The following is a 72089-nucleotide window of genomic DNA, read 5'->3' as shown; positions in this document are numbered from 1 at the left end:
TTGGAAAGACAAAATAGCATGCAGAGATTCACACTGAAAACTTTTTTCCAAGAAGCAACACAAGAACTTAACAGAAAAGTTTCATTTAAAACCACAGACCCTTTGAAAGAAGTGGCAGGTAGCAGCCTACACCATTAACCAGATGGCAAACTGCGTTTTCAGAGGATGAGATTAGGGAGAGACTGCCACTGTGACATATGCTCCAATAGGAGGGCCAGGAAATTCAGGTCACGGGGCAAGGTCTTAACTCTATCCAGTGCTGGAGCTGATTTAATGAGCAGTCTGGACTAGATGTAAAGCATGCTTTGTATGTACTTCGAGACTCCAGGCATGGAGGGAAGCATTCCTGATCCTACTGTACAGGGGAAGTTGTGAAAGTCTGCCAGCTAACTCAGGTGGCGGTCATAGGTTGAGAGAAGCTCCCAACTTAGATTTATGATATAAACTGGATTGAGGATGAACCCCATTGGCCAGAACTGAGAGATGAGCAGGAAATGTGCTATTCCCATGGGTGTAGGAGCTGAAAAACCGTGCTTCATGGGTGGACTGGGAGAAACATTGCCTGAAAGCCACAGTTTCTGTCTCCAGCAAAAAGGTTTGTGGCCTGGGGGCAGTTTTGTGTTCTGAGTGCAGAATGCCTGGGACCCAGCTAGCTTCCCCTAGCAGAACACCATGGACCTTCCTTGCCAAGTATGTGGGAGCTGTATGGGGCTTATTGGCATCTGCTAACCTCCCACACCCCATGCAAATTATTTTGTGTAGCAGAGGCAGCTGTGCTCTTCCCTGGAACATTACTCCAGCAGCCAAGGACCTTCCCCCTTTTCCTCACCAGGCTACTGCTTGCACTTGCATGTAGGGAGCCAGAGGATGGAATTGCCTGACCCAGCCCCCACCTGGCTTTGCCCTACCACCTGTCCTGGTACTGCAACACAAGAGGCTCTGGTAGTATAACAAGGAATAGGGACCTATGGGAGCTCCATGGCCCCTCCCACTGCTTGAGGCACCAGAGTGCCTCCCCTGAGTAACATAAGGCAAGCGCAGATTCCACCACTACCACTGCACCTGGCGTTCTTTTGTAAGTGCCACCTTCTGGCTGGAGGACAGCTGGCACAGCCCATTACAACATCTACAGGCACAATAACACAGCACTTAGGAAGGAGAAAACTTTTGCTCAACCTCAGCCATCGACATTGCTTGCATCAGCTTGGGTAACCAGGAGCTCTTGAGCCAGTCCATGTGCCCAGTACAATACTACTGCAACTGGCATTTCAAAAGGCCAACACATGAAAGCTATTTATAACCATAGAAATCTAAGAGTCTGTGTCACTCCCCTCCCACTCCCATCAGAGCTGATGTTGGTATCAACTGCTGGAAAACTTGAGAATAGGTCACATCACTGGATTCCCTGCAGACATTCCCTAGAACCAGCCTGGAGTATGGCAGCCCCACTGGGCAACTAGACCCAGGGCAGCAGCAGGACTCACAGTAGTCTGCTCAGGGACTTCCACTCATAGAAGAGGGAGTGTACCACATTAAGGGAGCACCCCATGTAACCTCAAGTCCCTGAACTTTCCACCTGTAAGAAGTTTCTTTCAGCAGAGGCACAAGTGCAACATTGGGCTCAGTGGGGAAGTCTGCAGCTCTATGCCAACAGTCAGACAGCCCTGAAACTCATGAAGAGAAGTGGAGAAGGAGACTTCTTCCCCTCACTCACCACTGCAGACATAGCTGGGGGTTCTCCCAAGGTAACCCATCATGGGTACATCTGTAAACAGCCTTTCAGACTGCATTCTCACAGAATGAGTGACCCCAGGTTTATGCCTGGACAAGAGGTAGAGTGACAATCCCTGTCTACACGAAACATCAGCATTCCTGCAGATGAAAAGAGGTGCCTGTCTGATCTGAATAGCTGGAACACTGCATCAGGAGTGTGCCTTGGAGGTGAAACACTTGGCTGCTGGCCTAGAAGGAGACTAGAAGGAGAGCTATGGTGACTCCCTCCCTTTCCCCTGAAAATATATCAGAGTACTTCACTGAGAACTTCCCTAGCCACCTCTTTTAAGGCTGGGACCTCTGCTCATCATCGGAGTATTGCATTTACCTACCTGCTTAGTCACAGTCAGTTTTTACCCATGTGCACCGCCTACTGGCTCGATGCATGAACTCTTCAAAGCAGTGAATAAGATCCTAGGGGAAGAAATTATTTTTAAGTGTACACCACTAGGGAATGAGTTAAGCTTCATAAAACCTCTGCTATTCCAGCCTCACAGGAGACAGTGAACCTACTACAACACCTAGTACATCATCATTAAAACTAGCATCTGGGAAAGCCATTGCACAATGTTTCTCTACAACCAAGGAATTCATACAGAGTCTTTGCCACTGAAGGCACTCAGAGCCAAAGCTAAGTAAAAATAAACAATAAAGTCTCATCCTCAAGGGGAAAAAATAAGGATTAAAAAAACAGTCAAATCAAAAATAAATTCAAAAATAATTACAATAGTCTACACAAATGAAACGGAACCAGAAAAATAATTAAAATAATTCTGGAAGTATGAAGAAAAAAAAAAAAAAACAGTTATATAACACTCCCCAAAGATAACTCTCCAGCAGTGGATTCAACCCAAGATGAAATCATTGAAATACCAAAAAAAGAACTCAAAGGGTTGATTACTAATTTACTTAAGGAGATACAAGAGAAAGGTGAAAACCAACACAAAGAATTGTTTTTTAAAAAAACTAAGAATGTAAATGAAAAGAAAAAATTTTTAAAGGTAAATACTTTTTTTTTTTTTTTTGAGACGGAGTCTTGCTCTGTCACCCAGGCTAGAATGCAGTGGTGCCATCTCGGCTCACTGCAAGCTCCGCCTCCTGGGTTCACGCCATTCTCCTGCCTCAGCCTCCCGAGTAGCTGGGACTACAGGCGCCCACCACCATGCCCGGCTAATTTTTTTGTATTTTTAGTAGAGACGGGGTTTCACCATATTAGCCAGGATGGTCTCGATCTCCTGACCTCGTGATCCACCCACCTCGGCCTCCCAAAGTGCTGGGATTACAGGCGGGAGCCACCGCGCCCAGCCAAATGGTAGATATTTTAAAGAAAAATGCATCATAACTTCTGAAAATGAAAGAAACATTTGGAGAACTACAAAATGCAACAGAAAGTTTTAACAACAGATAGACCAAGTATTGAATTTCACAGCTTGAAGAGAAGACTTTTGAATTAATCCAATCAGACCCCCCCCACCAAAAAAAAAAAAAGACTTAGAATAAATGAACAAAGTCTCCAAGAAATATGGATTTATGTAAATTGGCCAAACTTAATCATTACAGGTGTTTCTGAGGGAGAAAACAAAACAAAATGTTTGGAAACTTCTTGAGGAAATAACTTTGGAAAATTTCTCTGTCCTTGCTGTAGCTTTTGACTTCCAAATACAAGAAACTTAACTCCTGGGAGACTCATTGCCAAAAGACAATACCAAGGCATATAGTCATCAGGCTATCTAAAGTCAATGTGAAGGAAAGAATTCTAAGGGTAGTGAGACAAAAGCATCAGGTAACCTATAAAGGAAAAGCTCTCAGACTAATAATGGACTTCTCAGTCCATTGTTATACAAGTTAGAAATTGTACAAGTTAGAAGAGATTGGGGTACTACCTTTAGTCTTCTTAAACAGAATAACTGTCAGCCAAGAATTTTATATCCATCTAAACTAAATTCCATAAATGAAGGAGATATAAAGTCTTTCTTTGACAAGCAAATGCTAAGGGAATGTGTCACTCAAGGATAGCCCTACAAAAAATGCTAAAAGGAGTTCTAATTGTTGAAACAAAAGATTGATACACACTAGAATAGAAACTCCTAAAAGCATAAAATTCACAGGACTTATAAAACAATAACACAATGCAGAAAACAAAGTCACTAGGTAACAATCAATATGATGACTGAAACAGTATCTCACATCTTAACATTAATGTTGAATATAAATATAAAGTCTCTATAATCCACTTAAAAGATACATTGTCAGAATGAACTTTTTAAAATATCACAAACCAGGTATCTGCTGTCTTCAGGAGACCCACCTCACATGTAAGGATCATTATAGAGTCAAAGTAAATGGAGGGGGGAAAGATATTTCATGCAGATAGAAACCAAAACTGAGCAGGAGTAGCTACTCTAAGATAAAACTGATTTTAAAGCAATTAGCAAAAAGAGACAACAAAGGATAGGAGGCAGGACTAGCTTGCAGCTCCCACTCAGATAAACAGAGCAGTGTGTGGAGACTTATATCATAGACTTTTGTTTTAAGAACTGTAACAGGAATGTACCAGGAAAGCCAAGAGAATACAGAGACCCTTTGAAGGAGTTGGATCACCGCTGCAGAGCTCCCTGAGATGCCAAAAAACTGTGAGTTTGCTTGCTTTCTCAACAGGGAGGCTCATGCTCTGGGGCAAGTTCTCAGCCTTGGTCATCAACTGCCTGAAAATAGACTTTGTGCTGTTGAACGGGCACGGTGGGAGTGAAACTGGCGTTTTGGACTGTGGGGTGTGTGGGAGTGGGATGAGGCCTGTGACTGCTGGTTTTCCCCTACTTTCTTGACAATCTGTAGGAATCAGCAGAGGCAGCCATAATATCCCTAGGAATATAACTCTATTGGCCTGGAAACCACACCCCCAGCCCCAAGGCAGCTGCAGCAAGCCCCACCCAAGGAGCCTCTGAGCTCAGATACGCCTATCCCTACCCCCACCTGGTGGTCTTTCTCTACTAGCCCTGGTAGCCAAAGACAGTGGTTATAATCTCTTGGGAGCTTTACTGCACTGCCACCACCTGGCAAACCTGAATACTTAACCAAGTGTGCCTACGGCAAGTTTGCATCCTCCCTATAGGACTGCAGCTCCTGAAAGCGCCATCTCCTGGCAGGAGCCCAATCAACACAAAACCAGCGCACCAAACAAAAACACATCCAAAGACCCTCACAAAGTCCACTTCATTCCCTTGCTACCTCCACTGGAGCATGTGCTGGTAGTCATGGCTGCAAGACCTGATGATGGATCATATCACAGGACTCTGCAGACACTCCCCAGTATCAACTTGGAGCCCAGTATCTCCACTGAATGACTAGGCCCAGAAGAGCAAAAATAATTATGACAATTCGGCTCTCAAGAAGGCCCATTCCTAGGAGAGGGGAGAAAATACTATATAAAGGGAGCAGCCCGTGGGGCAAAATAATCTAAACCGCAGCCCTTGAATCACAGATCTTCCCTCTGACATAGTCTACCCAAATGAGAAGGAACCAGAGAAGCAATTCTGGTAGTATGACAAAACCAGGTTCTCTAACACCCCCAAAAGATCATACCAGCTAACCGGCAACAGATCTAAACCAAGGTAAAAATCTCTGAATTGTCAGAAATAGAATACAAAAGGTTGATTATTAAGCTAGTCAAGGAGGCATCAGGGAAAAGTAAAGTCCAACTTAACAGCAGATTTCTCAGGAGAAACCCAACAAGCTAGAAAGGATTGGGGTACTATTTTTAGCCTCCTTGTACAAAACAATTATGAGGCAAGAATTTTTTATCCAGAGAAACTAAGCTTCATTAAATGAAGGAAAGATAGAGTCTTTTCCAAATAAATGCTGAGAGAATTTGCCACTACCAAGCCAGCACTACAAGGACTGCTAAAAGGGGCTCTAAATCTTTAAACAAATCTTTGAAATACACCAAAACAGAACGTTCTTAAAGCATAAATCTCACAGGACCTGTATAACAATAACACAATGAAAAAAATGTATTTGGGCAAAAAATAGCATGATGAATAGATAGTACCTCACATCTCAAAACTAACATTGAATATAAATGGCCTAAATGCTCCACTTAATAGATACAGAACGGGAGAATAGATTAGAATTCCCCAAGCAAGTTTCTGCTGTCTACAGGAGACTCACCTAACACACAAGGACTCACATCAACTTAAGGTAAAAGGGTGAAAAACGATATTGCATGCAAATGGAGACCAAAAGTGGGCAAGAGTAGCTATTCTTACATCAGACCAAACCAACTTTAAAGCAACAGCTGTTAAAAAAGACAACGATAAACATTGTCTAATGATAAAAGGACTAGTCCAACAGGAAAATATCAAAATAATAAATATATATGTACCTAAAACTGGAGTTCCCAAATTTATAAAACAATTGCTACTAGACCTAAGTAATGAGATAGAATGCAATATAAAAATAATGTGGGACTTTAATACTCCACTGACAGCACTAGGTAGGTCATTGAGACAGAAAGTCAACGAAGAAACAATGGACCTAAACTATACCCTACAACAAATGGACTTACCAGATATTTACAGAACATTCTACCCAACAACTGCAGAATATACATTCTATTCATCACCACATGAAACATTCTCCAAGACAGACCATATGAAAGGCCAAAAGTCTCAGTAAATTTTTTAAAAAATCGAAATTGTATTAAGTACTCTCTCAGACCACAGTGTAATAAAATTAGAAATCAACTCCAAAAGAAACCCTCAAAACCATGCAAATACATAAAAACTAAATAAACTGCTTCTGAATGATCACTGGGTAAATAATAAAGTCAAAATGGAAATTTAAAAATTCTTTGAACTGAACGATAATAGTGATAAAAACTACGAAAACCTCTGGGATACAGCAAAAGCAGTGCTAAGAGGAAAGTTCACAGCATTAAATGCCTACATCAGAAAGTCTGAAAAAGCACAAATAGACAATCTAAGGTTACCGTCACAGAACTGGAGAAACAAGAACAATCCAAACCCAAACTAGCAGAACAAAAGAAGTAATAAAGATCAGAGCAGAACTAAATGAAATTGGAACAAACACACAAGCAAAAACAATACAAAAGATAAATGAGATAAAAAGCTGGTTCTTTGAAAAGATAAAGAAAATTGATAAACAATTAGCAAAATTAACCAAGAAAAGGAGAGAGAAGATCCAAATAAGCTCAGTTACAAACGAAATGGGGCTGGGCGCGGTGGTTCATGCCCGTAATCCCAGCACCTTGGGAGGCTGAGGAAGATGGATCACTTGAGGTCAGGAGTTCAAGACCAGCCTGTCCAAGCTGGTGAAACCCTGTCTCTACTAAAAATGCAAAAATTAGCTGGGCATACTAGTGCATGCCTGTAATTCCAGCTACTCAGTAGGCTGAGGCAGGAAAATTGCTGGAACCATGGAGGTTGCAGTGAGCCAAGATCACACCACTGCACTCCAGCCTGGGTGACAGAGTGAGACTCTTTCTCAAATATAAATAAATAAATAAACAAACAAACAAATAAGAAATGGCATGGGAGATATTACAATTGACACCACAGAAATACAAAAGATTATTTAAGGCTATTATGAACACTTTTATGTGAATAAACTAGAAAACCCTGAGGAGATAGATAAATTCCTGGAAATATACAACCTCCCCAGATTAAGCCAGGAAGACATGGAATCTCTGAACAGACATTTAACAAGCAGCGAGACTGAAACGGTAATTTAAAAACTGCCAACTAAAAAAACAGCCCAGGACCAGATGGATTCACAGATGCATTCTATCAGGCGTTCAAAGAAGAATTGGTACCAATCCTATTCACACTATTCCAAAAAATAGAGAAAGATGGAATCCTCCCTAAATCATTCTATTAAGCCAGTATTACCCGAATACTAAAACCAGGGAAGAATGTAACAAAAAAAGGAGACTACAGACCAATATCGATGAGCGTAGATGCAAAAATCCTTAACAAAATACTAGAGAACTGAATCCAACAGCTTATCAAAAAGATAATCTACAAAGATCAAGTGGGTTTCATACCAGGGATGCAGGGATGGTTTAACACATGGAAGTCAATAAATGAGATACACCACATAAATAAAATTAGAAACAAAAAATCACATCATAATCTCAATAGATGCAGAAAAAGCATTTGACCAAATCCAGCATCCATTTATGATTAAAACCCTCAGCAAAATTGACATAGAAGGGACAAACCTTAAGGTAATAAAAGCCATCTACGACAAACCAACAGTCAACATTATTCTGAATGGGAAAAAGTTGAAAGTATTTCCCCGAAAACTGGAACAAGACAAGGATGTCAACTTTCACCATCCTATTTCACATAGTATTGGAAGTCCTAGCCAGAGCATTCAAACAAGGTAAAGAAATAAAGGGCATCCAAATTGACAAAGAGAAAGTCAAACTGTTGTTGTTTGCTTGATGTTGTGATTGTATACCTAGAAAACCCTAAAGACTCATCTGGAAAGCTCCTAGAACTGGTAAAGGAATTCAGCAAAGTTGCAGGGTACAAAATTGATGAACACAAATCAGTATCTCTGCTACACACCAACAGTGACCAAGCTAAGAATCCAATCAACAACTCATCCACTTTCATAATACTTGCAAAAAACAACAACAAAAAAAAACTTAGGCATATACCTAAGCAAGTACAGGAAAGACCTCTACAAGGATAACTACAAAACATTGTTGAAAAAAATCATAGATGACACAAAGAAATGGTAATACATACCATGCTCATGGATGGGTAGGACCAATATTGAGAAAATGATCATACTGCCAAAAGCAATCTACAAATTCAATGCAATTCCCATCAAAATACTACCATCATTCTTCATAGAACCACAAAGAAAATATCCTTAAATTCATACAGCACCGAAAAAGAGCCCACATAGCCAAAGCAAGACTAAGCAAAAAGAATAAATCTGGAGGCATCACACTACTGGCCTTCAAACTATACTATAAGGTGACAGTCACCAAAACAGCATGGTACTGTTTTACAAATAGACACATAGACCAATGAAACAGAATATGGAACCCAGAAATAAAGTCAAATACTTACAGTCAACGGATCTTCAACAAAGAAAAAAAAATGTGGGGAAAGGACAGCCTATTCAGCAAATGGTGCTGGGATAATTGGCAAGCCACATGTAGAAGAATGAAACTGGATCCTCATCTCTCACCTTATATAAAATCAGCTCAAGATGGATCAAGGACTTAAACCTAAGACCAGAAACCATAAAAATTCTAGAAGTAAACATTGGAAAAAACCCTTCTACAGGTTGGCTTGGGCAAAGACTTCAGAAACCAAAGGCAAATGCAACAAAACCTAAGAGAAATAGATGAGACTTAATTAAACTAAAAAGCTTCTGCACAGCAAAAGAAAAAATCAGCAAAATTAATAGGCAACTCACAAAGTGGGAGAAAATCTTCACAATTTGTACATCTGACAAAGGACTAATATCCAGAAACTACAAAGAACTCAAACAAATCAGCAAGAAAAAAAAAAATTCCTACCAAAAAAGTGGGCTAAGGACATACATAGACAATTCTCAAAAGAAGATATACAAATGACCAAGAATATAGAAAAATGCTTAACTTCACTAATTATCAGGGAAATGCAAATCAAATCCACAATGTGATACCACCTCACTCCTGAAGAATGGTCATCATTCAAAAAATCAAAAAATAAGAGGTGTTAGTTTGGATCCAGTGAAAAGAAAACACTTTTATGCTGTTGGTGGGAATGTAAACTAGTACAACCAGTATGGAAAACTGTGGAGACTCCTTAAAGAACTAAAAGTAGATCTCTAAATTTATCCGGTAATCTCACTACTAGGTATCTACCAAGAGGAAAAGAAATCATTATACGAAAAAAAAAAAAAAAAATACTTGCACATGCATTTATATAGCAGCACAATTTGCAACTGCAAAAATATGGAAGCAGTCCAAATGCCCATCAATCAATGAGTGGATAAAGAAAATGTGAGCGATATATATAGATATATATAGATACACAGTATACACACACACACACAAACACACACACACATGCACTCCATGGAATATTACTCAGCCATAAAGAGGAATGAAATATTGGCATCTGCAGCAACCTGGATGGAATTGGAGTCTATTATTTTAAGCGAAGTAATTCAGGAATGGAAAACCAAATATCATATATTCCCACTCATATGTAGGAGCTAAGATATGAGGATGCAAATGCATAAAAAGGATACATTGAACTTACTTTGGAGATGTAGGGGAAAGGGTGGAGTGGGGAGGGATAAAAGACTACATGCTGGGTACAGTGCACACTGCTTGGTGACGGGTGCACCAAAATCTTAGAAATCACCACTAAATAACTTATTCATGTAATCAAACACCACCTGTTCCCCGAAAACCTATTGAAATAACAAAATAAAGATTTACTTAAAAAAAGACAACAAACATCATTATATAATGATGAAAGGATGAACTCAACAAGAAGAAATAACAATTCTAAATATATATGCACCTAGGTCTGGAGCTTCCAGATTCATAAAGCAATTAACACTAGATCTAAAAAGAAAAGAGAGAGACAGAAACACAATATTAGTGGAATACTTCAGCACTCCACTGAAAGTATGAAACAAATCAAGGCAGAAAGTCAACAAAGAAATAATGAACTTAAATTGCACTCTAGAACAAATGGACCTAAGAGGTATTTACAGAACACTCCATCCAAGAATTGCAGAATATGCTTTCTTCTCATCAGCACACAAAACATTCCCCAAGCTCATAGTGTAGTTTACATGTTTATCCAGCATCACTGACCTGCTTATTCAATTTGCCATTGCCTCTTGGTATACTTCCTCTTGTTGTTATTATTATTATTATTATTATTATTATTATCATTATTATTATTATTTTAACTTAGGTTGAAATTGAAGATACATATGCCACTCTTGGCCAACATCCTAGCCTACTGCACTGCAACTTCAAGAAAGGGATGTGATTTACAATATCATATTATTAACTATAGTCACCCCACTGTGCAATAGAACACCAGAACTTATTATTTCTAATTGTAATTTTGAATATCTCTGCATAGATAGAAGAGAGGAAATTGAATGTTCCCACCGCAAACAGAAAATAAATGTTTGAGGTGATTAATATGCTAATTACCCTGATTTGATCATTATACAATGTATACATTTATCAACACATCACATTTTACCCTATAAATATGTATAATTGTCAATTTAAAGAGTTTTAAAGAGCTCTGAAAAATTTACAGAATATGTAAATAACTGTGAATACAAATTCTTATTATGTCTTATTAGATATATGTAAGAAAATATCACTCAATTAAAGAAAATATGTTAAGGGAAGTAGAAACTGGGAATTCCAGTGTTAATATCTACACTGTTCCTATGTTTTGTTTAAAAACATCTCTGTTCAACATGAATCACTAGAGGATGCAAATAAATACACCAATCCTAGAAACATACACTGAACATCCTGTTACGTGAAAACTACTTATTCTCTCACAAAAGAAGAAGAAAGATGAAAAGCAAACTCTGTAATTTAAAGGCTTCCTGATTAATCTGAAGCCAAGACAAATATATGGAATGGGAAGAAAAAAAAAAGGCAAGTATTCAAGAATGATGTTGATCACAAGACACTATGCTAAAATTATTTTACTGGGGGCGGAGCAAGATGGCCGAATAGGAACAGCTCCAGTCTCCAACTCCCAGCGCGAGCGACACAGAAGACCGGTGATTTCTGCATTTTCAACTGAGGTACTGGGTTCATCTCACTGGGGAGTGCCGGACGATCGGTGCTGGTCAGCTGCTGCAGCCCGACCAGCGAGAGCTGAAGCAGGGCGAGGCATTGCTTCACCTGGGAAGCGCAAGGGGGAAGGGAATCCCTTTTCCTAGCCAGGGGAACTGAGACACACAACACCTGGAAAATCGGGTAACTCCCACCCCAATACTGCGCTTTAAGCAAACAGGCACACCAGGAGATCATATCCCACACCTGGCCGGGAGGGTCCCACACCCACGGAGCCTCTCTCATTGCTAGCACAGCAGTCTGTGATCTACCGGCAGGGCGGCAGCAAGGCTGGGGGAGGGGCGCCCACCATTGCTGAGGCTTAAGTAGGTAAACAAAGCTGCTGGGAAGCTCGAACTGGGTGGAGCTCACAGCAGCTCAAAGAAACCTGCCTGTCTCTGTAGACTCCACCTCTGGGGACAGGGCAATAACAAACGCCGCAGAAACCTCTGCAGACCCAAACGACTCTGTCTGACAGCTTTGAAGAGAGCAGTGGATCCCCCAACACGGAGGTTGAGATCTGAGAAGGGACAGACTCCCTACTCAAGTGGGTCCCTGACCCCTGAGTAGCCTAACTGGGAGACATCCCCCACTAGGGGCAGTCTGACACCCCACACCTCACAGGGTGGAGTACACCCCTGAGAGGAAGCTTCCAAAGCAAGAATCAGACAGGTACACTCGCTGTTCAGAAATATTCTATCTTCTGCAGCCTCTGCTGCTGATACCCAGGCAAACAGGGTCTGGAGTGGACCTCAGGCAATCTCCAACAGACCTACAGCTGAGGGTCCTGACTGTTAGAAGGAAAACTATCAAACAGGAAGGACACCTACACCAAAACCTCATCAGTACATCACCATCATCAAAGACCAGAGGCAGATAAAACCACAAAGATGGGGAAAAAGCAGGGCAGAAAAGCTGGAAATTCAAAAAATAAGAGCGCATCTCCCCCGGCAAAGGAGCGCAGCTCATCGCCAGCAACGGATCAAAGCTGGACGGAGAATGACTTTGACGAGATGAGAGAAGAAGGCTTCAGTCCATCAAATTTCTTAGAGCTAAAGGAGGAATTACGTACCCAGCGCAAAGAAACTAAAAATCTTGAAAAAAAAGTGGAAGAATTGATGGCTAGAGTAATTAATGCAGAGAAGGTCATAAACGAAATGAAAGAGATGAAAACCATGACACGAGAAATACGTGACAAATGCACAAGCTTCAGTAACCGACTCGATCAACTGGAAGAAAGAGTATCAGCGATTGAGGATCAAATGAATGAAATGAAGCGAGAAGAGAAACCAAAAGAAAAAAGAAGAAAAAGAAATGAACAAAGCCTGCAAGAAGTATGGGATTATGTAAAAAGACCAAATCTACGTCTGATTGGGGTGCCTGAAAGTGAGGGGGAAAATGGAACCAAGTTGGAAAACACTCTTCGGGATATCATCCAGGAGAACTTCCCCAACCTAGTAGGGCAGTCCAACATTCAAATCCAGGAAATACAGAGAACGCCACAAAGATACTCCTCGAGAAGAGCAACTCCAAGACACATAATTGCCAGATTCACCAAAGTTGAAATGAAGGAAAAAATCTTAAGGGCAGCCAGAGAGAAAGGTCGGGTTACCCACAAAGGGAAGCCCATCAGACTAACAGCAGATCTCTCGGCAGAAACTCTCCAAGCCAGAAGACAGTGGGGGCCAATATTCAACATTCTTAAAGAAAAGAATTTTCAACCCAGAATTTCATATCCAGCCAAACTAAGTTTCATAAGTGAAGGAGAAATAAAATCCTTTACAGATAAGCAAATGCTTAGAGATTTTGTCACCACTAGGCCTGCCTTACAAGAGACCCTGAAGGAAGCACTAAACATGGAAAGGAACAACCGGTACCAGCCATTGCAAAAACATGCCAAAATGTAAAGACCATCGAGGCTAGGAAGAAACTGCATCAACTAACGAGCAAAATAACCAGTTAATATCATAATGGTAGGATCAAGTTCACACATAACAATCTTAACCTTAAATGTAAATGGACTAAATGCTCCAATTAAAAGACACAGACTGGCAAACTGATCAAGAGTCAAGACCCATCAGTCTGCTGTATTCAGGAGACCCATCTCACACGCAGAGACATACATAGGCTCAAAATAAAGGGATGGAGGAAGATTTACCAAGCAAATGGAGAACAAAAAAAAGCGGGGGTTGCAATACTAGTCTCTGATAAAACAGACTTTAAACCATCAAAGATCAAAAGAGACAAAGAAGGCCATTACATAATGGTAAAGGGATCAATTCAACAGGAAGAGCTAACTATCCTAAATATATATGTACCCAATACAGGAGCACCCAGATTCATAAAGCAAGTCCTTAGAGACTTACAAAGAGACTTAGACTCCCATACAATAATAATGGGAGACTTCAACACTCCACTGTCAACATTAGACAGATCAACGAGACAGAAAGTTAACAAGGATATCCAGGAATTGAACTCATCTCTGCAGCAAGCAGACCTAATAGACATCGATAGAACTCTCCACCCCAAATTAACAGAATATACATTCTTCTCAGCACCACATCGTACTTACTCCAAAATCGACCACGTAATTGGAAGTAAAGCACTCCTCAGCAAATGTACAGGAACAGAAATTATAACAAACTGTCTCTCAGACCACAGTGCAATCAAACTAGAACTCAAGATTAAGAAACTCAATCAAAACTGCTCAACTACATGGAAACTGAACAACCTGCTCCTGAATGACTACTGGGTACATAACGAAATGAAGGCAGAAATAAAGATGTTCTTTGAAACCAATGAGAACAAAGATACAAGATACCAAAATCTCTGGGACACATTTAAAGCAGTGTGTAGAGGGAAATTTATAGCACTAAATGCCCACAAGAGAAAGCAGGAAAGATCTAAAATTGACACTCTAACATCACAATTAAAAGAACTAGAGAAGCAAGAGCAAACACATTCGAAAGCTAGCAGAAGGCTAGAAATAACTAAGATCAGAGTAGAACTGAAGGAGATAGAGACACAAAAAACTCTCCAAAAAATCAATGAATCCAGGAGTTGGTTTTTTGAAAAGATCAACAAAATTGACAGACCACTAGCAAGACTAATAAAGAAGAAAAGAGAGAAGAATCAAATCGACGCAATTAAAAATGATAAAGGGGATATCACCACCAACCCCAAAGAAATACAAACTACCATCAGAGAATACTATAAACACCTCTATGCAAATAAACTGGAAAATCTAGAAGAAATGGATAATTTCCTGGACACTTACACTCTTCCAAGACTAAACCAGGAAGAAGTTGAATCCCTGAATAGACCAATAGTAGGCTCTGAAATTGAGGCAATAATTAAGGGCCTACCAACCAAAAAAAGTCCAGGACCAGATGGATTCACAGCTGAATTCTACCAGAGGTACAAGGAGGAGTTGGTACCATTCCTTCTGAAACTATTCCAATCAATAGAAAAAGAGGGAATCCTCCCTAACTCATTTTATGAGGCCAACATCATCCTGATACCAAAGCCTGGCAGAGACACAACAAAAAAAGAGAATTTTAGACCAATATCCCTGATGAACATCGATGCAAAAATCCTCAATAAAATACTGGCAAACCAGATTCAGCAACACATCAAAAAGCTTATCCACCGTGATCAAGTGGGCTTCATCCCTGGGATGCAAGGCTGGTTCAACATTCGCAAATCAATAAACATAATCCAGCATATAAACAGAACCAAAGACAAGAACCACATGATTATCTCAATAGATGCAGAAAAGGCTTTTGACAAAATTCAACAGCCCTTCATGCTAAAAACGCTCAATAAATTCGGTCTTGATGGAACGTACCTCAAAATAATAAGAGCTATTTATGACAAACCCACAGCCAATATCATACTGAATGGGCAAAAACTGGAAAAATTCCCTTTGAAAACTGGCACAAGACAGGGATGCCCTCTCTCACCACTCCTTTCAACATAGTGTTGGAAGTTCTGGCTAGGGCAATTAGGCAAGAGAAAGAAATCAAGGGTATTCAGTTAGGAAAAGAAGAAGTCAAACTGTCCCTGTTTGCAGATGACATGATTGTATATTTAGAAAACCCCATTGTCTCAGCCCAAAATCTTCTTAAGCTGATAAGCAACTTCAGCAAAGTCTCAGGATACAAAATTAATGTGCAAAAATCACAAGCATTCTTATACACCAGTAACAGACAAACAGAGAGCCAAATCAGGAATGAACTTCCATTCACAATTGCTTCAAAGACAATAGAATACCTAGGAATCCAACTTACAAGGGATGTAAAGGACCTCTTCAAGGAGAACTACAAACCACTGCTCAGTGAAATAAAAGAGGACACAAACAAATGGAAGAACATACCATGCTCATGGATAGGAAGAATCAATATCGTGAAAATGGCCATACTGCCCAAGGTAATTTATAGATTCAATGCCATCCCCATCAAGCTACCAATGAGTTTCTTCACAGAATTGGAAAAAACTGCTTTAAAGTTCATATGGAACCAAAAAAGAGCCCGCATCTCCAAGACAATCCTAGGTCAAAAGAACAAAGCTGGAGGTATCACGCTACCTGACTTCAAACTATACTACAAGGCTACAGTAACCAAAACAGCATGGTACTGGTACCAAAACAGAGATATAGACCAATGGAACAGAACAGAGTCCTCAGAAATAATACCACACATCTACAGCCATCTGATCTTTGACAAACCTGAGAGAAACAAGAAATGGGGAAAGGATTCCCTATTTAATAAATGGTGCTGGGAAAATTGGCTAGCCATAAGTAGAAAGCTGAAACTGGATCCTTTCCTTACTCCTTATACGAAAATTAATTCAAGATGCATTAGAGACTTAAATGTTAGACCTAATACCATAAAAATCCTAGAGGAAAACCTAGGTAGTACCATTCAGGACATAGGCATGGGCAAAGACTTCATGTCTAAAACACCAAAAGCAATGGCAGCAAAAGCCAAAATTGACAAATGGGGTCTCATTAAACTAAAGAGCTTCTGCACAGCAAAAGAAACTACCATCAGAGTGAACAGGCAACCTACAGAATGGGAGAAAATTTTTGCAATCTACTCATCTGACAAAGGGCTAATATCCAGAACCTACAAAGAACTCAAACAAATTTACAAGAAAAAAACAAACAACCCCATCAAAAAGTGGGCAAAGGATATGAACAGACATTTCTCAAAAGAAGACATTCATACAGCCAACAGACACATGAAAAAATGCTCATCATCACTGGCCATCAGAGAAATGCACATCAAAACCACAATGAGATACCATCTCACACCAGTTAGAATGGCGATCATTAAAAAGTCAGGAAACAACAGGTGTTGGAGAGGATGTGGAGAAATAGGAACACTTTTACACTGTTGGTGGGATTGTAAACTAGTTCAACCATTATGGAAAACAGTATGGCGATTCCTCAAGGATCTAGAACTAGATGTACCATATGACCCAGCCATCCCATTACTGGGTATATACCCAAAGGATTATAAATTATGCTGCTATAAAGACACATGCACACGTATGTTTATTGCGGCACTATTCACAATAGCAAAGACTTGGAATCAACCCAAATGTCCATCAGTGACAGATTGGATTAAGAAAATGTGGCACATATACACCATGGAATACTATGCAGCCATCAAAAAGGATGAGTTTGTGTCCTTTGTAGGGACATGGATGCAGCTGGAAACCATCATTCTTAGCAAACTATCACAAGAACAGAAAACCAAACACCGCATGTTCTCACTCATAGGTGGGAACTGAACAATGAGATCACTTGGACTCAGGAAGGGGAACATCACACACAGGGGCCTATCATGGGGAGGGGGGAGGGGGGAGGGATTGCATTGGGAGTTATACCTGATGTAAATGACGAGTTGATGGGTGCAGCACAGCAACATGGCACAAGTATACATATGTAACAAACCTGCACGTTATGCACATGTACCCTACAACTTAAAGTATAATAATAATAAATAAATTAAAAAAAATTATTTTACTTATCACCAGGGAAAAAATAATCTCCATTCTAGAATGTATTATTCTAAGCTTTTTGATAAACATTTTTAAAATGTGTTGTTTGTTTGATGTGATTCATTAATTCATTCATTTATTCATACTTTCAATTGACCAAATCTGTATTGAGCACTACATGAATATCCCCAGTAACCTTTAAGGTATGGTAGCTGCTTCACACCTATACTCCCTTAGTCGTAAGGCAGTCTGCCCCACTTTCTGGCCACATCAGGAAAGCTCTAAGTTGACACCTGAAAATGTGATATGTGTGGTATGTGTGTGTGTAGGCCATAGAATACCACTCAGTCATAAAAAAAAAAAAGAACAAAATAATGTATTTTGCATCAAAGATGGTACTAGAGGTCATTATCCTTAGTGAAATCACTCTGATACAGAAAGGGAGTAATTGCATGTTCTCACTTACAAGTGGAATCTAAACAAATGGGTATACACGGACATTCTCATCAGCACACAAAATATACAGAGTGGAATAACAGACATTGAAGACGACAAAAGGTGGAAGATGAAGGGTGGTGATGACTGAAATACTACCTATTGGGTATAATGTACACTACTCGGGCGATGGGTAAACTAAAAGCCCAAACTTCACCTCTACACAATACATCTATAGAACACAACTGTACTTGTACCCCTTAATCTATGAAAATAAAAAAATTAAAAAATACTTTTAAAAAGATCAAAAATGTGAAATTCAATGTTTGTATATAATAGTGAGATTTCTGAAGGAAAATATATTTGAATATCTAGGATCAGAGAATAAAAGGAATTCAATATAAAATAATATTAAGAAAATGATTTAAATGTGCTTATACATTCATTGGGAATGTCAAATATATGACTGTATTATTAATTCATTTCATTAGCAGAATACAGGAAATATGACCTTATGATGAACAAAAAGGTAAGTTTCTTTTGGTCAATTTCCAAAAGTCTCTTGAGGTCTGGGCTTAACTGTGTCTTTGGAAAGATTTCTGTCTTGATAAAACAGAAGGAATCATTCACTACTACTCTTTTTGTTGTTTTTTTTGTTGTTGTTTGAATGTTCCTTTAATTTATCTTTTTTTCTTCAACTTTTAAGTTCAGGGCTACACGTGCAGGAGTGCACGTTTGTTATAGAGGTAAACGTATGCCACAGTGGTTTGCTCACACATCATCCCATCACCTAGGTATTAAGCCCAGCACCCATTAGCTATTCTTTCTGATGCTCTTCCTCCCCACACCACCACTCCTCCCACAGGCCCCAGTGTGTGTTGCTCCCCCCATGTGTCCATGTGTTCTCATCATTCAGCTCCCACTTATATGTGAGAGCATATGGTGTTTTGTTTTCTTTTCCTGCATTAGTTTGCTAAGGATGATGGCTTCCAGCTCCATCCATGTCCCTGCAAAGGACATGATATGTTTTCTTGTTACGGCTGTATAATATTCCATGGTATATATGTACCATGTTTTCTTTATCCAGTCTATCATTGGTGGGCATTTAGGATGATTCCATGTCTTTGCTATCATGAATAGTCCTGCAATGAACACACACATGCATGGATCCTTAAAATAAGAATGATTTATATTTCTTTGAGTATATACCCAGTAATGGAAATGCCGAGTCAAATGGTATTTCTGCCTGTAGGTCTCTGAGGAATCATAATACTGTCTTCCACAACTGTTGAACTAATTTACACTCCCACAAACAGTGTAAAAGCATTCCTTTTACACAGAAATAAAATAATACCCTTTCTTTCTTTCTCTTGCCTGATTGCCCTGTCCAGAACTTCCAATACTCTGCAACCTCACCAGAATCTGTTTTTTTTTTTTTGACTTTTTAGTAAAAGCCATTTTGACTGGCATGAGATGGTATCTCATTGTGGTTTTGACTTGCATTTCTGATGATCAGTAATGTTGAGCTTTTTTTTTGTATGACTGTTGATCACAGGTATGTCTTATGAGAGTCTGTTTACGTCCTTTGTCCACTTTTTAATGGGGTTGTTTTTTCTTGTCAACTTAAGTTCCTCGTAGACTCTGTGTATTAGGCCTTTGTCAGATGGACAGATTGCAAAAATGTTCTCCCATTCTGTAGGTTGTCTACAACCTGATGATAGTTTCTTTTGCTGTGCAGAAGCTCTTTAGCTTAATTAGATCCTGTTTCTCAATTTTCGCTTTGGTTGCAATTGCTTTTGGCATTTTCATCATGAAATGTTTGCCCGTGCCTTTGTCCTTACTGGTACTGCCTAGATTTTCTTCTCAGGTTTGCACAGTATTGTGTTTTACATTTAAGTCTTTAATCAATCTTGAGTTAATTTTCATATATGGTGTAAGGAAGGGGTCCAGTTTCAATGTTCTGCATATGGCTAGCCAGTTCTCCCAGCACCATTTATTAAACAGGAAAATTTTTCCCCATTGCTTATTTTTGTGAGGTTTATCGAAGATCAAATGGTTATAGGTGTGTGGCCTTGTTTTTGAGTTCTCTATTCTGTTCCATTGCTTTGTGCATCTGTTTTTATACCAGTGCCACTCTCATTTGGTTACTGTAGCCTTGTAGTATAGTTTGAAGTTGGGCAGTGTGATGCATCCAGTTTTGTTCTTTTTGCTTAGGATTGTTTTGGCTATTCAGGTTCCTTTTTCATTCCATATGAATTATAAAATAGTTTTTTTTTTTTTTAATTCTGTACAGAATATCAGTAGTAGTTTAATAGAATTAGCATTGAATCTGTAAATTACTTTGGGCAGTATGGCCACTTTTGCAATATTGATTCTTCCTATCCATAAGCATGGAATATTTTTCCACTTGTTTGGGTCCTCCCTGAAATTAGCAGTGCTTTTGTTTCTCCTTGAAGAGGTCTTTCCCTCCCCTTGTTAGCTGTTCCTAGATATTTTATTCTTTTTGTGGCAATTGTGAATGGGAGTTCATTCCTGATTTGGCTCTCCGCTTGACTGTTGTTAGTGTATAGAAATGCTAACAATTTTTGCATTGATTTTGTATCCTGAGACTTTTCTGAAGTTGCTTATCAGTGTAAGACGCTTTTGGGCTGAGACTATAGAGCGTTCCAGATATAGAATCATGTGATCTTCAAACAAAGATAATTTGACTTCCTCTCTTCCTATTTAAATACCCTTTATTTCTTTCTCTTGCCTAATTGCCCTGGTCAGAACTTCCAATAGTCTCTTAAATAGGAGTGGTGACAGAAGGCATCCTTGTCTTGTGATGGTTTTAAGGGGAATGCTTCCAGCTTTTACACATTCAGTATGATATTGGATGTGCGTTTGTTATAAATGGTTCTTCTTATTTCAAGGTATCTTCATTTGTTATAAATGGCTCTTATTATTTCAAGGTATCTTCCTTCAATATCTAGTTTATTGAGAGTTTTTAACATAATAGGATGTTGAATTTTATTAAAGGCCTTTTCTGCATCTATTGAGATAATCATATGGTTTTGTTTTTAGTTCTATTTATGTGATTAATTACATTTATTGATTTGCATATGTTGAACTAACCTTGCATCCCAGAGATGAAGCTAATGGGATCGTGGTGGATAAGCTTTTTGATATGCAGCTGGTTTTGGTTTGCCAGCATTTTGTTGAGGATTTTTGCATCAACATTAATCAGAGATATTAGCCTGAAGTTTTCTTATTTTACTGTATCTCTGCCAGGTTTTGGTATCAGGATGATGCTGGCCCCATGAAGTGAGTTAGGGAAGAGTCCTTCCTATTCAATTTTTGGAAATGATTTCAGTAGAAATGGTACCAGTTCTTCTTTGTAACTCTGGTAGAATTCAGCTGTGAATCTATCTGACCCTAAAATTTTGTTGTTGCTGTTGGGCTGTTTAATACTATTCCAATTTCAGAACTCATTTTTGGTCTATTCTGAGATTCAAGTTCTTCCTGGTTCAGTCTTGGGAGGGTGCATGTATCTAGAAATTTATCCATTTCTATGAGATTTTCTAGTTCATGTGCATAGATGTGTTTATAGTATTCTCTGATGGTTGTCTATTTTTATTACTTTCTTCAAAAAGCTAGTTCCTGGATTCACTGATTTGTTTAAGAGTATTTTGTGTCTTTATCTACTTCAGTTAAACTCTGATCTTGGTCATTTCTTGTCTTCTGCTAGCTTTGGGGTTTGTTTGCTCTTGGCTCTCTAGTGCTTTTAGTTGAGATATTAGGTTGTTAACTTGAGATCTTTCTAGCTTTCTGATGTGTTCATTTAGTGCTATGAAGTTCCCTCTTAACACTGCTTTAGCTGAGTCCCAGAGATTCTGGTATGTTGTCTCTTTGTTCTCTTTAGTTTCAAATAACTTCTTGATTGTTGCTTTAATTTCACTATTTCCCCAAGAGTCATTCTGGAGCTGGTTGTTTAACTTCCGTGTAGTTGTGTGGTTTTGAGTGAATTTCTTAATCTTGAGTTCTAATTTGAATGCACCGTGGTCTGATAGACTGTTATGATTTAAGTTCCTTTGCATTTGCTGAGGAGTATTTTACTTCCGATTATTTGATCAATTTTAGAGTGTCATGTGGCAATGAGAAGAATGTATGTTCTATTGTTTTGGGATGAAGAGTTCTGTAGATATCTATCAGGTCCATTGATCCAGAGCTGAGTTCAGGTCCTTAATATCTTTGTTAATTTTATGTCTTGATGATCTCTCTAATATTGTCAATGGGATGTTAAAAAGTCTCCCACTATTATTGTGTGGGATTCTAAATCTCTATATAGGTCTCTAAGAACTTGCTGTGTGAATCTAGGTCCTCCTGTATTGGGTGCATGTATATTCAGCAAAGTTAGCTCTTCCTGTTAAATTAACCTCTTTACCATTATGTAATGCCCTCCTTTGTCTTTTTTGATCTACTCTTTTTAGCATTATGCTAAATTCTGAGTATTGAGTAGTGAATAAATGAGATTGACCCTTGCTTCACAGAACTTAGGTTCAAGTGGTGATAATAATCACAGTAATTTTGAAATCTTAAGTGTGTGTTATAAATGAAACATACAAGATCTATACTACAAATTTTGTAAACTGCTGTTTTAGGTAGAGTGGACAGGATAGTATGTCTCTTAGCTGCTTTCAGGGAGCAGGGTAAGGCAGTTGCTTCTGGCTGGCAGAACTGCAAGGATTAGGCATCTTAATGTTGAGTTTCAGTGTAAAGAAGACCATTTGTGATACACCCTAGTGTCAGCTTCCAAATGGCATTTATAAGTAATAAAGTGGTCCTTTTGATTTCCCGTCTTCCTTACTTAGAACTTCATTCCACATTATAAATGGAATAGAGTTAGTATTTAATGCCTCTCCCAAAAAATGGAATAGAGTTAATATTTAATGCCACCTCCCAAAAAAGTCCAACATTCAACTTGTCAAAAAAAAAAAAAGAAAGAAAAGAAAAAAAGAAAATGTGCATTATCTTTCCTTCCTTCCAAAATCTGATTTTGTCATGTTCTTCATCTTGATTAATGGCCTTATTATTCTCCCAGATGTGCAGGCATAAAACCTTGGCATCATTAGTTACCCCAAATTCCCATCTGTAGCTGTCCTTGGCAGTAACTCGCACATGCAAAGTGCTAAATGATTCTGAAATCTTAGAATCAAACTAATGTTTCCAAATGATTAGGGAAAGCTATGTTTAATGTTTCTCAAAATGTAGCTCTCAAACACTCAAAACAGAATCAGAAAGAGAATTTGTTAAAATTGGAGATTCTAGATCACTATTTTAGAAATTCTGGACAAAATTTTTGGAAGTGGAGACATGCATTTTTAACAAGCTCTCAGAGTGATTTTTCATGTACACTGAAATTTAAGAATCTCTTTCCTTTCCCTTACTACCTGCATCCAGATATTGTCATATCCTGTCCATTTCCCTAAATTTTTTCCCATTACTCCAATCTCATAGGCCTCTATAGCTCCTAGGACTATCTACTAACCTGCTTGGTGCCAAGCGTTTCTACCATCACTTAAACTGGCTATATTACTGCCAGGATAAACTTTTTAAGTGCAGATCTCTCTTGATATAGCAACCAACCAACTAAACAATAACGATAACAACAAAATCAGATTTTTCAGAGATACTCAATTCTCAACAAAAGTGATCTTAAGGCAACATAGCTAGAAGTTATTGTGCTCTTTTTAGACTATCATATTGTTTGTAAAACATCATTATATAATGACATCTTGAAATCTGTCACAGGAATGAAGAAAAATTTTTCTAGGAGAAGAAACTATGTTTTGTTCATGCAATACAAAGTTACAAATTTGAGCACAAATATCTACGTAAAATACAATCTTTCAAACTAAGTAAAATTGGTTGTTCATGAATTTTTCTCTTAATTTTAATATACTTGTTCATTTACTTGTTATCAATTGGCTTGCAAACAAGTTATGCCAAGTATAGGATAGAAAAATAAATAAATAAATAAATAAATAAGGGAAAAAATCTCAGAATGAGAAATTTGTATCAGATTACTTAAATTCATCTGCATACTGGGAAAAGACCAACATAATTCTAATTTGTTAAGGAATGCAGTAACACAGCTGACAGAACAACTATGTTTCATGGAAATATATTCAAAAACTATTGGCCTGCTGAATAAAATCTGAACTCTTTGTTCTTGTATTGAATAATGATGATGAATACTAGTTGAGTACCTAGTATGTACCAGATGTTATGCTATCAAACATTACATGAAAAATACCCCATAATTTTTCTTATTTTATAATGGAAGAAACTGAGACACAGAGTAATTGATTTGACCAAAATTCACATGATTAAAAACAACAGAGCTGGATATTGAACTCTGGCAGTCTAATAGCAGAGATAGATTATTAACTGCCACTTTATTATATTCTCCTAATTAAGTATTACCATGATTTCATTCTAGCTTCTTAATCAACTGTTGTTAGAATAATGTGGCATAACCAATAACCATAGAAATATCAGTGGCATACAACAAATAAGCATTGATTTTTCACGTCTTTGGTCAAGCTGGGATTGACTAACTTAAGCTAACCTTGGCTGCATTTGGTGCCAGGCTGTAGGTTTTGTTATAGTTTATGCCAGATGTCTCACAGTCTACTAGGATCAGAGGACTATTTGGGTCATGTTCTTCTCAAGGTTAGGGCCAGAACTCTCTGCAGAGAGGGCAGGCAAGTGTAAGGGGGAAAAGGAATAATGAGAGGTGTAAGTGTGTGTATGAGTGTGTGTGTGTGTGTGTGTGTGTGTGTGTTTCTGGCTCTCTCTCTGTATATATCTATATCTGTCTCTCTTTTAGCAATGAAAACAATAACTTACTCAAAAGACCCACGTATACCCCACGTATACCTTGACAGGCCACTTCTAGTTATCTGCACAAACTGAAGTTCCGTATTACCCAAGTCAAAGAGGCAAGGAAGATATTATTGAAGACTACTGCTGTCAGGAAAGGGGATAGAACTCTTCTAAGCTCAACTCCTCTAAAAGAAACAAAGGAGTGCAGAGTTTTTAACAGCTATTTTGGGAAGATCATGGGCCACCTGAGTTTTCTGATTGACTTTACCCAAAGGAAAAGTAAATTTTCTCTTCCATGACAGGGGGTGGTTTTACAACTGGAAACGAAAAGCCTACAGCAGTTAGGCTCCTATGCTCTCACACAAAATAAAAGATGGCCCACTATCTTCCCTGCTGATTACCTTTCAAAGGCATGGCTTTCCATACCATACCCTTGAGATAGTTTTCAATTACAAAACTGGCCACAAGCTTTAAAAAATATTTACATCTGAAAAGGGAAGAGAAAGAACTTACAAACGGTAAAGTTTTCTAAAGTAAATGCTCTTCATATATATATATATACACACACACACACATATATGTATATACACTTCAAGTTCTACGGTACATGTGCACAATGTGCAGGTTACATATGTATACCTGTGTCATGTTGGTGTGCTGCACCCATTAACTCGTCACTTACATTAGGTGTATCTCCTAATGCTATCCCTCCCCCTACCCCACGACAGGCCCCGGAGTGTGATGTTCCCCATCCTGTGTCCAAGTGTTCTCACTGTCCAATTCCCACCAATGCGTTAGAACATGCGGTGTTTGGTTTTCTGTCCTTGCAATAGTTTGCTCAGAATGATGGTTTCCAGCTTCATCAATGTCCCTGCAAAGGACATGAACTCATCACAAGTAAATGCTCTTTAGAAAGGGAGGTCAGGGATCCATAGGCAGGGAAAAAAGCCTGCTTAAAGCTTGTAATCAAGCTGAGGAAAACTAAGCCCTTCTGGCTTACAGATTAAATGTGTTATTGCAGTTTGACACAAATGAATTCAGAAAATGAGTTTCCAATCTCTCTGGGTTCCTGCATGAGAGGGTTGCTGTACATGTTACACAATCTCTTTTTGTCTACTTACTTTCTTAATAAGCATCCTTGACCGCTCCTCACTAACAGTGAAAAGAGCAAAGCTTTCAGAACGCTCACCTCCTCGCTTTTTACACAAGTGCGCTTGCGCACTAGGCGCTGGGGCTCTGACGTCACCAAGTGCACCCTGCCCCTACCAGTTAGCAACCGAAGGCGTCCTTAGCACCAGTGGCCGCTGAGATGTACGAACTTCCGGTCCTCCAGGCAGCTGCCACTGCTATAGCCTCTGCCACCTGCCACGACCGGGCCTCTCCCTGGCGTTTGGTCACCTCTGCTTCATTCTCCACCGCGCCCATGGTCCCTCTTGGAGCCAGGGTGGCGGGCGCGGCAGCTTCCGGGTGGTGAGAGCGCGGTCCGGGAACGATGAAGGCCTCGCAGTGCTGCTGCTGTCTCAGCCACCTCTTGGCTTCCGTCCTCCTCCTGCTGCTGCTGCCTGAGCTAAGCGGGCCCCTGGCAGTCCTGCTGCAGGCAGCCGAGGCCGCGCAAGGTCCTGGGCCTCCTGACCCTAGACCACGGACATTGCCGCCGCTGCCACCGGGCCCTACCGCTGCCCAGCAGCCGGGCCGTGGTCTGGCTGAAGCTGCGGGGCCGCAGGGCTCCGAGGGAGGCAATGGAAGCAGCCCTGTGGCCGGGCTTGAGGCGGACGATCACGGAGGGAAGGCCGGGGAAGGCTCAGTGGGTGGCGGCCTTGCTGTGAGCCCCAACCCTGGCGACAAGCCCATGACCCAGCGGGCCCTGACCGTGTTGATGGTGGTGAGCGGCGCGGTGCTGGTGTACTTCGTGGTCAGGACGGTCAGGTGAGGCAAAGCCTCGGTGGGGCACCCCCGTGGGCCTGAGATACGCAGGCCAGTGATCTCCAGCAAGGCTGACTTCTATGACCCTTTACCCTTCCCCAGCATCAGGGACTCATGCCTAAGAATATGACATTGACCTTCTTAAAGGCCTGTTACCTTTGGAGCAGTTTAAACCTATAACTGATTGCTGCCTTTTGTTTATAAATTAGTGCCTTACCTCCAAATCTCTTCATCTGACCTATGACCCACGTCAGCCTCAAAGGACACCCTTTCTCTGAAGTGAAGATAATCTTTATTCCCTAGAATTTTGACTACTCTGTCTTGTAATATTTCTACTTTTCTAGTCTACATTTTTGTATACCTAACTGGTCAAAATTGTGCCTATCAGAATGCAAAGTCTTGAAAGACATGATATCTATTTAGTAGGTTTGTGAGTCTTACAAATTATTTGTACAGTGCTGCCACTTAATAGGAAATCAATATATATTTGAGTGGATTAATAGTAATATGGGGGTGCCTTATGGATATTTTATTTTTATAAAATTCAGGAGAAGAAAAGTTCTTCCTTACTATCAGTGTTTCCTAGTGTTGGCCTTTAATCTGCCACCTAAGTAATTCACTTATACCTAATTAGTTGAGAATCACCTTCCTGAAGATTTGACATACAGAGCCAAGACCTCACCATTAGAAGCCAGTAAAGACACAAGGTGAGGGAAAGCTGTCTAGCAGTTTCCTTCATTATAACATAAGTGTAGAGGGTAGGTTTGCAGATTGTGTTTATTGTTTTCAAAATTACTTCACGTTTTTCCCATAATTACCCTCTGTATTGTAATTTAACATATTTCTTTAAACTGATTATTTAAAACCAAACTTTCCTTTTAAACAAGTCGTTATTATCATGAGTGGAAAACCAACATCACCATCACTTGACTGGTTAAAAAATAGTGTAAGCCAGTAGTTCCTGACATGTGGGCCAGGGAACCACACAGTTGGGAGTTTCACTAGACCTCTTCAGGGGACCTACAGTATTAAAACTATTTTCAAAATAATACATTCTGTTACAGGCTTATAGGGTACAAATAGTTCACTGATATTGTTTCAGATTCCACATTGCAACTAATCTTTAAGACACTGCTTGTCAAGCTTTGGTGTAGTAGTATCATAAAGGAATAACCACTCAAATATAAAAAGGCTATTACAATGTTTCTTTCCATTCCAAATTTATATCTGTGTGAAGATGGAATTACTTTATATGCTTCAACCAAACAACACATTGCAAAGGATTTAATGCAGAAGTAAATATAAAAATCTGTTTCCTATTTTTTGTTTCTATTTTTTATCTACTCCTATCACTTTAAGTCAGATATTAAAGGGAATTGGAAATAAAAATCTAAATGTCATTCTTTTTACCTTTTTTTTTCTTTTTTGAAAAATAGTTGTTTTTCATAAAGGTTATGTTAACCTGTAATGTGTTTACTATTATTTTAAATCAGTTGATACGTATAGGTTTTCTCAAGTTTAATTAATATGTTAAAAGTTGACATGTGTAATTCACATAAATATAAGTTCTTTTGAGTTCCTGAACAATTTTAAGAATGTAAAGAAATCCAAAACCATGAGTGTAAGCAATATTTGAGAACCACATGTGTAAGCAATATTATTTGAGCTAGATATTGTTGGTTCACAAAGGCCAGCAAATCTGCACTCACACTCTAAGTGTTAAAAGAATATTGCCACCAAATTGAAACTTTCTTCTTAATGTAAAGAAAGATTAAAAGAATATTGAAACAAATTATTTTCCTCACTATATAACTGTTATTTACTGCTGTCTATATATATTTTCTATAAAAATGCATGGCCCCTTGAGTGTTATATCTCTTATACATGTAAATTATAGAATAATGATAATTTGGGGGGAATATTCCTTGCTTTTTTTTTTCTTTTGCTTCCACCTTTTAAATAATTTTAAATACACATATTTATTACCTTGATTTTCTGTCATTATTGTTGTAAAACTTGGACAGATACAATCTTTCCAATCTGATCCTATTGCATGATTTGGTAACATGATGTGTGTTAACAGCCAAATTCTGAACTATGGCTAATAAAAACTGCATTCTTTAACCAGCATCTAACACATTCATGCAGTCCAAGTCCTACATTTAGTTGGCTGCCTGGCATCCAAAGCTTGAATGATGCTAACAGTGTCTGCGCAGTGTTCAGAACTCACACTTTTTGCTTCCAGATTATAGTTTTCTTCATTATCTTGGTGAATGCTCATTTTGGCTACCATTTTCAAACTATGTATGACAGTGCACTGAAATTAGTTATTTGTGCCAAGCAAGAAGAATGGGCCAAAATCATTATTTTCTTAACTGATTTGAGGTGATGCAGAAAAATATTTTACTTGTAAAATTTTATTACATCGAACCACATGAGACTTTCAAATAGTTTTGTTAATCTAATTCATTTAGTGAATACGTAGGTAATAATAACTTCCTTTTTGAGTCTGGAAACATTCCAAAGAACAGTCATATTCTCACTGTAGAAATACAAAACATATGTATATTTATGTGCAAGGAACACAGTAGGGACAAAGTAGATTTCCTAAAATGAACACTTAATCTCTATGAGAAGAGACTTGTCTGTCTTATTCTCCCCTGTATCCTCAGTGCTGAACATCATGTGCAGTATATGATGGGCACTGAATAAGCAGTTGCCTAATGGATGAGCACTCTTCATGTATTATATTGCTGAACAGGTAGGTGGTAAGGATTTGGAAATTTAAGGATAATTGCTATTTGCTGACAGAATAAAGAAATGTGAAGATTTCAATTAATACTTTTATTTTCTTCCTCTCAGTAGGACATTCACAGTAAAATATATAAGGCCAGGGAGCGGGGATATGGGGAAATCACTCTAGATGGTTGTTAGTTTGAGCACGTATGGTAATTATATAAAGGAATTTTTGTCATAACTGAATAATGATTCTTACCTTAAAAGCAGGGAATTTTTCCTTTTTCATGCAGGGAATTATTTCCTTTTTCATGCCATGTCATTGCTGGTTTTTCATTTTTTATTCAATTTGGTATATTGGAAGGCAATCAATGCTTAGAGTTTAATCCTCTACTTTAAAAAAAAAAAAAAACTCTATGCTCTTTAGCAAGTCTCTTACAATTTCAAGAAAATATGGTGCTCATGCACATATGGTGGAGATGAGCATGAAATTTATTATGTTAACTTTTTTGTAAGCAGTCAGTATTTATTCAACTGACCAGTACTGTGCACTGGGGACACAGTTTTGAGCAAAACAAACATTTCTGCATCTATAACACTTACATACTAGAGGAGCAGAGGGGCATTAACCAAATAATCACATAGATAAGTACATAAAGGATGCTATGAAAGGGCATTAAAATGCAAATCCTATTAACACATAGTATATAGGAAATACAGAATATTAATTTAATTTGAATTCTTACCTAGCCCTATATGCTAAGACACAACACTAGGTTTTTTCGAAGAACCATACTTTGTAACTGAAAGATCATTTTTGAGCTTTTACTTATCATCCTAATAGCTGATAGTTAATAATTGATAATTTATGTATCAGATATAATGCTACGTACTTTATGTGCAGTTTGAAATTCTTGCAAAAACCTTCAAAGTAGGTAATATCATTCTTAGTGAGGAAATTTAGGCTGAGCAAGGTTAAATAACTTGCCCAAGGGTGCACCGGTAGGACCTGCCCAAACCCAGCTCTGCTGGAACTTACCTAACATGTTCAATCATCATGCTGCTTCCTGTGATCCTTTAAAGTAACCAGTTTAAAGCGATATTGCACATAAAGATGGCTAGCTTATTTATGGAGAAAAATAAAGTCAATAGTGTATGCCCAGTGCCTTTCTGTTTAAAATATATGATTTTGTTGGATGTTAAACCTCCAAATTTTACCTTTTTGAAAAATGAGTTAACATTTATTGATCATCATGTTTGTGCCAAGGTGAAATAATGTCGTTTCCTACCTCAACTCCCTACATTCCTTCCCTCATCCAAAGATTTTCCTGATTTGCTAGACATAGTCAGGGAATGGTAATATTTTAAAGAAACATCTGTTAATATGGTCACATGTATTTCCACCTTAGTGGAGCAAGTCACTAATGATTTATGTATGTGAGTTTATATTTATATCAACATTTCTCTTTTGTCTGGTTACTTAAGAATATGAGTTAAGTTTTCTTTTTCTCCTAGAAGTCCTGTGGTTCCAGCCCTATTTACAAAATTATAAAACATCCATAGAAATCACTTAATTTAAGCAAAACCAGGAGTACTTTTGACTATTTAACCATTTATGTATTTAGTGACTGTCACTAATTCAGTAAATATTATTTACCACCTATTCCATGCCATTACTAAGTTCTGTGATGAGGATTAGTAGTGCACAAGGAAAGTCCCTGCCTTCATGAAACTTCCATTATAATTGTTTATATCTCCTTGGAAAGTGGAGTTTTCCTAACATGTGTAAATTGTACTGGTTTGCCATTATTTCTTTAGCTAGGCAGTGTATGTCAAATGTTTTATATATAAAGAAACCCAGAAACTTGGAAATGTATTTAACAAGCACAAGTTCTCAAGTAATGATTTTTTTTTTTTTTTTTTGCAAAGATGAAACTTCCCTTCACAAAATGTTTGCTCATACACCTAAAATATTTTGAAGTGTTAAGTTAGTTTGCTATGTAGTCAGGTGCCAAAATACCAAGATGATGACATAACTGATATGTCAGCAGTCAGTGTAAAGTGATAGAATGCTCTGTTTTTAAGTGATATTTGTCATATGTGCAGTTCTGGGAGGTAAAAGTGAAGATATACTAATTTGTTAGGGGTATTGAGGCCAGAGTAATGCTTGCTCATGTAATGCCACACACAGACATTGATATCTATACCGGGTAAATGTTTGAGACTACTTGCCCTGATACTATCTACCATAGACCCTGCCTAGTGATCTCAAGAGCTGAGGGGATCTTTGTCTCACCACATCAACAGCCATTTGCTTATATGACACCCTGGCTCAGGAGATTTGTAGGACAATGCTGAATGTGGACTATGTAAAGAAGTAGTTTGACAAGTTATCATATGGGCCACCTTTAAACCCACACAAATCTGTTTCTGATAAATTTGAATGACTGATACATCTCTCAAACTGTTCTGAATATTAGGACTTCAAAGATAATAAAGACATCATATTTGTGTTCAAAGAGCTTATCTAGTGAAGGAGTACCGCTGCTTTTTGTGGTAATAAACTAAACTTTTGGGAATATGGCAGCAAGAGATCAAGCTATTTGGAGAAGGCTGCTCTTAAATATCATTCCTATTAGACAAGGTCATCTGAAAAGTCACTTAATAGCATAACAAAAACTATTATATTTGTATAGAAGACTGAAATATTTATCTCTAATCAGCATAAATCTTTTACAAACTTGCCCCGTAACTGAATCTATTTTCAGTTGACCTTTTCTCCTTGGATATATTTCATTTCACTCTTAACTGTGCAGGCAGGGAGAAGTATTGGATGAGAGCTGTAGAAAGGGGTCCATTTAAGAATGGACTATCCAGTCTTGTTTAAATGCCATTAGTGGGGAAAGAGCCAGGACAGAAGGAAATATTGAAGATACGGGAAAGGAAGATACCTAAGAAGACATGAAGGAGGGAATCTAAATAAAGCTCTTATCATAGGACAGGAGAGAGATTTTCCACTGAAGTGTTCCCATTTCCATTCCTTTCATTCTTTTATACTTTTTGTGGTCTGGCATCTAATTCTACCACTCTAGAATTAATCATGCAGAAGATGATTACTAAGCACATTATCTCAGTTTCATGGATATTTTCCCCTCTTTTCTGTAGTACTGAGTGCACTGGTTCTTACTTTGACTTCTGAGACATCTCTTCTGGTTTTCTTCTTACCTCCTTGAGTATTTCATGCCCAGCTTCTTCATGAATTTCTTATTCCATGAACTCTTCTTCCTAATTAGCACTCTTCTACAAGCTAATGTCTGGAGAGCAGGGCCTCTATCTTATTCCTCTTTGGTCCCTAAAGGCCCAGTCTGATTCCTAGAATATAATGAGATGCATTGAATTTTTGTGGAAGAGAATGACTTTCACCTCCCAACTGACAGTGTTTTCTGGACCGTTTAACTCTTTCTGCTTTCACTGTCCATGTTCCCTGGGTGATCCATCCAAAGTTCATTTCCTTAATGGCCACCTCTAAGCTGTTAATTACTTTCTGAGTTACAGACATGTATAGCCAGCCAACTTCTTACTGGATAGATAATTCAGACTTGTTTTCAAATTTAAGCTTGAAACAATCATTTTTATCCCTGGACAAATCTTGCTGCACTCTGTAAGGTGAATAACACCATCATCTACACAGTTTCTCAAACTAGAAACCTGAGTCATCCCATGTCTCTCTTTTGCTTACGATTCACATACAGTCATCCAATTTCAATTGTTAAATATTTCTTGACTACATTACTGCTTTGTGAGCTCAATTGACCTTACATTAGTTTAGGTTCACATCACTAGATTATTGTGCTATTGTTTCTAACTTTTCTCCACTTCACTTGTCTCTCTTACAATTTACCTTCCACACTGAACAGATGGTGTTCCCTCTGAGATGTAAATCTGTCATACTATGTGTGTGCTTATAGTCCTTTATGGCCACACTGTCCAATATGGTAGCCACTAGGTACAGGTGGCTATTTAAAAACTTATGTTACCTGGGCACAGTGGCTTATGTTTGTAATCCCAGCACTTTGGGAGGCCAAGGTGGGCGGATCTCTTGAGTCCAGGAGTTTGAGACCAGCTTGGGCAACATAGTGAGACCCTGCCTATACTATGTGTGTGTGTGTGTGTGTGTCTGTGTGTGTGTGTGTGTATGTATATATAAAATATATTCACACACATATATGTATGGAGATACATGTATATGTGTATATATATGTGTGTGTGTAATCTATATGTATATACACATACTGGGTATGGTAGTACAGGCTTATAAGTTCCAGATGTTTGGGAGGCTGAAGTGGGAGGATCATTCAAGCATAGGGTATCAAGACTGCAGTGTGTCATGGTCACACTACTGCACTCCACCCTTTGTGACAGAGCAAAACCTTGCCTCAAACAAACAAAAGTTAATGAAAAATAAAATGTAAAATTCCAGTCCATTAGATACATTAGCTGCATTTATTTTCTTTCTTTCTTTCTTTAGAGACAAGATGTGGCTCAGCTCACTGCAAACTCTGCTCCCGAGCTCAAGCCATCCTCCCACCTCAGCCTTCCGAGTAGGTGGGACTACAGGCACATGGCAACACACTCAGCTAATTATTGTATTTTTTTATAGAGATTTGATTTTGCCATGTTGCCCAAGCTGGTCTTGAACTCTTGAGCTCAAGTGATCTGCCAGCCTTGGCCTCCCAAAGTGCTGGGATTACAGGTGTGAGCCACTTCACCAGCCGACTAGCCACATTTTAAGGGCTAAATAATCGCATGTTGTTAGTGGCAACTGTATTGGACAGAACAATGCAGAATATGTCCATCATTGCAGAAAGTTCTATTGGACAGCACAATTCTATGGCATTTCATGGGATAAATGTTCATACTCTTTAGTTGAGTATTTAATTAGCTCCTTAATCAGATTTTTTTTTTTTTTCTTTCTGATATGGAGTCTCCCTCTGTCACCCAGGCTGGAGTAGAGTGGTACAATCTTAGCTCACTGCAACCTCCACCTCATGGGTTCAAACTATTCTCCTGCCTCAGCCTCCCCGAGTAGCTGGGACTACCGACCATCATTTTTTATTTTATCTTGTCTTCCAATCTCTAACGAACTATATGTTTATGGAAGTACATTTTTCAAGGAGTGGAATTCTTTGCATTCTTTCTTTCTTTTCTTGTTTAACTCCTGGTTGTCTCTGAAGATGAAATGGAACATGTACTCTACTGGGAAATCTCTGTGATTCCAGACCATTCTGAGAATACCTGTATTATGACATTATTTCCAGTGGACTATAATAGTTGGTTCTGCTTCTGTCTTCTTTTCTACACTGTTTGCTCTTTATGCCTTATTTAGAAAATAGTAAATTTTCACGTGTTTTCTGAATTAATATCAAAAGGAAATAAGAAATAATATATCAGGCTTGATATGATGGCTTATACCTGTAATCCCAGCATTTTGGGATTCTAAGCCAGGAGAACTGCTTGAATCCAGGGGTTGAGACCAGCCTGGGCAATATAGCGAGACTTCATCTCTACTAACAAGAAAAAAAGGAAAAAATTAGCTAGTTGTGGTAACCTGTGGCCCCAGCTACTCAAGAAACTGAAGTGAATCACTGGAGTCCAGGAAGTCAAGCTCATACCCCTGCATTCATACCCCTGCATCCCAGAAATAGATGAGATCCGAGAGACAGAGAGAGAGAGAGAGAGATTGAGAGAGAGAGAAGAGGAGGGGAGGGGAAGGCAGAGGAGGGGAAGGAGGAGGAGGAAAATAGGAGAGAGAAAGAAAGAGAAAGGAAAAGAATAGAAAATAAATACTATATGTGAAATCAAAACATGTAAATGAAGATTAGAAATGTGAGGTAGCTGTGTGAGAGAGGTGTTAACATCAGTCGTGCAATAATGTAGTCATTTTAATTCATTTCAATTCCATACTGGAACCTCATGATATATGGTTGTGTAGAGAAGTCAATTTTTTTAACAGGTGTATATTATTTGCATGTATTTACCCAAGATAATGTGTAGATTATTCACCAATGTATATCTAACATGACTGCAGTCCTAGGGGTATTAGAGTACAACCAGAAAATGCGTTCCTCTGTAATTGATAGAGGTTGAATGTGGGACACAATGGAGAAACTAGATTGAGATGCTTCTGGTGAGTTATTGTAAAGTTTTTCTGAAAACAAAATCAATAGCATTTGAACATTACTATCAACTGGTAGCAATGCTCAGGTGGTATCTACCAATACACTCTACCAGTGTTCCTGGACCCATTGCTACAGCAAACATCTGTTCTAACTAGATGGTCCTTATGCCCTGCCAGTTGTTAAATAGCTAAATACCTTGAGTGTCACCTCTACTCCTACTCTTCAAAGTTCTTGAGTTCTTTTGTCATGATCTCCAATGCCCTTTTTGGTATTTCTCTTCTATATTATTGCATTTGATTTTAATTTTATCTTTGGTGAAGACTACATTTAAAAAATTACTTAGGTTTGATCTTTTCTAAAATATGAGAAATATGATAAATTTTGAAATTGGGTTGAAAGATATGTTGGTAATTTGCATTGTTCAGTATGATATAAAACATATCTATAGAAATACTTAAATCATAAATTGAGAATCTTATAGTAATTGAAGACACTTTCTTAAGAAATCAGGTTTTCCTTGGCATTTTTGGAGAGATTTTTATTGCTATATTCTTTAATAATCCTTTTATTTTCTGGAAGAAGAAGTTGGTATAGAGTTGAAAATTCGTAGAAAAACATGAAGATGTTGACTGTTGTAAGATTTTGACTGGCATGTAATGTCAATTCTTTCTGTATAGCCAAACTGTATTATGCTTTTGTAATGTAAAAGTGGTAATATATACTATGATTTGATTTTATACTGTAATTTTATGTATTCACCAGTCATCTCAATAGTAAAGCAAAACATCCAAAAGATAAAACTGTCTCTGCGTTTCTGTGCTATTTACATACATATGAGCATATGTGTAATTTTCCATGCATGCCTTTATTCCTCTAGTTAATATAATAGTTTTAGTTTTAACTTTTTTATTACTGAAATATATAGAACAAACTTCACATTATTAATATATGTTACATGTTAATAAAACATATGACATAATTTTAACCTTGTGTTATCACTTATAGATCTTGTTTAAAGGAACTATTATTTTTCCTGTCATTATGTATACTGTAGATACCTTAAATTTATATAGATGTATACAAAAAACCTTATAAAATTATTTGATAAATGTTATCTTATTTCAGCCTCAACTCTGAGGTGAATAGATAATTTTTCAAATTAGGAAATTTATATGAGAAGCTACGTATTTTAATCAGTATAGTACAAGCTACAGTTGAACAAACAACTTCAATCTAAATGCCATGACACAATAAAATTCTATTTATTCTTTAAGAAAATTCAGCTGCAGATTTGGGCTATCCTCCAAGACAGTTGTCCTCCATGTGGTAACAGCAATTTAGCTGGCTTTAATGTTTGGTCTTGCCATGCCAACATATGTCTTTCACAGTTGTCAGAGCTTGGTGAGAGACACCAGAGAATGCACAGGAGCTTTCAAACGCCTTAACCTAGAAATGGCACAGTTACATCTGTTCATGTTTTATTAACCAGTCCAAGTCATGAGGCTCCTATGGGAAGTGAGTAGGTACTATGTGTAGGGGGCAGGGGAATGGAGGTCAAGATTTGATGAACACTAATAATATCTGCCATATGAAGTGATAGACCAAAAGTCATATTGCTGGAAGAGTGCCCAAGCTCCTGCAGAACTCAGAGTTTGAACTCTACTTTTGCCATTTCTTCTATATTATTCAGTGAGTTCTTGAATTGATTGATTATATGTTTACTCTTTCATTGGTATGAATTTGCATCTTGAAAAATAGTAAAACAAATTTCTATTGAGCCTGGAAATAATACACAGTTAATACTTTTTGCCATTAGCTTGGTCTGCACTATCTCCCTTTGCTATCTTATCTTATTATATGCACTATACCAGATACACATTGATACCCATTGCAAAACTATCTCAGTTCTTCAAAAAGTGATGCTGCCATAAACAATCAACGAAATGCATCTACTCTTTAATTACCTGTTTTTATTTTCTTCTCGCTGTCCACTGCTTAGTGTGTAGATGTTTTTCTATCCCATGGCTTCTGGCTTCTCTGAGTTTTTGCTTTCTTGTGATCTACTATGACTTGTCATACTCTTTATTCTATATGATGTCATTTTGACTCCTTTAGTCTTTATCACCCATTACAACTGACTCATGTTCATGTGTGCATATATATGTGCATATTTTCTTCCATATTGACTTCCCAACGTTGATATTCTGATTGGTTTATCTTATCTTTATGAGTTAGGCCACATCATCCGTCACAATCTAGCATAGGGATTGACAGTCCTAGTTTAGAAAGGTGCTCATCCCAGGCTTGTATTAGTTATCAGTGGAAATAAGTGATTTGTCATGGTAGAAAATATGATTAACCATTTCTGCCCATTCATTAAAAAAGTATGAGTGGAGCAGTTTTTCTGAGGTCTAGGGACAGTGGACATGACAGTTTCCATGATACCATGTCTTGTGCATTGTTTTAATAATGTAGATTTCCATATTGTTTTAATGGTGGGATCCTAATATATAAACTAACTAAAAGCAATAATGCACTGATTGGCCATACCTCCACAGAAACCTAGGACACTGAAGAGCCCAGTTTGAAAACAGTCATGTTCTTCAATTTGGGCTGCCAAATCTCTGAGACAATGTGATGGGAATGATATGATCTATAAGCAGATGGGAAAAGTGTGCTAAGCTGAGAAAACAAGTATAAAATGAAGCTGTGAAAAGTTAGTGAGCTTTTTGGTGGCAATGTTATTTAAGATTGAAAATTGCTGATAAAACATTTGATTGGTTTATTCAAAGTGGAGGATTGCTGATAGAACCTGCCTGAAAGATGCTTAAAGAGTATCACAAGGAAAGATACATCCAGATGATATACAATAGCAATGTGGCTCAGATAAACTAATATGTTAAGTGTCCTTATCAGTTAGGAGGTTTTTAGCTATAAATAATAAAATATCCAATTTAAAGTGAGTTAAACACAAGGAAATATTTTGTTGTTGTCATTTACTTATCATGTATATGAATAGGCCCAGGTTTGGTTCAGTGACTTTGGGAGATTATTAAGAATTCCGTACTTTTCCACGCTTGCCTTTCTATAGGATGCCTACCTCTGCTCTAAATATTATGTTCTCACTCAATAGTATCTTAAGCAAGAAGGGAGGCCTTCTCTATCCTTTTATTTTGTTTTTTAATCAGGGAGAAAAATCTTTCCTGGAAACCCCACTACCAGAGACACGCCCTTCCATCTCATTTTTCTGAACTGCTTCATCTGCTTACTCCTAGACAATGACTGGCAAAAGGAAAATTATATTTTCATGATTGGTTTGAATCAGTTATTATGGCCATTATGTACTTAAGGGCTGGGCTCAATTGCCCTCTAAACAAAATCATGGTTCTGTTAAGCCAGAAGAAGAAAGTTGCCTCTAAACAAAGCAGATTCTATTATAGTGATCAAAATTAAGAGAGAGACTCATCAGAACAACAACTAATCAAAACAACATAATTATACTTGTTAATGTGAGTAGCTGCCAAGTTATTATTATTACTTTTACTACATAAGGATGAATTAGAAAATATAGCTCAACTAAAACAATTATCTAGTCTGGTATAATGCGAGATAGTTGTTTTGAAGTTTAGCAGACTGTTTTCACCTAATTTTTTGACCTTCATTAAAATTACTTAGATTCATTAGGAATACATTTTGTCTCAATATTCTAAAACTCAGATTCAGTAGTCAAATTACTTGTGTATGAATCTTAGCTCTACCATTCACTGTCCCGCATTTAATTTTCTCTAATTTCTGCCTTTCTGTGGATGAAATGAAGGCACTTAACCTACAGGACTGTCATGAGGATCAGGTAATATTTATGAGCCGTTTAGCTTAATGCCTGGTGTATGTGCATGCACAGAAAACATCAGCTCTTCTTAATTGCATGTTTTTTCATCTGGAATTCCAATTACAATTTATCTGGGGAGTTTTACTATAATGTTTTTAATACCTCTGTCTCATAAACTATTAATATTGTCACTATTTTCATTTTTATACTTTAACTTTATCACTTATGAAATAGAAGCTTTAAATATGTAGATATACAAATATTGTTATATATTATAAATATATGTATATTTGTATTATGTATAACTTAAATCTCTGTGTATTTATATATGTATATATATGTGTATGTATCTATGTATATATATCTGTGGTACCTGACTGCTAAAGCTATAATCAGCAAGATGGTAGAACTGACAGGGCTGTAGATAGAGTCAGTGTAAGGGGAATGAAAGGTTGGTCATAGAGCCAGTGAGGGGCTACAAAAGATGAATCTTGGGGGGTACTGAACTGTAGCTAGGACTTTAAGGTTGATTGGGAAATAAATTCATGCTAAATTTTTAGAAATGGAGGTCAGAAGAATTATCAAGTCTCACATCCTGAGCCTTAGGGCCTAAAAGGGAAGACAAAGTAATCCATGTCAAGACAAAGAGGAGATATGACAAGGAAACTATATGTTACATACTTTCATATGGAATACTTCAAAGCCAAACTATATAACACTGATTTAGGATTTACTTTACCTGGGGGTGTCTGCCAACATGCCTTCAACAGGAGACAAATCTAAGCACAGGAACTGATTGTATGTGCTGAATTGCAAGGAGTTGGGAGAAAAAAGGTATCTATCAAGGAAAACAAGGTTACAGTGTCCTGAACATTCATGAACATGCTTTTGATTTTTTTGTTGTTGTTGACCTTTGGGTGTTAGCAGTAAACACTTTATTAGAATTCAGCAGTAGCAGGATACCTCGTTGGAGGAACTTTCTAGTTAACGATACACGTGGTCAAGATTGTGGTAGGGACAGAGCTTGATAACTATCAGGCTAATGGAGAGGGGTTTTAAATAATATGAAAAAATGCTAAAGGAATTCAAAAGTACAATCTGCAAACTTCAACATGGAGTCACATGCATTTTAATAGCTCCTAAGAGTTTATATCAAGGTCACTAATTATAATGATCCTGAGAGGTTAAAAAAAGACTTTAAAAAAATTTCATTTTCTTCTGTATAGGATGGCAGGAATATCTTTAGCATTGAATATGGTTCCATATAGAATGCTGAGAAATTAAAAGTAGTACAAAAAGCCAGTTTGGCTTTTGAAAGGATAAACTTCAGTTATTTGTAGTATATATGAAGGATATACTTTTAGAATATGTTTTTAGAATATGTGTTTTTAGAATATGGTAAATCTACATACCAAAAGGACAAAAATAAAACTCCTCAGCATAGGATACAAGCTAAATATTAGGGATTCTAGTTGGGTTAGAGTATGACAGTTGCCTGGACCATACCTAAAACATCCTAAATGAAATCTTAGAGCTCCTGATGTGAGTACATGTTTAATGTTTTTAAATATCCTAGTACTTTTTTTTTTTTTTTTTGTCCTGAGTCAGGAAGCTGTTACCTCCAGAGGTTCATATTATGATTTTAAATTTGGCTAGCTCCCTTAGATTTTGTTGTGGTATGTATCTGGAAATGATGTTTTTTCAGGCTTGTTTTATTCCAAGGGTGATAATTTATATATAAAATTTTAGATATCTTTCTTATACAGAGAAAATGGAAGAAATATTGTGCATCTATATATTTTAGTCAATTAATTTATTTAGCAATATTTATCAGGCATCAACTTTATGACAGAAGTTGTGTGCTGTGGCTACTGTGGTGAATAAGAATAGATACAGCTCCTGTTCTCACAAAATCAAATGTCTGGTAGGGATGACGAACAGTTACTTAAATAGGTATACAAGTGAACTGTTCATAAGCACTTTAAAGGACATGTATATAGTTTCAGTGGAAGCCAATAGTAGACATCTGTGACCTAGTTAGGTAGAGCAGAAAAGGGTTTCCTGAGGAAGTTATATTTAAGCTGAAAGATGAGCAGGCATTCACACAACAGTATTGTGGTGGGTGGGAGAAGAGTGTGAGGCCAATAGCAGAGAAAGCACGGCCATCATGAGGGACTGAGAGAAGGCTATGTGGCTGGAGTTCAGAACCTGGAGTGGAATGTGGAGCAAAGAACAAGATGAGGCTAAAGATGAAAACATGGTCCATCTTGTGCTCATCTTTGTAGGCCATATATTATAGACTCATTACTTAATGTTGAGTAATAGGAAACCATTGAAGGTTTTAGAGAATGAAGGGAAGGTTAATGGGTGACCAGAGTAGGTAGAGATAGTGAATTAGGAAGCTATTTTAATCGGCAGAGGAAGAGATGAGAGGACAGCAGTGGTATGGTGAAGCAATATAAATGAATTTAAATTATTTTTAGGAAATACAATCAATAATACCTTGTGATTGTGGCAGCCGTGGAGATACACTAATCAGACTTCCATTCAAGAGAACATGCTACAGGAAGCAAAGTTGGTTGACATCCTCCTGCTGTCACAGATTTGGGTCCATCACAGCATTCATGCCAGGACAATAACCCCTAAACTTGTCCCTAGCCGATGACTGAGTGGAGCAGAACCTGGCCATCCTGACTAACAGGGACCTCCACTAATGGGCAACCTTTGCTTACAGACATGCCACTGGCCTGGTGAAGACTCTTCCAGAACTGCACTTCAAGCTACAACTCTTTCTAGCTGGTCGTCCTTCCTTTCTACTCTTTCACAGGTGTCAGACCTCTATTACCCATTGTAAGATCTCTATTTTCGCTTTTCTCTCTCTCTCTATCCTTCATAGGCCCTTCCCTAACAATTCTCTTGTATTCTATATTAATTTGTTAGAGCTATTGCAAAAAAGTACAAGTGGGCTGTCTTAACAGAAATGTATTGTCTCACAGTTCTGGAGGCTAGAAATCCAAAATCAAGGTACTAACAGGGCTGGTTCTTTCTGAGATCTGTGAGGGAAGGATCTGTTCTAGGCCTCTCTTGATCTTTTTGATGACATTTTCATGTTCACATGGCGTTCTGCCTGTGTGCGTGTCTGTCTCCAAAATTTCCCTGTTTATAAGGACATCAGTCACATTGGATGAGGGCCTACCTTAATGATCTCATTTTAACTTGATTACCTCTATAAAGACCCTGTTTCTAAATAAGGTCACATTTTGCAGTACCGGGGATTAGGACTTCAACATAAGAATTTTTGGAGGATACAGTTCAACCTGTAACATGCAGACACATCCCTTATTAGTATCTGATTCTTGAAGAAGTGGAAGTAACAACTGATGGATTGGGTTGTGGAAATGGGGAATAAAGATGAGAATGATATCAAATTCTTCAAAAGAATTTTTACTATGTGTCATATATTCAATTGGGTTGGACTTCCTGATGAAAAGTATAGACAACTACAATTGTGGTTCTCTAATTTTTATTCATTTATGTTTCAGGGGTAAAGAAAGTTTCACATTTATTCTTGGTCACTAGTTTACTTTTTTCTAAAAATAGTCAAGAAAAAAATTTTGTTTTAGTTATAGATTATTATTTACTGTTTCATCATTATGTCTAACCACATAAGGGAGTGTGTATGTGTGTGTGAATAGTAAATAATATATTCTTCAGGCTAGCTTTGAAAAAAAAAAACAGAAGGGAAAATATCAAATCAGGTAGATACAACAAATTACAGCAAACTTAAATCAGGTGGATATATCAAGCCACAGCAAGTTACACTGATCAGTGTTCTCCCTTTCATAGAGCAATGAAATGAAATGGAATTTTATTCTGTTGTGTTTATTTTATGTGGCATCATATATTTTTACATAAAATTTTATCAAACTTACTTTAGTGATTTAGTTTTATTTTGATACTCTAACTTATATACATGTTATTGGAAGAGAAATAGTTCTTACCAACCTGAGTGTATTGGAACATTAAGGAATCTGCATCTATATTAAGGCAGCTATTTGAATATTAACTTGAATACCTAGAAAGCATCTGACCAGGATCATTTATCTGTGCATACCAGGTGATGAGTGAATATAATTCTATATGAGTAATCATATAGCTTTTTTCTTTTGCCTGCTCAGGCTTCCATACTTTCCTCTGTGCAAATGTGTAAAGTCTCTATTTTTATTTTTATTAGAAGCTGGCAAAATTTGTTTCTGCATTTCCAAATGCATTTACTATGTCTAGTAGAAAAGTGTACATATATTTGTCTATATCTACATGTGTGTGTATAATATATATGTAATTGTCAACACACATGTAGATGAGTTTGGGTGTCATAAGCCTAATGAAGACATTCATTTATAAGAAAAGAACCATGGCTATTAAAATTGCATAAATATTAAAGCTCTCGTTTTTATTTTTTTTAATAATACACAATGCATATTAAAAGACAAAGTAGCCTTTTAACTTAAAATTTTGGTGTGTTTTAATGTGTATTTTATTTTATACTTAATGTTTGTTAGTATTTTCAGTAGTATTTGTTGAATCACCCAAGTTATTTGAAAGCTTTATAATTTTTTTTCTTTTTCTTCGTTGAGATGAATCACCCCATATAGTAATAGAGTGTATGTGTTTTATCATAGTTGATGTTTTTATGTGTCCATGTAGCTGTATGACCACATAATTATCACTCCCTATATCTTTGAACAGAGCAAAGACATTTTTAGAGAAATTACATTTCTGGTTTAAATTTTATTTAATAACATACCGCATTTTTTACTCATTCTTGGATGAGTCAGTACATATACTAAAACAGTAAATTCATTTAGATTATAAGTACATCACCCATTTCTCTGATGCCTAACAATATTCTGTATTTATATATGAAATAGGTTCTTGTTTCTAAAGAATTTGGATTCATTTTTAGAAGATAGTATTTACATACACGTTTAAATTAAAGGATAGAATAAAGAATAAAATGTCCAAACCAATGCAGCCAAATGTTTAGGCTATACACAGATAGGGAAAATAGTATTATTAGGCAAATTAGTTTGACTGCTTATTGTAAGATTAGGAATCATTAAAGACTTTAAATGTAGAGAAGAACATAAGATGAGCAGAATGTTAAAGTCTTTAAGCCCTACATTCGTATCATTTTTTGTTTGTTTGTTTTAAGACTAGCCAACCTGTCCTGTGACTAACAATGACAGGTTAACATATTAACTGTTTGATATATATGACCTGGGAGAATCTAGTTTATTTCCAAAAATAATTTCACATGACATTAACTTTATTGACTAAAAATGTCAAAATGTTTGGAACCCATATGGTTTCAAAAACTAGCAAAAGACTGACAAAAGGAAAGAGAAATTTTAACTCTCAATATCCTTAACTTATATTTCCAACTAGTTTCACTCACTCTTATGTAATCACTTTTTAAAATGAAACAATTGCATGCAGATATCATTAAATAATATGATTCAAAAGCACGAATAGTCAACTAACTTTCCTCTAGTTTTCTGTCTCTCTCTCTCTCTCTTTTTTTTTTTTTTTTTTTTTTTTTTGAGACAGAGTCTTCACTCTGCCGGCCAGGCTGCAGTGTAGTGGCTTCATCTCAGCTCACTGCAGCCTCTGCCTCCCAGGTTCAAGCCATTCTCCTACTTTAGCTTCCCGAGTGGCTGGGATTACAGGTGCACCCCAACATGCTCAGCTAATTTTTGTATTTTTACTAGAGACAGGATTTCACCATGCTGGCCAGGCTGGTCATGAACTCCTGACCTCTGGTAATCCGCCCTCCTTGGCTTCCCAAAGTGTTGGAATTACAGATTTGAGTCACCATGCCCAGACTGTTTTTCTATTTCTACTTTCTAAAGACAATACATTTATTATTTCTTTCCTTTGTTTGTTTGCCAATTACTTCCGTAAGTCTAAATCAGAGGTTAGCAAAGTATGGCCCACAGGCCAAATTCCTTCTGCTGATGTTTTGGTAAGGCCTAAGAGCCAAGAATGTTTTGTCTATCTGTCTATCTATCAATCATCCATCTATATATATTTTAAGGGTGGTAAACAAAACAAAAATTTAAATGAATATGTAGCAGAGTGTGTCCTGCAGGGCATAAAATACTATCTAATTTTTTACAGAGAAAGTTTAGACCTCTGGTCTACATGATGTGTGTGGGTGTGTGGGCACACATACACACACACACATACTTGTTAATGTGACAACCTAAACATACTTAATTTCTCACTATGAAAGAAAGCGTACTTTGTATTTCATACTACTTCATTTTTGCTAGTACTAATATTTACTGACCCTTTCATTAGTTACATTTGTAACTTTAAATACTATGCTTAACTCTCTGTTTCCTGTGCCGTCACTTTAGACGTGTATATAGACAGCTCTATAGGTAATGACCGGTGGAAATTTTCTTGGTTTGTGTTCACACTTAGTAACATTTTGTAAATTTTAACCCTGAGACCAGGCACTTTACACCCAGAAGCTAATATCATACCTGTTGCTTAGTAAGACTCAAGTATTTGTTGCAGGTAAGTTTGTTTTCCAGGGGCTTCACTGGCATGTTTGAAGAGGCTCATGTTGCTCTTTACAGTTAATGTTATAGCCCAAGTATTTCTTATCCCACTTATGTCGAACAGAGTAAATCAGAGTTTATGCAAACGGATTTTATTTGTGATAACTGACTGAAATATTTTCTATTTTGTTTTCAAACTCCAGTGGACACTCTTGTGAAATACATTTTGCTGTGTGTGGAGTTGAAGTTGTTGGTTTGGAGATGACTTAGGCATTCCTTGCAGGGTCATAGTTTTGGTTGCCAAGGTAGAAGTCACTCAGAGCCTCAGCAACTAACTGAGGAACATCTTAATTGATACATCACTGTGCTAGAAAGTGGTTATATAGTGGTGAATAAAACAGACTTGGTTGCTGCCCTCAGAGAACTTACTGGGAGAGACTGATGAATAAACACCACATAAACATATACATCAGCACATAGGAATGCAAATTAAGGTAAATGATTTGAAGGAAAAGAACAAGTTATTTGAGACACAAACTGGAAGTAGGACTCTAAATCTTGAGTTTTCATACATACAGCTAATAATAATGAATGTAAGCACCCTTGAATCTTTTCAATTTCACTAAGCCAGTGGTTCTCAAACTTGAGTATGCATCAAAAGCCTAAGAGATGTTTGTTAAAACACAGGTTTCTGGGCCCCATCTTCAAAGTTTGTCATTCGCTAGGTCTGGGCTAGCCGTGAAGATCTGCATTTCTTGTAAGTTCCTAGGTGACTGTGATTCTGTTGATCCAGAGAACCACACTGCAAGAACCACTGATCTCAGATAATGGTTTATATCACATTGGAATCACATGTAGAACCTCAACAAACTATTGATATTTAGTTCTTTTTGCTGTACATTTTGATTCAGTTAGGGCCTAAACATGGGACTTTAAAAAATACTCCTAGGTAATTCTGGTATGCAGCTAGAGTTGTGGGGTATCAGTTTAGTCTGTGAACATGCATATACATACAGTTTTTGACAGGGACATCTAAACAGTGGTAAGAAAGCATGAAGAACATGGGGAAAAGGCTGGAGCAGGAGGTTTCGCTAAAGAAGTACCTGACCTAAGCCTTTAAAAATTAAGACTTAAAGTACAGTACCTTAACTAAGGCTTAAAAGTTATTTGTCGGCACCATCAGTTGACAAGGAGAAGAGAGTATGTCAGACAGAAGAAACAGGCGATGGCACATAAACATGTAGGAGTAGGTTTTGTCTCATAACGTTTAATCCTAGGTGGTAAATTTGTTGCATATCTGAAATGTAACCCTTCTGATATTGAGTGCTTTCTATGTCAGAAACAGAATAATAATTTATTTTATTTTACAAATAAATAGACACTAAGGATCATCTATGCCATATTAAATAATTTTTATTCATTAATTTGTTCTATTTGATAGGATGAGAAGAAGAAACCGAAAGACTAGGAGATACGGAGTTTTGGACACTAACATAGAAAATATGGAATTGACACCTTTAGAACAAGATGATGAGGATGATGACAACACATTGTTTGATGCCAATCATCCTCGAAGGTAAGTATTCCAATAGTTTAATTCCATGAATCAGGAAGCAAGTCCTTGACAAGTAAACTGAAGAAGTAAAATAGACGTTCATTTAACAGCTTGTATTCCAACACAGTTTCTTCAATTCTGTTTACTGAAGTTCTTTTTGCTATCTACCCCATAGCTCATATTCACATTGTTTTGCTGAAATAGATACAAACAATAGAATACCATCTCAAAATAATTTTTAAAAATTTCTTTTTTTTTTTAATCTTTTATTTTAAGTTCAGGGGTACAAGTGCCGGGTCGTTACATAGGTAAACTTGTGTCATGTGGTTTTGTTGTACAGATTATTTCATCACCCAGTTATTCCCTAGGACCCATTAATTCCTTCATTCTTGCAATATGTATTAACTTGGGTGTGTGTGTGTGTGTGTGTGTGTGTGTGTGTGTGTGGTGTGTGAGAGAAATACTTAGTAAACTTAGTTTCCTTTTCGTATTCTGAAGATATTTTGTTTTTAGTTGGGTTCTAGTGTTTGCAAATAGTGCTGCCTTGCAGAATTGGGGGACTAATTGTTTATGGTCTGATCATACAGCTGTAACAACTATACTGAAATCTATTCTCACTAAGTGTTAAGACCTTTCCTAAGAGGTTCAGATAAATAAAATGACATGAGTATAGAATAAATGCCAATGTAAATAGAATGGGAAAAAAGGCAACAAAGATTCAACCTAATAAGGAAAGCCATCTTGGAATCCAGAAGGATTACTGGGTGAAGGAGAATTAGAGTGCAGAGTCAGGTACAAATGCAAAGAAAACAAATCTCTTAGGATTACAGAAAAGAAGATGACTCAACAAAAATTGGACTACTAAGTCCTATATATCTGTATCTATATATCTGTCTATCCATCTATCTATCTAAGCTGTTTATATATGCGCACACACACACTTAAAGGAAGTTTTAGTAATGCTGATAATTTATTCATTTAATGAAAATATGTTCATCAAGCATACATTTTGATAGTATTACAGCCTGAGTAGGCAAACATGAACAAAACAATTACATCTGTCCATTAGGAACTCACTTTCAATTAAAGACACACACAAGATGAAAGAAAAGGGACAAAACGGATATTCCATGCAAATGGTAACCAAAACAAAGCAGGGGTTGCCAAATTTTTATCAGACAAATTAGATTTTAAGTCAAAAACTATCTCTTGCGACAGAAAAAAAAGATCATTACATAGTAAAAGAGTCAATTCACCAGGAAGATATGACAATTAGTGTGACTCTATCAGAGCACTTAAATTATAAAGCAAATATTGACAGATCTGGAGCAAGAAATTGACAGTCATGAAATAATTTATGGTACTTTAATATCCCACTTACAATAATGCATAGAATATCTAGACAGAAAATCACTAAAGAAACCGCTGACTTAAACAGCACTATAGAACAAATGGACCTGACAGACATATACAGAACTTTGCACCCAACAGCAGAAGAATTCACATTCTTCTCAAGTGCTCATGGGATGCACTCTAGGATAAATCATTTTAGGTCATAAAACAAGTCTTAACAACTTTAAGGAGATTGAAATTATTCCAAGTATCTTTTCCAACCTCCATGGAATAGAAATAGAAATCAATAACAGCAGGAAAACAGGAAAAAAATATAAATATGTGGAAACTAAAAGATACAGTTTGAATATACCTCCAGGCCAAATCTCGTGTCAATTGTAACCCTCCATGCTGGAACTGAAGTCTTGTCAGAGATGTTTGAATCATGAGAACTGATCCCTCATGGCTTGGTGCTGTCTTTATGATAGTGAGTTCTCATGAAATCTGGTTGTTTTAAGTGTGTAGCACCTGTTCCTCCTTACTCCTGTATTTGCCATTTGAAGTACCTGATCCCATTTCACCGTGCACCATGAGTAAAAGCTCCCTGATACCTCCACAGAAGCCAAGCAGATGTCAGCACCATGCTTGTATAGTCTTCAGAACCATGAAACAATTAAACCTCTTTTCTTTATAAATTACCCAGTCTCAGGTATGTCTTTATAGCAACGAAAGACTAGATTAATATATTGAACAACACACTCTTGAGCAATCACTGGGTCAAATAGGAAATCAAAGGGAATTTTAAAAGCTATTTTAAGACCAAAAAAAAAAAATGGCATAACAAAACTTATGGGATGCAGCAAAAGCATTGCTAGGAGAGAAGTTTATGGCAATAAATGCTGATGTTATGAAAGAAAAAAGACTTTAAATAAACAACCTTGCTTTACCCTTTAAGAAAGTGGCAAAATAAAAACACTTTAAGCCTAAAATTAGCAGAATGAGGGAAATAATTAAGATTATAGTAGAAATATGTTAGAGTTGAAAAAAATGAGAAAAATTAATAAAATTAAGATTTTGTTTTTAGAAAAGATAAAATCAATACACCGTTAGCTAGACTAAGCAAAAAATAAAAAGGCTCAAATAAATAAAATCAGAAATAAAAGAGAAGAAATTACAATGGGTGCCTCAGAAATTAAAGAAGACATGAGACTATTATGAACAATTATATGCCAACAAATTTGATAACCTAGAAAAATGGATAAATTCCTAGAAACATTTTATCTATGAAACTTGAGTCAAGAAGAAACTCAAAGTCCAAACAAACAAGTAACAAATAAGGAGATTGAATCAGTATCCAAAACTTTCCAACAAAGAAATGTCCAGGACCATATGGCTTCATGGATAAATTATACTAGACATTTAAAGAAGAATTAATACTTGTCCTTCTCAAATTATTCTGAAAAATAGAAGAAGAAGCACTTTAAAACTCATTTTATGAGGCTAGTATTACCCTGATACCAAAGCCAGATGAAGGAAAGCAAACTACAGGCCAATATTCCTGATGAACATAGATACAAAAATCCTCAATAAAATGCTAGTTACCCAAATTCAGCAGCGTATTAAAATGATGATACACCATGATTAAATGGGATTTGTCCCTGGAGTGCAAATATCTTTCAACACATGCAAATCAATGCAATAGAACACATTATTAGGTTGAAAGAAAAAAACCCACAAGATCATTTCAGTAGACTCAGAAAAAGCATTTGACAGTGGTATCCACATAGACAAATGGGGTTGCATCAAACTAAAATACTTCTGCACAGCCAAGGAGATAATCATCAGAGTGAAAAGGAACTTAAATAATGGGACAAAATATTTATAAACCATATAAATATATATATATGAGTTAATATCCAAAATATATAAGGAATGCATATAACTTAATAGCCAAAAATCTCACATAATCTGATTTTAAAATGGGCACATGACTCTGTTGGTGGGAATGTAAGTTGGCACAGCTGTTATGGAAAACAGTACAGAAATTCCTCAGTAAATTAAAAATATAATTACCTTATGATTTAGCAATTTTGCTGCTGGATATATATCCAAAGGAAATCATTATTGCATAGAGAGATCTCCACTCCCATGTTCACTGCAGCATTATTCACATTAACCAAGTTGTGGAAATAACCTAAATGTGCATTGACAGATGTATTAGTCCATTTTCATACTGCTTGGAAGAAATATCTGAGACTGGGTAATTTATAAAGAAAAAGAGGTTTAATGGACTCACAGTTCTGCAAGGCTGGGGAGGCCTCACAATCATGGCAGTAGGCAAAAGAGAAGCAAAGGCACATCTTACATGACGGCAGGCAAGAGAGCATGTGTTGGGGAACTACCCTTTATAAAACCATCAGATCTCATGAGACTTATTCAATATCATGAGAACAGCATGGGAAAAATTTGCCCCCATGTGTCAGTTACCTCCCACCAGGTTCCTCCCATGATACATGAGGATTATGGGAGCTACAATTCAAGATGAGATTTAGGTGGGGACACAGCCAAACCATATCAACAGATAAATGAATTTGAAAAGTATGACACATATATATATATATATAATTACGTGTATAATATACTATTGAAGATTATTCAGCCTTAAAAAAGAAGAAGAAAATCTGGACATTTGCAACAACATGGATGAACATGGAGGAATTTATGTTATTTGAAACAATCCAAACATAGACAGATATTGCATTATCTTGCTTATATATGGAATCTAAATAGTCAAGCTTATAGTAGTGAATAGAATAGGGGTTGCCAGGGGTTGCAGAGAAGAGAAAATAGGAAGATGTTAGTCAAGGGATCCAAAATTTTAGTTATGCAAAATGAGTAAGTTCATTTATGCAAGATGAGTAAGTTATGCAAGATATAACTTGTACAACAATGTGAGTATAGTTAACAATACAATATAGTATTGTATACTTTTAAGTTTGATAGGAGGGTAGATGTTAATTGTTCTTGATACACACAAAAATATGGTAATCACAAGAGAGAGGTGATGGATATGTTGATTAGCGTGATTGCAGTGATTGTTTCACATAGTATGTGCACATCATAACATCAAGGTAAACACCTTAAGCATATCCAATTTTTATTTGCCAATTATACCTCAGTAAAAATTGAAAAATAAAAAGTTCATGAAACAGTTGTAATCTATGCTAATCATCAATTCTATAGGCCATAAAAAGTCATTTTGAAAATTTTAAGAGAAGGGAAACTTTGATTACAAAGTTCTATTTTGAAGGTTACCCTGACTGCGTGGGTTGAAGGAGACCAAGATAAAGAGTAAAGTGACAAGGAAGAAAAGTAATTAGATGGTGCAAAGGCATGGGATGACTTGCATTACAGATACAGCAGGAAAGGCAGAGAGGAGTGAATTATTTAAGCAGCTTTGGAAAGTATTAATTACCTGCCCTAATAAACATCTTAACCAAGATGTAGGTCCTGTTTTCAGAGTGAAAGAGCGAGAATTGATTATAATAATGGTAAAGCATGTTTCAGGGATAAGAATGAAATCATCTTGAGTTGTTTAGTAATTTGACCCAATTTACTCAATAAATAAGGCAAAACTTTAATATATATCTAAATAAAGTGACAGGAACAGCACATTACTATTTACCTATTCATTAATTTATCCAACAAATGAATGATGCAGCAGCTATTTACTTGCCAAGCACTGGTCTAGGTGTTTGAGATACATTAGAGAGCAGAACAAAACAAACAAAAAAAATTCTGACTTTGTGAAATTTGGCAGCCAGCGGGGAAAAGAAACAGTTTATTTTTCATCTTCAGTTCTCCTTCTATATCTATCTGATTTTTTTCTTCAAGAAGCATATATTCACGCATTACTTTTTTAAAAATCCATTTTGTCTGGAAATAATTTTAAACTTACAGAAAGTTTACAAGAATGAAAACAGTACACAATATTCCATACTTGTTTTCCAGATTTACTACTTATTAACATTTTATCTTATTCTCTTGAGTGTTCTTTTTTTCTCTCGTAGTATGTATAGAGAAGAATTCATTCCTCTCATTTTGTATTTATATGATATTCTGATGTTTGTATTTATCTGATAATTAGATTCAGGTTCCTCATTCTTAGTTGAAATACTACTTACTTCATGCTATCTTCTAAAGGTATCATACCTGGAAACACAGATGTCCACTTGTACTTCATTAGCAGTGATAATTTTTATGCACCTATTTAAGGTTTTCCTCAATTTCTCCATTGTGTTAATGATATTTCCCCTCCATAACTAATGAGGAAACGTTTTGCAATCATGAAAATATCATATTTCTCATCTAAATTTCTCCCCATGTTTAACATCTATTCATCACAATTCTTGCCTGATCTAGTCTTCGTTATGAAAGTTAGAACACAATTATTTTCAAACTTCATTATTTCTTTTCTGTACCAGTCAGCATTGACATTCTCCTATAAGTAAAAACCTTCTCTTCTTCCTTGTCTATCTATCTCAATATGTAATGATGATTTTCTCTTTTTCAAAGGTTCATAATTCATTGCTGTACTTATTTTAGTGCACATGTGGTCCCAGATATGGTCAGTGGGAGCTTCTTCAAAATGGTTTCTGTCCTTGTAACTCGGTCCCATTTTTTTAAAATACCGCCTTACTTTCCAGCCTCACCAGATGTTCTAGATCCTTTTGGATTCAGCCTTGAAAGCAGGCATTTCTCCATAGAGCTCTTGTTTCTTTGAATGGGCATTCGGTAAACTCTTTGCAACTGGGTTGACTTTGTTTCTGGGCCTTTCAGCACACAGTTCCACTAAATATATGTATTTATGTATTATATGCATAAATACACCTGGTGTCCATGTGTTTGCATATACACACATATATGTGTACTTTAGATATTATCACTTCACACCTCCCATTCCAGTTTGTCTCTATGGATTCTTTTTGGCCTGCTTCCTTTCCATAATTGTGTTTTTCTACTGTCATGAGATGTCTGGCTTCAATACTTCTACTAATCAGTTCAGTCCTATAATAAAACTGAATTAGTTTCTGAGTTTCTTTGCCTATTAAAGAATTGCATTGCTTAAAAAAAAACTTTCTAAAAGAATTTATGAAAGTTTGCAGTTTTCTCCTCACTGTCCCATCATGTCCAGTACTAAGGATATATAGTCAGATACTGTGTTCATAAATAATTTGGCTTAGTTCTTTCCCACACTCCTCTTCAGTGTGCTCATAGTAGTCATTTGAAATATAATTTAATTTAGTTTAGTTTGCTTTCTGTTTTAGGTTTCTTCTTCCTTTCCTATTTTTGTTTTATTTTATAAGGAAAACACAGACATGCTTCCAAAAGTTAATAATACTATACATAAAATTTAAACACACACAAATATATACAGACACACACAAAAGTTGTAGTCTCTCTTGTATACTTTCCACTCTCTATTCCATTCTTCCCACCTCATCCTTTGAAGATAAACACCTTCATTATTTTCTGGTTTATCTTCCCTATAGTTTTTTTGGTAAAAGTTGACAGAAACCTGTATTTCTTATGTTTACCTCATTTCTTACATAAGATGTAATATGCTATATATGCTCTATTATACTTTTTTGTTGTATTTGATATTTTCTATAAGTCATGCCATATATATGTATGCATTATACTCACTATAGAGTAATATGTAACTATAAGTCATGTCATTTACTATGTCATATGTATATGAACATATATGACATAGAGCTACATATTACTCTATAGAGGCTACTATATATATATATATATACTTATTTACAGCTGCATATTCAATAGTGGCTATAGCATGATAACTGTGGTTTATTCAGTCACCTATGGTTTGACATTTAGGTAGGTTTTAGTTGTTTTGTAATTATAAATAGTACTGCAATGAGTAACTTTGTGCAGATGTATTTTTGTATTGTTGGAGGCAGATTTTCAGGGTAAATTTCTGGGAGTAGAATTATGGGTTGGATAATGTGAAATCAGTTTTAATGATGAGGAATTCAAGATGCCTATAAGATGATCTCCCACTGGGCAGAGCAAATTGGATAGATTCATTCTTTCATTAAAAGCACCGATTAACTACCATGTGCCCCAGGCACTCTACTAAGCTCTAGAGATGCATACAATAGTGCGCAAAAATGGACAAAATGCTCAGCCTCATGCATTTAACAAAATATATATATATATATCTCCACAATGCAGAATGAAGGAGTCTTAGATATAAAGTTGGGATTTGCAATTTTTGGTTTTTGACTAAATCAGGAATAATGGCTCTTCTCTAAGCCAGATTTCCTTTTCTCTTTTTAAATGAGCAATAAGGATGGATTTTTCAGGGCACAAAGAAGCAAAGAATGGTCATAGAGTTTTCCTATTCTCTTCTTATTCTCTTCTTGAAACAATATTAAACATCATTTAAATTACACTCACACTGGATCCTAGATATCTGTGCTATTTTTTTCAGTCTAAGCACAGAGGTCGGGAATCAGGGTGAGTGTAATTTGGAGAAGGTGGCCACATTTCTACCATGTAACAGCATTTTTAAAGAGGTGTGAGAAGAGGTGTGTTTATTCCTATTACCTTCTGTGGCTTAGAAATTTTTTTCTACAATGAGATATACATTCCAAACACCATTACTTTATTTGAAGAAGGACCCTATCTGACTTTTTAATTCAATGGGCAGAACCCTATCTGATTTTTTAGTGTTGATATTAAGAGGTTAAACATATATTACACTATCACTTCATTAAACATTTTTAACTTTTCTTGTGTGAAACCTGCACACTGATCTTGTTGTGGCTCACTTTAGTAACAAATGATACTCATGGTTAATACCATTTTCCCCCCAGTAAATTGGAAGAAAAAGTCAATACTTATGTGGATATACAAGATCTCTTTAGGCACTGAAAGAGGAACTTGAACAGCTATATAATGCCTACATCGTAATCTCTTAGATCCTGTAAATTTGTTCAGTTACATGACAAAGATGGCCAAAGATTGCAGAGGGAATTAAGATTGCTATAGGTGGATTTTAAAATAGTTGGATATCCCAGATTATATGCATTTTGTATATCAAATAATTTTTATTGCTGTAGCATTATAAGAAGTAAATATCAGATAAGGCTAGCCCCAATATTAAGTAGGTTAGCTGTCAGGTTTTTTTTGTAGATATTGCTTGTTAGCATAAGTAAATTTCCTACTATTTCTAGATTGCTAAGAGTTTTTATCATGAATAGTTTTGAATTTTGTCACATACTTTTTCTGCGTGTACTGAAAGTGATTGTTTTTTTCCTTTTAGTAAATAAATATGGTGAATTTCATTAATTGATTCTTGAATGTTAAACCAACATAATATTCCTGAGACAAATCCTCCTTTGTCATGGTATCCTTTTATATACTGTTGGGTTCAACTCACTAATGTTTTCTTAAAGTGTTTATAAAGACACACACATATGTGTGTGTATATATATATACGTGTGTGTGTGTGTGTGTGTCTTTTACAGTATATTTATCATGTTTTGAAATTAGGATTTCTGTTTCTCATAAAATGTGCTGGGAAGTGATCCCTTTGCATCTATGTGTGTAAAAATGTGTGTAACACTGCCATTATTTCTTCCTTAAGTATTTAATAGAACAAATGAGTGAAACTGTTAAGTGAATGGACTTTTTTATTGGATGGGAAGAGTTATTTAATACACATAGAGCTATTCAGATTTTCTGTTACTTCTAATGTAATTGTAAATTGCTTTATCAAGAAATTTCTCCATAAAATCCTGGATTTTAGAAAACAGTTAAGTGGTGAATTATGTGCATAATTTTCACATAACTGCTTTTCCTTGTGATTATTTAAGTACTTAAATATATACATGTATATTCCAATAAATATATAAATATATAGAAATATTTATTTAAATTTATATTTATATGTTCCAGTAAATATATAAATATATATACTTCAATATATAAAGTATATACTTAAGTGCGTATATATATGTGTGTGTATATATATTACTTTACTGTTACTTTATTATAAAGTAATAGAAAGGTCCAGAAATGTGGCATCTTTTACTGTTGTTATTGTTGTCAATAAATCTACTTTCCATTGCCAAGAGTGCTACAAATACCCTGCAATGGAAAGAGTAGGTTTTACAACCATTTTTACAGCAAAGTCTCTGGTGGCTATAGTTACATGTGTTATATGTTGCTGTACTGATTATATTGGCCACATACTTTGTTAACCAAGGCAAATTAAAGTCAGCCATCAAAGAATATCAGAAACATATAACTGTTACAGTTTGGGTTTTACCATTGAACTGAAAAGATGATTCCCTTGCTGACTCTGATATTCCTGATTATTTTTTTTTTTTTTAGAACTGTTGAAAGTTTTATAGAAGTACTTTAAAATATTGTCGATATGATTTAATAAATAAAACAGGCCGGGCGCTGTGGCTCACGCCTGTAATCCCAGCACTTTGGGAGGCCGAGGTGGGCGGATCATGGGGTCAGGAGATCGAGACCATCCTGGCTGACACGGTGAAACCCCGTCAGTACTAAAAATACAAAAAAATTAGCCAGTAGTGGTGGCGGGCGCCTATAGTCCCAGCTACTCAGGAGGCTGAGGCAGGAGAGTGGCGTGAACCCGGGAGGCGGAGCCTGCAGTGAGCCAAGATCTCACCACCGCACTCCAGCCTGGGCGACAGAGTGAGACTCCATCTCAAATAAATAAATAAATAAATAAATAAATACAAACAGTTCAGTATTATTCCTGCTTAAAGAAGTTATATTAATCTGTCTAATTAAATGTAGTAAAGTTGATTCAAGTAAAGTTTTTTATTTTTTCTTAATAAAATGTGACATTTCCTAATAAAACAGCACTTGAGCCAATTTTAAACTCTCTGAAAATGTCCTAACTACATGGTTAAGACAGTCTTGTATAAATCAATCATTATTTTTATTTGATCAATGAACTCTATATGTGAGCACAATGTACCACTGAATTGGATTCTAAAGGACAAAGAAACATACAGTTCCACAGATTTCCAAACTTATAATTTTTCTTTGTTTGTTTGTTTTTGTTTTTGTTTTTTTGACACGGAATCTTGCTCTGTCCCCCTGGCTGGAGTGCAGTGGCACAATCTCAGCTCACTGCAACCTCTGCCTCCCAGGTTCAAGCTGTTCTCATGCCTCAGCTTTCCAAGTAGCTGGGACTACAGATGTGCACCACCAAGCCTGGCTAATGTTTTTTATTTTTAGTAGACACGGAGTTTCACCACGTTGGCCAGGCTGGTCTCAAACTTCTGGCCTCAGGTGATCCACCTGCCTCAACCTCCCAAAGTGCTGGAATTACAGACGTGAGCCACCGCACCTGGCCTCAAACTGAAAATGTTATTTTTAAACTGATGACTCGGTCCAGCTTTCACTCTTGGAGTAAATATTTTATTAGAAATTACTAAGTCCTATTTCAGTTATCTTAACTTTTTAGCAATAAAGTTTTTGGCTTTACTTCTGTTGCTGTTTACTTCCCTCTTGTTATAATTCTTCACCCAAATTTGACTCTTATTGAATAAAAATTAGCAAAGAACCTATATTCTACTGGGGGGATGGGGCGGGGATAATATTCAAATAACTAAAACCCAGAGCAGAAAAGAATATCTAAGTAAATGGTGCAGTTTTTCATAAAAGGAATTTTTATTTCTAGCCTGGACAGAGTGAAGTAACAGAACTACAATAGGAGTGATTGTGACAGCTGCTTGTTAATAAAATATACCCTTAGTGCAGGATGTATCAGAGACTATGCTAGGATCTAAATTCACTATGAAATAATTAAAAACATTTCTTGCAGAGTAGTTGCTATTGTTCTTATTTGAAAGATAGGAAAACTGAGGCTTAGTTTAAATGGCTTCATCTGCAATATCCTGCAATCAATCTCATTCCATTTGTTTAATATTTATTTGATTTATACTACACGTAAAGAGGATAATTCTAGATTCTGCTCACTATGTCTTCTATACTACCACTTGTATTACTGTTAATTTTCCAAATACATAGGTCCCAAAATAAAGCATATAAGTAGTATGATTTGTCTGCCTTTTCAATTGTAGTACAGAATATAATTAGTCTACAGTATAACTTGTAATAATTCTTGTGAGATCATCCCTTACTGGTGCTATCTTCTTCTTTAACGGTTTTTAAAATTAGTCCCTCTTCATTTTCAAGATTCTATCCACAGAATAACAGGAAGCAAGTCATTTCCAGAGAGGCAAATGAATTTCCTTGCTTATGATTTTACAAAACTAGTTTTTGTAGTCAGGTCTTTCTGAGAGGGGTGCTTTTTAATGTGGTCTTAAATACATCAAAATATTGTCGGTCATTAAGATGTGGGGTATTTTCTCTGTTTCTTTATATTAAATTGAACCATATGAAAACACCAATATATGGTTTAATATAAATTTCCTAAAGGAAGTGTGTTTTTTCATGTAACAGAATATCACAGATGGGGCCTGAGCAGGCAAAGTACTTCAAGGGTCTTGCTCCTCTCCTCTGTGATTCCCTTGGTTCTGCTCATTGCTCTGCATTGGTTTTATTCTTAGGTTGATAAGTGGATCATACCAGCAGTTCCTATAATTACAACCAGATGGTAACTTTAACTGGAAGTCAGGGCCACACTCTTTTATGTATCTTTCTTAAGAATGAGAAAGGTTTCCATAAAGTCCTCCAGCACAGTTGTTTTTTTATTTTTATTTTTTTCACATCATTGTCCAGGATTAGATTATGAGATCATTCATAAACTAGGACCTGGGGAGGAAAATGGAAGTACCATGATTAGCTCAGACTTATCAGCTGAGGTGGAAGATATTGAGTAGCAAACCACCATTCCACCAACTATGTCTTGTATGTTAACCATTGAGGCTCAGTACAATCAAATGGGGAAAAATTATAGGTTTCTGGAAAAAAAGTTTGTGCTGCTTAATACAACTTTTATTGAATGCGCTATTGTTACCCTAATTTTGTTAATTAGAGCCATTTTTTTTTGTTTAGTTGCTGAATCATTTTGCACAAAGGAATTATAAAACTGAAAAACAAATCTCAGTTCTTGAACTGTTGGTAGAATTTTCAGCTTTTCCAGAAAAAAAAAAAAAAAAAAAAAAAAAAAACTGATAAGGAGTCAGAGGCCGCATATGCTGACTAAAAATTACTATCGCTTTTCTCAAAGCAAAATGGAGACAAATTCTCATAAGCAATCTGAAGAAACACAAGTTTAAAAGAATGCTTTACAGCATGAAACAACAAATGGAAACAATACCTTCTTGCTATTTTGTTTGATTTAGTAAATTTATTTTTAAATTACCCTGATTTCATTATTACACATTGTATGATTGTATAAAGATATCACATGTACCTTACAAATATGTAAAACTATTATGTATCCATAATAATTTAAAATAAAAATTAAGTTTTAAAATTATTTTATAATCATTTTAAATAATAATTATTTTATAATGATATAAACTAGAGGACATTTTGACAATCTTGGTAACAGATTCTAAAAGCTAATATTTCTGTCATTTCAGGCTACTTTAGTAATTTCTGCCAAATATGTAATTTAAAAAGCCCTACATTTGCTTTTTGGCTACTGCTGTTATGCTTCATTAAGTATACTATTGTATTGTACGTGTTGATTATATTTTGTGCTCAATGAGGTACTTGGCCATGAAATATTTCCTGGTTATTAACATCAGTATATCAGAATTAGATTGCAGATTTGATACAAGTGTTTAGTGAGAAACCCTCATTAAGAAAATCTTATTCAAACAGTTATCAATTTGAAAATACTATAGTTCTAATTTCTAAAACACTGTCTTAATTGTTGGGTATAACATAGTATCAGAATAAACACTAACCTTAGTCAAAGTAAATAGAATATAAGATTGTATTAAAGTACTAATATTTACTTTAGAAATTTATATTTAGTTTGTCCACTGGTATGTTGGTGGTAGGATCGTTCCTACTTAATTTTTTCTCTTAAAGGGAACTTTGCTGTGTTTGTCATTAAACAGGTAGCAAAAAAGAACTTTTATATAATTTTTTTTCAAAATTTTGCTGAAGATTAAATTTGGCTACTGATGAAAAAGAAATATTTGGGATGGGAGTCACTGAATGAAAGCATGGATTCTAAGACATTATTATTTATGAATAGCAGTTTCGTAGAGAAAGAAGAGGTATCCAGTACAATAAATGTGTAGGATACAGCATAGTGCATACTAGTAGGATGTCTTGGTTGTTTATTATTTTATAGTCCATTTGTTTGTAGAAGAAATAGGAATCCATTGATATAACCAGAGCAGCATTTTTTTTTCTTTTAGTACAGTGGAAATTCTGTAAATGATAGAAAACTGAGCATTTGACATAGGATCTAATCTTCAGATTTCAATGACTAAATCCTCCAGAACTGAGAAGTATTATGATAAAATAAGGAGCAACAGAACATAATCATATAGACTTAAGTGCTTCTTGAGCTACGATTATTGACTGAATGCCCTTAGACCCATCTCTTGAATCTTGATTCCTCCTTCTTACCAAATTGCCTGCCAAATAATATAGTTGGACTGCACTTCTAAAATATTTCCCAGTTTTTGATCTCTATAATTGCCTGTTTTAATCTTGTAGACTACCCTAAAAAGACAATCCTTAGTCTTAATTGAAAACTATTTAGTTTATCCAAAATAACAACAAAAATCCAAAAAACTTAAGAACATCCAGCATATGATTGATCAGGATGACACTATAATTCAGGCTTCCCTTCTAGGCCAATGTTTTTTGTCCTTCTGAATTATTTCCAAGCTGTATTTCTAGTTTTGCACTAATAAAGAAGGATATTGTTTTTCTTTTTTTAATATTTTTTTCTCCAATTTTTGATGACCATCATCCCATTCAGTACCAAGTGATATTCCTCACAGTTAATAAAAACTCAACACGTTTGGTGATTAGAAGAATGAATGTTTAATTTTTAAAATATTTTTACCTATTAAGCTTAGCAGCATGCATAGCTCAATGTGTTGCATACCTATTTCAAATATGTTGAAAGCCATCAAGGCATTAAATGTTGTGGTTACTTATGTGTGTTTTCATGTGAGACTATATATTTGAAATAGATGTATGTGTACTGGTAATCCATGTCACTGCCATATAATGTAGTTGAGCAAGAATATAACATTCTTAGTTTTTCTTTATTTTATATTATAATGGTGGAAAACTGAAAATTCCAGTTAGTTCCATTATTTTCAGCTTAAATTTTGTCAATTCAGGATGTAAATATCATACTGATAAAAATTCTACCCCTTATTTCTCCTCTCTCTTCACTTCAAATTGATCCAAGTTCTTCAGCGACAGACTTCATTATTCAATTAATCTAAGACACCATTAATTTTAAGCAGATCATTAAGAAAGAAAAGAAATAGCTGTCAGTTAAATTGTGAAATGATGTAGCAATTTTTTGTTTTGTTTTGTTTTGTTTGTTTGTTTGTTTATTGGGACAGAGTTTTGCTCTTGTCACCCAGGCTGGAGTGCAATGGCACGACCTCGTCTCACTGCAACCTCCTGCTCCCAGGTTCAGACAATTTTCCTGTCTCAGCCTCCCATGTAGCTGGAATTACAGATGTCTGCCACCACGCCTGGATAATTTTTGTATTTTTTAGTAGAGATGGGGTTTCACCATGTTGAGCAGGCTGGTCCTGAATTCCTGACCTCAGATAATCCACCCGTCTCAGCCTCCCAAAGTGCTGGGACTACAGGCATGAGCCACTATGCCCGACTGTGATATTTTTAAATTATACAAGAATTGTGCACACTAGCCTCTCAGTACTTTTTCATTGTGCTTTCCTTCTGAAGAATTTGGCAATTTATGTTTGTAGTTGTATTGTTTGGTGTATAATAGTTTCTCAAAACAGAAACTAGCAGAGTTTTCATTTATCCGGGGTATCTTTCCATGTTAAGAGATATTTGTTTTTGGCAAGCGTGTATGGGATTAATGTCATCGTTTAGTGCTAAATATTTGCTTCACTGATATTAATTATAGTTTAGTGTTCTCTTTTATGTCTTTCTGCATACAAAAAAAATTTGCTTCAATGGTGATTCATGAAATAAACTTTTTGAAGGTATTTTAACCTCATTAAATTCATCCTTATAATACCAACAATGCATATAATTCACTCAAAGTGACGACAATGCAAAGAGCTTTGATCCACACATACAGCCAATGGCAACTATGTAAGAACTGCCCCCGTCTGACAGCTATTGTAAGATGCCATCAATTGAAAGATGCATCTGAAGTTCAGAGATTTTAAATTGTGAAAAATGTGTGTCTTATAAACTCTGAAATATAGTACCGTTCATAGGAAAGGTCATACTTGCTGTATTAGTCAGGGTTATCTAGAGGGACCAAACTAATGGAATATATATGTACGGGAATTTATTAAGTATTAACTCACACTATCACAAGGTCCCACAATAAGCCACGTGCACACTGAGGAGCAAGGAAAGCCAGTCCAAGTCCCAAAACTGAAGAACCTGGAGTCCAGTGTTCGAGAACAGGAAGCATCCAGCACAGGAGAAAGATGTAGGCTGGGAGGCTAGGCCAGTCTCTCCTTTCACACTTTTCTGCGGTTTATATTCCAGTCATGCTGGTGCTGATTAGATTGTGCCAACCCAGATTAAGGGTGGATCTGCCTTTCTGAGCCCACTGACTCAAATGTAATCTCATTTGGCAGCACCCTTACAGACATACCCAGGATCAATACTTTGTATCCTTCAGTCCAATCAAGTTGACACTCAGTATTAACCATCACACTTGCAGTCTTCTATCTTTGCTGGCCACGGGTGAGGGATAGCTTGTCCTGCTTGGTTTTGGAGCACAGCCATTATTGCCGAAAGAGCATCCTGTTAACAGACCCACTAGGATTATACTGTGTGCTCCTGGTTCTGTTGCAGAGTTTGTTTGTTTGTTTGTTTTTGTGGTCTGTTTGTTTTGAGATAGATTTTGGCTCTTGTTGCCCAGGCTGGACTGCAATGAAGTGATCTCAGCTCACGGCAACCTCCGCCTGCCGGGTTCAAGCGATTCTCCTGCTTCAGCCTCCCAAGTAGCTGGGATTACAGGCGCCTGCCACCATGCCAGGCTAATTTTGTGTATTTTTAATAGAGGCGAGGTTTCACCATGTTGGCCAGGCTGGTCTTGAACTCCTGACCTCAGGTGATCCACTCACCTTGGCCTCCCCAAGTGCTGGGATTACAGGTGTGAGCCACACACCAGGCCTGTGGCATTTTTTTGAATCAACCAGTCTACCTTCTACAACTTCTATATCACCCCTCCAGAGAGTAGGAATCCTTAGCTATTTTTCTTATACCATATTAACACTCCACTTTTTTAAAACTGCTATGGGATTCCTGAGAAAGAGCAACTGAGGGATAGCAACATGGATTTCAGTGAGTAGGTGGCAACTGAGTTAAAGGTTTTTTTGTTTTGTTTTGTTTTTCTGTTTTGTTTGTTTGTTTATTTGTTTGTTTGTTTGACGGAGTCTTGCTCTGTCGCCCAGGCTGGAGTGAATGGCCGGATCTCAGCTCACTGCAAGCTCCGCCTCCCGGGTTCACGCCATTTTCCTGCCTCAGCCTCCCAAGTAGCTGGGACTATAGGCGCCCGCCACCTCGCCCGGCTAGTTTTTTGTATTTTTAGTAGAGACAGGGTTTCACCATGTTAGCCAGGATGGTCTCGATCTCCTGACCTCGTGATCCGCCCATCTCGGCCTCCCAAAGTGCTGGGATTACAGGCTTGAGCCACCGCGCCCGGCCTGTTTTGTTTTTTTAAAGATACAAGTTAATCAAATAAGAGCCTATGAAGGCCCAGCATGGTGGCTCATGCCTGTGATCTCAGCACTTCAGGAGGCCGAGGTGGGCGGATAATTTGAGTTCAGGAATTTGAGACCTCACTTAAGGCTGGAAGACCATGCTTAAGACTGGAAGAGAATTGGTTTAATTCTTGATGAGTTAAAAATATTTCCAATTGGGCATATAAATAAGAATGCCTTCTTCAGTATTACGTTTGGTCTGTGGTTGAGTGATGCCAGGGAGGGAGTGTGGAGTGGTGGTTCCTATAGTGGCTGCTGAACAGCATGAAAGCATCCAGAATGGAATTCTGATGAAATTCCCACTCAAGGAATGAAATACTCTAAATGAGAGAACTGGTCATACAGTCTTATAAATATAAACAGTTTCAAGAAAATGTTGGACACAATGTAATATGATTGATAGATCATAATAGACAGTTATGCTTATTTGCATATGTTTTGAGGTTAATTATCAGTCTCAAAAAACCTTTCTGAAACCATACCTTAAGAGACTCTTTATGTGGTAGTTTCTTTTGTATTTGAAAAAAATATTGTAGATATTCCTTAGAGTCTCATATATAGTCAAGTTCAAAAGGCTATTTAGTGATAGAATTTGGATTAGGTTGTAGTCATTTTGTGTTCTTTTCCTCATTTATGAAACTGCAACTTTGATTTTACAGATTGACTTTTTTTCATAGTCCACAAATTCATTGTCAGTATTATCATGGGTTACAAGCATTAAAAGAATAAGGCCTATACGATAGAATTCTAAGTGTTACATGTTTTTTTGTTTGTTTGTTTGTTTGTTTGTTTAATAACCTTCAGTATATTTTTAAAGGATTAAATTTGCTTTCAAAGTAAAAATATATTAGAACCTCATTATTATTATACTAATCATTTAGAGAACTATTACAGACTCCTGACTAAAGTTTCAGATAACACAAGATGAAAAAGAGCATTATTCATTTTCAGATGTTTTTCCAATGAAGTTCTAAATGTTATTGATGATTATAAAGGAAGATTTATTAAGTTTGTAAAATCTGCACACTTTGGGTTTTGTTTTGTTTTTGTTTTTCTTTTAATTTGGTTTGATCAAATGCTTTTCATTATGATGGCTCTTACTAGCAGAAATTTTTTTGGAAGCCAGGATTTAGATTAAGTAGTAGTAAAGTAAGTTGTATAATTAGAATGAAAATCTATAAAAATGTGTGTGTTGAAAATATAGTTTTATATTACAATAAACTAGTTAGGCAATAAAAGTAAATGGGCAAACTTGCCCCATTGTAATGTTTATTGGAAATCTTGTCTTTAGTATGGATAATTTTTGTTACCGTATTATAAATATCCAAAGCATTGATTGTTTTATAGATTATACTTAGTAGCTTGTAGCCTTAGTAACCCTCATTTCTGAAGGTTAGAAATAGGAACAAGGAACTGTATTTATAGAAACCATAGAAATGAATAACTGTTGTTGGCCCTTGAATAACATGGGGGCTAGGAGCACCAACTACACAATTGAAAATCCACGTGTAACTTTTGGACTCCCAAAAACTTAACTATTAATAGCCTGCTGTTAACCGGAAGACTTACCAGTATCATGAACAGTCAATTAACATGTATTTTGTATGTTATATGTATTATATACTCCTTTCTTACAACAAAGTATGCTAAAGAAAAGAACATGTTATTAAGAAAATCATAAGGAAGATAAAATATATTTACTGTTCATTAAGTGAAAGTGGCCCTCATAAAGGTCTTCATCCTCATTTTCACGTTGAGTAAGCTGAAGAGGAGGAGGAAGAAGAGGGGCTGGTCTTGCTGTCTTGGGGTGGTAGAGGCAGAAGAGGTGAAGGAGGTGGAAGGGGAGGCAAGCACAACTGGTGTAACTTTACAGAAACACATCTGAGTTTTTTGCCTTTTCATTTCTCTAAAACTGTTTCTGTTAGTACCAATTCTACTTCCACAGTCTGCTTTAGTTTTAGTGCCCATATCACAGAAAGGTCCATGTCATAAAAGAAGCTGAAAGCAGTCTTGAATAATTGGAATCCTTCTGCCACATTGACTACTGTCAATTTATTTTCTGGTACAGCTTCTTCTACGTCTTCTTCCTTATCATGTGGCACTGGTTCAGAAGCACCCATCTCGATCAAGTCATTTTCTGTTCATTGTTCCTTTGGAATGTCACTTAGCTCTTGAATTACTCCAAGATCTTTATCTTGACATCTTTTATTCCCCACTTTTTTTTTTTTTTTTGCAATATCCACAATGTCTTTCATGATTTCCTTGGTTGGCTCTATTGTAAATCCTGTGAAGTCGTGCGCAACATCTTGAAACAGTTTCCTCCAGCAGAATTTATTGTTTTGCACTTGATGGCTTTCAGGCCTTTTTCAATAAAATGGTAGCATATTCAATGGTATATTTCGTCTAGACTTTCACGATGTTCTCTCTATTGGGATCTCTTCTGTAGTGTTGAATAAACCTTTCCATAGTGTACTGGGTGTAATGAGCCTAAGCATCCTTACGGCCCCCTTATCTCAAAGCTGAATTAGAAACATTGTATTTGGAGGCCATTTTAATGCGTTCAGTGTTGAATTCATGGGGTTCTTTGTGGCCCAGGGCATTGTCCAATATCAAAAGAACTATAAAAGTCAGTCCCCTACTAGCAGTGTACTTCCAGACTTCAGGGACAAAGCGTCAATGGAACCAATCCAGAAAAAGAGTTTTCAGTGTCCAGGTCTTATTGTACAACTAAAAGACTGGCAGCTGGTGTTTATCTTTTCCCTTCAAAGCTTGGTGGTTAGCAACTTTGTCTGTAAGGGCAATCCTGGTGAGAAACTCTACTGCATTTGCATGAAACAGTACTGTTAGCCTATCCCTTCGGTCTTAAATCATACTGCTTACTTCTCTTCCGTACTAATAAGTGTCATTTGTGGCATTTTTCTTCTAGAACAGGGCACTTTCATCTGTATTAAAAACTGTTTAGGCAGATATCCTTTCTCCTCAGTGATTTTCTGAATGGTTTCTGGGGACTCTGGTCTGTTGCCTCTTGGTCAACAGAGGCTGCTTCTCCTTTTATCTTCACAATTTTTTTTTAAGCCAAACCACGTTCTGAAATTATTAAACCCTCTTTTGTTGGCATTAAATTTTTCAGCTTTAGATCTTCCACCTTCCTTTTGCTTTAGATTATAATATAATGAATCTGCTTTTTCTCAAATCATATTAGAGTCTGTAGGTTTGCATTTCTTATAGCAATCATGTAACCACATAAAAGCTTAATTTTCAGTATGAGATAAAAAAGTTATTTCAAAAAAAGTGCAAAGATGTTGTGCTTGCTGATGAAACTACAGTGACAGTTTCACAGTTTTTTGTTTGTTTGTTTTTGTTTTCCTTTTTTACAGTGGTCCTTAGGCTGGATTCATTTTTCTTGAAATGGCAGGCAACTCCTGCTGCAGACCTCCATCTACAATACATATCAAGCAATCCAGCTCTTTTTTTGTAATGTCATGACTTTTTCTGCTTCCAGCAGAAGCAATTCCATTATCAATAGTGGCATTTTGTATGGGTGTCATCATGTTATTCAAGGTTTATGATATTGCACTAAGTGCAGTAGAAGCTATGCAAGAATCATGAGAGATCACTTTTAATGCAATACACAATTTACTGGAGATACGAATTGCCCAGGTGGAGATGATTAGTGTCACATGGTGTTTTAAGTAAATACCAACAACACTTGAACTCACCATAATGATAACTAGAGGGGACTGTGAAATTACTACAGTAGTACACTATGTACTACAGTTAATTTTCTGCAGTTATGATTTAATACTGCATCTTTATATTTACCTATCTCTCGGCTGCAAATAGCACCATGTACAGTCTGTGCTTATGTGCATAAGTTTTGGTAAGTTTTAACATTTTGTAGTAGATTTGTATATATGTTATCATAAATGATAAAATAGATCAGCATCTACATTTATTTTATCCATTCATGGCATAGTTTTTTCTTAAATTTTTAATATTTCTTTTTCTTTCTTGAGACAGAGTCTTGCTCTGTTGCCCAGGCTGGAGTACGGTGGCACAATCTCTGCTAACTGCAGCCTCCACCTCCCAAGTTCAAGTGATTCTCCTGCCTCAGCCTCCTGAGTAGCTGGGATTACAGGAGTGTGCCATCATGCCTGGCTAATTTTTGTATTTTTAGTAGAGACGGGCTTTCACCATGTTGGCCAGGCTGGTTTTAAACTCATTACCTCAAGTGATCTGCCTGCCTTGGCCCCCAAAAGTGCTGGGATTACAGGTGTGAGCCATTGCGCCCAGCCTTTTTTGATATTTCTAAAGTACGTAGTTCATTATACTATTTTTCAAATTGTCTCAGATCTCAAAAAAACTTTAGACTGTATTTATTGAAAAAAATCTAAGTGGTACCAACTTAAGTGGTACTATGCAGTTCAAACCCATGTCATTCAACAGTCAACTGTATTGTATACTCAAGTCCACTAAAGTCATTTATTAATATTACATGAGGGTAAACTTTATTATGAATATAGCCTAGTCTTTACTCACAGTAGTTAAATATAAAATTCCTTTAATAAGTTAGAATTTGTGTTTAAAAGATAATTTCTGAAATAATTAATCTAGACAAAATAAGCATGTGTTATTGGTGTTCTTTTTAATAATTTTAAATACTTGTATTATGTTCTTCCTTCCCCTCCAAATCTTTCTGAATAGTTCTAAATGTTTTTTAAATTGTTCCAGAAAGGACACTTATGGTATTTTTTTTTTCTTTTTCTTGCAGATAAGAATGTGCCTTTTGATGAAAGAACTTTATCTTTCTACAGCGAAGAGTGGAATTTCTATGTTTAAGGAATAAGAAGCCACTATATCAATGTTGGGGGGGTATTTAAGTTACATACATTTTGACAACCTTTAATTTGTTGTTGTAATAAATACTGTATCCTTTATTATATCTTTATATGTATAGAAGTACTCTATCAATGGGCTCAGAGATGTTGGAGATAAACTATACTGTAATAGTTTATCAGTTTGACAATTTCTATAAAACGGTGTTTTCTGATCAGTTTTTGTTTCTTGCTTACCATATGATTGTAAACTGTTTTCTTTTATGTATTAATCAGTTAATGCTAATTATTTTTGCTGGTGTCATGTTAAAGAGCTATAAATTTCCAGCAACCAACTGGTGTGTAAAAATAATTTAAAATTTCCTTTACTGAAAGACATTTCCCATTTTTGTGGGGAAAAGAAGCCAAATTTATTACTTTGTGTTGGGGTTTTTAAAATATTAAGAAATGTCTAGGTTATTATTTGCAAAACAATAAATATGATTTAAAATTATCTTAAAGTGGCCCAGATTATATGTTTATAAAATAAACATAAGACTATAGAATTGAAAATCAATATATGTATTTGTAATTGATTTATCAGAAAATCTATCAAAATAGATTTTATTCTATTTTAGCAACTACTATGTAAAAGTAACATATGTACTTTGATTAGATATTTCAGAAACCTGTGAATTTTACAGCCACTTTATATCTTTACTGTATAGTAAGAAGTAGAAATTGCAATAATGGCATAGTTCAAATACTTGATTGTGTTATGGAACAGGAGATTGAGGAATTAAAGTAAACACATAGACTTTGGAGTCAGATCTATATTCAGAGACTGATTTCATGATCTCTGAACAAATTAACCTTACTGAGATTCAATTTTTCACATTCTAGAAGTTAGAGGAGAACTAAAGGAAAAGCATGGATCATGAACTCAGTTGCTTACTGGGACCAGGGAAGTAATTTAAATGTGCATGTAAGTCAGGATAGGCTACATCAGAGAGAGTTAACATACGGTTCCAAATCACAATGGGTTGCAACAAAGATTTATTTTTTATTTCTGCTACATGTTTGTTATGAACTATGATTCTGCTCTTTGTAGTATTTTCTCCATGACCAAAGATGATGTGAAACCTCTGTCCCAAATATGGTCTCATAACTAAGCATCCAGACATAATGCACCACATGCTAGTTCATTAGCTTTTGCCTCAAGGTGATAAATTTCAATTTCACCTACATTTTATTGGCCAAAACAAACTCTAAGGCTGCACTCAAGTTCTACAAGGCAAGGATAGATAATTCTCTCGCAAGGAAGTAAATGGGAGTATTTGGCCATCCACAATGCAAACTTACTTTTACCTGTATGCCAACTGGCTTTCCATGTGAATCAAGTCACCGTGATGTCAGTGTATATATGTATAATGTGTGAGCAGAGACTAAAGTGGAAGGTATTTGTTCTTCTAAAGGAATCAGTCTCTCTTCAGATTCCACTAATAGTTACCATGAGAAAATACTTGCCTGTGTTGTTAACTCTTCGTTTTTAATTTCCAAGAGAAGCCAAACCTACAGATATTGTGTATTAAATATCCCTAATTTAAAATGTTATTAGCACAGAACACGTTTGGATTAAATTTGGCCCCATACCTTATATATTATGACGTGGAAAACATCATATACTGTAGTATCTTGGAAATAATGACTATTTAATAACCGCTATCATTTATAAGCTAGCTTTTTCATTAACATTAATTAGAAGTAAGAATCAAAGAGTAAGAATTTTGATAAGTGGTCAGACACAGTGGCTCACTCCTGTAATCCCAGCACTTTGGGAGGCCGAGGCGGGCAGATCACGAGATCAAGAAATTCAGACCATCCTGGCCAACATGGTGAAACCCTGTCTTTACTAAAAACATAAAAATTAGCTGGACATGGTGATGTGCACCTGTAGTCCCAGCTACTTGGGAGACTGAGGCAGGAGAATCGCTTGAACCTGGGAGACGGAGGTTGCAGTCAGCCAAGATTGTGCCACTGCACTCACGCCTGGGTGATAGAGCGAGACTCTGTCTAAAAAAAAAAAAAAAAAAAAAAAAAAAAAAAAAAAAAAATTCTGGGAAGTAAGACAACTTAAAGTAAGGATCATTTTCATAAATGGTATCCAAGTTGCTTTTAAAGGGGATGCAGCACCGACACCAACTTAATTAGAAATATACAATTTCTCTAGATGACTACTTTGAAAAGAACACCCTTCAACTGGACATG

At 36.4% G+C, this 72089-nt stretch overlaps 1 protein-coding gene across 1 annotated transcript; it reads left to right on the top strand.

Annotated features, from left to right (window-relative positions):
- Positions 1-26232: 26232 nt before the first annotated feature.
- Positions 26233-70342, top strand: FAM174A (family with sequence similarity 174 member A). Its single transcript, XM_050794406.1, has 3 exons — positions 26233-26860; positions 47612-47746; positions 69779-70342. Exons 1-3 carry the CDS (start codon positions 26427-26429, stop codon positions 69780-69782), a joined length of 573 nt encoding a protein of 190 aa, XP_050650363.1. The 5' UTR covers positions 26233-26426; the 3' UTR covers positions 69783-70342.
- The last annotated feature ends 1747 nt before the right edge of the window (positions 70343-72089 follow it).

This window comes from Macaca thibetana, chromosome 6, assembly GCF_024542745.1.
Source record: "Macaca thibetana thibetana isolate TM-01 chromosome 6, ASM2454274v1, whole genome shotgun sequence".
Lineage (NCBI taxonomy): Eukaryota > Metazoa > Chordata > Mammalia > Primates > Cercopithecidae > Macaca > Macaca thibetana.
The sequence above is the reverse complement of the archived record's forward strand: the minus strand, read 5'-3'. Positions and strand labels throughout refer to the sequence as shown.

Coding starts and splice junctions, on each gene's coding strand:
- FAM174A (XM_050794406.1), top strand. CDS start 26,427: ATGAAGGCCTCGCAGTGCTGCTGCTGTCTCAGCCACCTCTTGGCTTCC. Junction 26,861..47,611: donor TTCGTGGTCAGGACGGTCAG/GTGAGGCAAAGC, acceptor TCTATTTGATAG/GATGAGAAGAAGAAACCGAA.